General features: G+C 36.6%; 2 protein-coding genes across 2 annotated transcripts; both read left to right on the top strand.

The window, feature by feature from the left end:
• The first annotated feature begins 18,679 nt into the window (after nucleotides 1–18,679).
• LOC126969753 (eukaryotic initiation factor 4A-like) lies at nucleotides 18,680–20,359 on the top strand. The gene is given in 1 exon segment (XM_050815314.1): nucleotides 18,680–20,359. A coding segment is annotated over 1 exon segment (1,260 nt). The 5' UTR covers nucleotides 18,680–18,704; the 3' UTR covers nucleotides 19,965–20,359.
• Nucleotides 20,360–26,036: 5,677 nt separating this feature from the next.
• On the top strand, nucleotides 26,037–61,706 carry LOC126969758 (paired box protein Pax-1). Its single transcript, XM_050815318.1, has 5 exons — nucleotides 26,037–26,204; nucleotides 53,678–53,828; nucleotides 54,183–54,315; nucleotides 57,645–57,887; nucleotides 58,521–61,706. Exons 1-5 carry the CDS (start codon nucleotides 26,126–26,128, stop codon nucleotides 58,608–58,610), a joined length of 696 nt encoding a protein of 231 aa, XP_050671275.1. The 5' UTR covers nucleotides 26,037–26,125; the 3' UTR covers nucleotides 58,611–61,706.
• The last annotated feature ends 10,383 nt before the right edge of the window (nucleotides 61,707–72,089 follow it).

Below are 72,089 nucleotides of genomic sequence, written 5' to 3'. Positions count from 1 at the left end.
CTCTTTCATCAATAAATAAGCATAAAAGAGAATATCAAGAACCTGATAATGTCCTGATCTGTAAAAAGTTTAATATTAATATCAAAATATAACATTATATCGTTCCTTGTAAAATATATAAAATCTTACTTGATTGAAATATATTATTTATTATGAAGGCATTTTTTTATTTTAGATAGAGAAAATGCCAACTTAGCTCAAAAGATGAAGTTATATCGTTAGCCTTTCCGAGAAAAAAATAGCAAAAAATGTAACAAAGCTCGTCAGTAATACGTGAGTACTTATTTGGTAACAAGGCTTTATTTAATGTAATATATTATCTAAATAATCTTTTAATTAATTATTAAATTAAATAATTTAAATTTATCTGTTAATTTTTCCTAAAGTTAATTATTATGAAGTTTACCTTTAATCGCTACATTACACGTACACACTTTTTATTTCATATAAAAGGATAACAGACCTTGTGGTGAAATCCACAAGGAATTCAGAGGACCTCTCAAATGCATTAGGTATTCCTATTGGTCTTAGATGGTAATTAGTACTTACTTCAAAATGTATAATTCCCGAAATTCGAATTCCTCTAAAGGTAGGTTGCTCTGTTTTTTTTATGGAAACGGAGGACAAACGAGCGTACGGGTCACTTGGTGTTGAGTGATCACCGCCGCCCACATTCTCTTGCAACACCAGAGATATAGATAGAATACATAGTCATAGGTCATATCGTATCGTCCTGGAAACACCGAGGTAGTTTATTCCACAGCTTTGTAGTATGTGGAAGAATGATCCTTGAAAACCGCACTATGGAGGACCGCCACACATCCATATGGTGCCCAGTAGTGCCTGCGAGGTTTAGTTGTCTCCACAGTTAGCCATAACTACCCAGGTACCTACTACTCTACTTGAGACCAATATATTTCGAATTAACATTACATTATATTCCGTAAATTAAGTTTATAATAATTATCATAATAGTATCATACCAAGTGGTGGTGTGTTTACCAATAAAGAACAACATTTAATTAGGACATGTCAGCGCGGAATGGAAAGAATGCTTCTTTCAATTAAATACTCTTTGCTTAAAGATAAGGAAGCCAGAAGATAAGGAAGAAAACAAAACTAATGGATGCCTTAAGTCAAGCATTAAAACTAAAGTGGCAATGGGCCGGACACATTTCCCGACTGACGTCCATCATGGTCCATCTAGCGTACAGACGCTAACTCGAACCATAACATGGAAGGGATCTGCAGGATAGAGAAATGTGGGCAGAGCTCATAAAATGTGGACCGATGAGACTATAGAGATTGGCGGAACTAACCTGCTCGATAAAGGGAAAAATAGAAAGGAATGGAGGAGGCCTTTACCCAACTGGGATCCATTTGAAAATTATGAAGAAAACTAACACAGTGTATGCATTATAGCTTACTGACATAAAAGTTAATAATAAAATAATCATGTTTGTCGACTAATCGTACTAAAATACTAACACTAAAATGTAGAAAATCAAATGCTCTCAAACTGCTCAAAAACCAAGCTCTGTAGTACCGATCGGTGGCAGATCACAGCCCTGGTTCGATGCGTCAGTTAAAGCAGCATCTGACTGCAAAAAACAGGCGTATCGAATTTGGGTTGCGGCGCTGGGCACAAAGGATCCGAACTGCAAAGTTCTTAAGAGGAAATATAACCGTGCCTCCAGATTTTTAAGCGGCAAATCGCCCGTGCGAAGTCTAAGCACGTCGTCAAAATCGGCGAGCAGCTTTCCAGTTACCCGACCGGAACACGCAAGTTCTGGTCGTTGTCGAAAGCTGCTCTTGGTAACTTCAACCAGCCGTCCATGCCGCCGTTGCACATGAGGAATGACACCCTGGCCCATACGGCAAAAGAGAAAGCCGAGCTCCTGTGCGCTCTTTTCGCCTCCAACTCGACTCTTGACGACAACGGAAAAACACCGCCGACCATCCCGCGGTGTCAGAGCTCTATGCCTGAAGTACAGTTCAGACAGAAAACTGTTAGGCGAGCTCTGTTTTCGTTGGACGTCAGGAAGTCGAGCGGGCCGGATGGCATTTCTCCAATCGTGCTTAGAACGTGTGCCCCTGAGTTGACGCCGGTGCTAACGCGTTTATTCCGGCTCTCTTATTCCAAAGGCGTAGTCCCTGACTCATGGAAGTCAGCCCTTGTCCATCCGATCCAAAAAAAAGGAGACAGTTCGGATCCGGCGAACTACAGGCCTATTGCTATCACCTCCCTGCTCTCCAAAATCATGGAGAGCATAATTAGCCACCAGCTTTTAGTATACCTAGAGGGTCACCAGTTGATCAACGACCGACAGTACGGCTTTCGCCATGGACGGTCGGCAGGTGATCTTCTGGTATACCTAACACATAGATGGGCAGCGGCTATTGAAAGCAAGGGGGAAGGCCTGGCAGTTAGCCTGGATATAGCGAAGGCCTTTGATCGTGTATGGCACAAGGCGCTCCTCTCAAAACTTCCATCATTCGGGCTTCCCGAGAGCTTGTGCAAGTGGACCTCCAGCTTCCTCACTGGGCGTAGCATACAGGTCGTTGTCGACGGATATTGCTCAAACCCGAAGCCCGTGAATGCTGGAGTGCCCCAAGGCTGTGTGCTATCTCCTACGCTGTTTCTTCTGCATATCAATGATATGTTGGACACCTCCAACATGCATTGCTATGCAGATGACAGCACTGGTGATGCCGTATACACGGGCCATGCAGGTCTCTCTCGGGAAATCGTCGACCAGTGCCGGGAGAATCTTGTGTCTTCTATCGAGTCCTCTCTCGAGAAGGTCGCGGAATGGGGAAAATTGAACCTTGTCCAATTTAACCCCCAGAAGACTCAAGTTTGCGCGTTTACCACTAAAAAAACCCCATTTGTCGTATCACCGCTCTTCGCGAACACTTCTCTTAAAGCCGCGCCTAGTATCGGAATACTGGGTCTCGAAATCTCGAGCGATTGCCAATTCCGTGGCCATCTGGAGGGCAAAGCCAAATTGGCTTCGAAGAAGCTGGGCGTCATCAATAGAGCACGGCAATACTTCAAATCGGCCCACATTCTAGCGCTCTACAAAGCGCAGGTCCGGCCACACATGGAGTATTGCTGTCATCTCTGGTCTGGTGCACCCCAGTATCTGCTCGATCCATTTGACTGCGTGCAACGTAGAGCAGCTCGAATTGTCGGGGACTCAGTGTTCTGTGAACGGCTGGATCACTTGGCGTTGCGTAGAGACGTCGCTTCATTGTGTGTCTTCTACCGCATTTATCACGGGGAGTGTTCCGAAGAGCTGTTTAACCTGATTCCTGCCGCCGAATTTCACCATCGCACGACACGCCACAAGTTAGGATATCATCCCCACCATCTGGATGTGTGGCGGTCCTCCACAGTGCGGTTTTCAAGAAGCTTTCTCCCTCGTACTACAAAGCTGTGGAATGAGCTTCCTTGTGCGGTGTTTCCGGGACGATACGACATGGGTACCTTCAAAAAAAGCGCGTACACCTTCCTTAAAGGCCGGCAACGCTCTTGTGATTCCTCTGGTGTTGCAAGAGAATGTGGGCGGCGGTGATCACTTAACACCAGGTGACCCGTACGCTCGTTTGTCCTCCTATACCATAAAAAAAAAAATGGAAAATCATTAATAAAGCCTTTATTATTATTATTAATAGTATCATAAGCACTTATTAAATGCCGTAATTGTTATGTTTAGCATAACTTGGGCCCAAATTCAAAACGTTGTGGGGAAAATTTGTTTTATGCTTTTTGGTTTTGTACTACCTACTCGTGCATATGTGCATGTTAGAAGTCGCTCATTATATGTGATTTTATTTTGTTCATGTAGATACCAACGGCAGCAGGGAAATACGGCGTGTTTGTAATCCTCGCACTTGACAACTTGTTTAGATCAATGCTGCATCAAGTCTATACAAGTCTCCTGTGCCGTTTCTTCACTCCTCTTTTTTAATAATAATAGATTCTATATTGCCATACAAAACATTACAAATATAATATGAATAATTAGGCTACGCAATGAAACAATAGGCAAAAGGAAAAGGCTCAGCTTCACCTGACATGGAATCATGGATTTAAGTTTCCATGCAGCGCTGTTTTTCAGCCATCCCCTCCTCTCTAAGGTGTTGAGTGGGAGTGGATGTATTATCTATTATATTATCAATCATGGCTCCCCGATTACTTGCTTAAGGTATCATTTTTATGAAATGTATAATTAAAAAAAAGTGTTCTTATTACCCTTGCAAGTGTATGTGTGTGTCTTTATGTCCGCATACAGAAAAAGTTTTTTAGAGAAAGGAATTTCCAGTGGATGTGGTTCAATTTCTCTGCAGTACTCGATACTCATTTGTTCATATGTAAAGAGGAGGGGTAAGTCAGGTAAGGTAAGAGTAAGCAGAGTATCTGAAAGATCCCCTAAACCTTTTTTTACATTATTATTGTAAAAAAATCCGTTGCCAAATGGAGACATCACCTCCGTAGCGGCGGCGCGGCGTTGGAATCGTGAGGTATGTTTGTTATTTGTTGGTCACGCCACACGTCATACGGATCAGTGTCGCGTTACAGACAGACAGACAGACGGGGGACACGGTGAGCCGCGGCGCCGCTGCTGGCGGCTAATTACAAGCATGTGGTGCTACCGCGGCACAACACTAGCTCACCGCGACTTACTTTGAATAGATATATAAGTAGTTCCAGCATGCGCGTAAAGGGAAGGGGGCTATGGTTGAGTCACATACATATCATCATATTATGTACCTACTGCCCACCTATTTAACTAAAACACCTTTTTTTTTATGGAAAAGGAGGACCAACTAGCGTATGTTACGTAATCACCGCCGTCCACGTTGTCTTACAACACCAGAGGTATCACAGGAGTTGCCGGCCTTTAAGAAAGGTGTACGCGCTTTTTTTAAAGGTCGTACCGTCCCGGAAACACCGCAAAAGGAAGCTCATTCCACAGCTTTGTAGCACGTGGAACCAAACTCCTTGTAAACCGCACTGTGAGGGACCGCCACACATCCAGATGGTGGGGATGATATCCTTACTTGTGGCGTGTTGTGCGAAGGTGGAATTTATTAACAATTGGACGTTTATCATTTTAAATTTAATTAATCCACAGACAGATCAATGACATCCATTCCGTGATATCTAACACTGATCGCGTCAATATATTATTTAAGTAATAAAATAAATATATTATTTTAAGTTGTGAGCAAAGAATGTTATGTACCTATTATGTATGTCAAGTTATCCTATAAGTGGAGTCTAGAACATTATAAAAGAATTATTTTAAATGTGTCCATAGATTAAGATTAAGTTGTATGCACATTGGCTTCCTAACAAATTGATAAATGTTAATTTTTTTATTAGCAGAATGTGTACTCACATCTAAAAATAGTTTTGGTTTCCTAATAAATAAATGATAATAGTTTGTTTTAGTAGCAGAAGAGTTCAAATCTTAAAGTAGTTTTCTTAAAGTATCTTCTTTATCGATGGTGTGTATCGATAAGTGACGGCGCGACACCCCAGCTCTAACTTCAGACGTGGGAAGCTCGCAACACGAGTCGGCCGCTCTTTGATATTGACACCGGGAGCTGTCGCCTGTCACCCAGTCCCGTCAGCGTCACTCCTCCAGTGATCACTTCTGAAGTTCAGCCTTCAGTCATATTCAGCGAAAGCCGACAACTGTAATATAATATCAATTTAAGCTTTTGTAGGTATTCCTTATATTACAAGTCGGAGCCGTTGTAACTAATTAAAGTAATCTTACAATAACTTTAAACTGCTTTTTACATCCTGAAAATATAGCAAAGTAAAGTTATTTTGATAGTACCTACACCTACTCCCAGAGTGTCTTCGTATTGATATGACAACTGGTCCGAAAGTGCGTCAGTTACTACGTACAAATATGCGAACGGAAAATTTATATGAAAATGTATTACTAACGTGGTCTACCGATTTCGTCCGCGTACACAGATGACTGAGCATGTAGTGCTGATAAAAAATGTTGTTTCTTAAAATTTTAATAACGTTATGGACCCCTCACCCTGATGAAGGAAATTCGAATGGTCCGAAACTAGTCGGTACCCGCACGGATAACACGTGAGTAAAGCTGGGTTGATAAATAAAGTTTTTATATAAAATGTTTCACGAAAGCTTTAGTAATTTAAATATTAAACATTGGACTTTATATCGCTCTATTGAACGATCGCCGTCCGATGTTAAATATTAAATACTTTTCAAATCGTGTTCTTGTACAGAAAAGATGGATATCAGGTGTTATAAAGAAAAATAGAATTTTAAATCATATGATGTAATAACAATGTTGTACTCTGAAATATTTTTTATTTTGAATTAATTTCCGTATTATTTATACTTCAATAATGAACGTAATAAAGTACACATTTTTTTTGTAAATAGTTTCCCACCATCTATTAATGTTTGCTGAGGTTGTCATCACTGCTTTTAGTACCTACCGCAGACTCTCGCTACATGGCCAAAATGGCGAATATCAAACAGCACAAAAGCATTTTGACAGCCGCCAGTCCAGTGGTATATAAAAGAGGTCAGTGGTGTGGTTGCAGAGACATAACTAGATTTAATTAGGTAATATAATAATATGTTTAAGCATATTATACCTACTGTAAATTTTTCTGTTTCTTCAAAACTTAAATACCCAGTAATTTGAAATGCGTAAACATAGAGTTTTTATTGTACCTACCTAGTATTATTTCTGTAAAAAAAAATTTTAATAACAAAAAACAACCGACTTCAAAAACACTATTCCAAAACAATATATATAATATCCACTAAAAAGTATAAAAATAATTGCGTATGTTTGTACATTCTCGTTAATTAATCTAATTCTAGTAACGATTATTGTTATTATTCGGAGGTAACAAACATAAAAAAACATACCGACGAATTGAGAACCTCCTCCTTTTTTGAAGTCGTTAAATAGTTTTTAAAACGTCATAGCTTAAAAATTTAAATGTAAAAGAAAAAAGGGAGATGTAGTGAACGTCAGTGTCACTGTCAATAATTGTAACTTTGTAAGTCAGTCGTCATTGATTGGGTTGACATAGAAGGTTAGAAAGGGGAAGCTGGAATATAATCGGCTAACCTGTGAGGTTATTCTAGGTTATATGTTTCATAAAAAGGCATAAAAGGCATTTATTTTCTCAAAATTGATTCCTTTAGAATTCTTTTTGATATCATTTCTAATAACTTCTAGATACTACTACCGCTTCGGAAACAAATGGCGCTCTGAGAGAGAAGAAGCGGCGCAAGAAACTCTCCCAGCATAATGTTTTTGCGCTCTTTTCAATAAAAATATACAATATTGTACAGTCATTTCTATCGCTATAAAATAATCACAATCTAGTTCCCAGGCTGTCCGATCATTTAGATATTCGGCAGTGGAGTAATAGGATTTACGACAGAGCCATTTATTTATTGATAATGCCTGAACAGTGGCTGGGATTTTATAAGTGTATACATTTACCCTTAAAGCTATTATGTATCTTTAGAAGTTTTTTGATTCCTATGACTGTTTTCCAATTACAGCACTAGAGCGTATTATGCGGCATAATGCTCATTGTTGAGTGTTCCAACTACAGCAACGCTTCGCACAATCGAGCACTCTCAAAAGTACTGCTTTCGCGTGATGCGTAGAATAGATACCAACACAGTGGCAGAAAATTAACGTGTGTTTTTTCTATAAGTTGGCATTGATCCAAATTTTATATACTATCGGTAGTTATATTGTTTAAGGTTGAAAAAATTTTGAAAGCTTTCGTTTCGTCTTAGTTTTTTAGAAATAATAAAACTTAATTCAGACTGGGGTAAAAAAATGTAAGTAAGGATAAAGGTACAAATATACTTTGTTTATTGTATTTTGGTTTGAGCTGATGGTCTTGTTACTAATGCTCTAAACAAATTAAAACTAAAACTGATGAAGGTACAAACTATACTATTTAATTTTATATACCACATTTAAAATGTGAATACAATTTCATTTTAGAATTCTAAAGTTTACACAAAATTGAACAGAAATATACTTTTGTCAAAATTTCTTGATCGAATCATATTTTAATGAAGCAGACATCATAAATGTTTTCGTGAAAATGAACATATTTATCAAAATGAAGAAGACAACATCTTATTCTCTTATTAGATTGCTAACTCTATGAATATTTTGTTTCAACACTGAACTTAGTACACACGCACTCTGCCGGTGCATTTTGAATAAAATAAGCTAATTCATGTTCCAATCAAGCATCAGCACAATTTACAGATCATAATGTGACTCAGTGCCGGCACTGTGCGGCACTGAGTCACATTATGATCTGTAATTGGAAAACTACCTATATTAATATTATGAACATTAGTTTTGTATATTGTACTGAAATAAATACTTCATAATTAAACAAACATTCCATTAATATCCCTAAAACTACTCATGTAATACTACTGGCTGAAACGTGGATTAAAACAGAAGAACAAGCCAATAAGTTTCAACTTCCTAACTATACACACTATAATAACCTACGGACAGACAAAACGGGAGGTGGAGTTTCAGCTTACATACATAATGACCTAAAACATACCCTAACTGAAACACGATATGTAGGAGGAAACAACTACCTTTGGGTAAAATTAGAAAAGTATGCACTAAACGTGGGAATTATTTACAATCCAGGTGACACAAACTTTCATGAATTCATGGACATTTTGGAATCACAGCTTCATCAATACAGCAGGTCATTAATCTTCGGAGATTTTAATATTGATCTCTTAGAAAAAACCAAGAAAAAGCAAAACTATATAAATTTACTAAATGCAGCAGGTTATAAACTTTTGAACAAAGTAAATCAAGAACATTATACCCGTGGAACTTCAACAAAGAAATCAATATTGGACCATGTAGGCACAAATTTACAACGTGATACCTACAACCTTGCCCTGATTGACTCGTCTTTTTCAGACCATAGGCAAATTCACCTTACTTTAAAAAAGTATAACCCACTCCGTAAAAGTCGAGTTAAATATGAAGCTATAAATTATGAGAAGCTTTACCAAGAGATGGTTAATTTTCAAAGTGAAAACATTGAAAATTTTAACAAATTGCAATCTAAACTAAAGTCATTGATTGAAAAAAGTAAAGAAACAAAAATTAAAATATTAAATCAACCTAAAGCAGACTGGATTAACAAAGAAATTCTGAGTGCGATTAATCAGCGAAATGAATGTTGGTCAAAACTTCAGGAAGATCCAAATAATAAATTATTGCAGAGTAAGGCTAAAATGGAAAGGGACAAAACAGCTAGACTAATAAAGAAAACAAAAGATGCCTACTACTTCAATAAATTCATTTACCATATCAAAGACCCAAAAAAAACATGGAATCTTATTGATTGCCTTTCCAACAACAAACTAAAATCAAGTTGTGCTCCCTCAAAACTAGTAATTAATTCAAGGGAAATCTCTGACGTCCATGAAATATGCAATACGTTTAACAATTATTTTGCTACTATAGGGTCAATATTAGCTAACCAAATTCCGGCCCAGTTCCATAATAATCATACCACTGCCCACCCAAACGATACCTCAAATAACTCAAAAAAACTCTCAGATATAAGCCCCTCCACTGTAGATGAAATTACAAGGATAATTGACAATTTGGACCCAAATTCCAGCACTGGTATTGATGGTATCAGTACTAAGGCCCTAAAATGTATAAAAAAACCTTATAGCTCCAGTTCTTACCGAATGCATCAACAAAGTTTTCGAGGAAGGACGATTCCCAGACTCACTTAAGGTAGCCAAAGTCAGTCCCATTCACAAATCTGGCTCCAAAACTGATCCCGGCAACTATAGACCAATCTCTGTGCTCCCAGTACTATCTAAAGTAGTAGAAAAAATATTGCACAACCGTCTTGAATCTTATATGGAATCAATACAATACATTACAGAGCGCCAATTCGGTTTCAGACCAAAAAGTAATACTGTAGCTGCGACCGTTGACTTAGTGACAAAAGTGAGACAAAATATTGACAGTAAAAACATTGTGTTGGGCATATTTGTTGATTTAAAGAAGGCGTTTGACACAGTAAGTCATTTAATCCTTGAAACTAAACTTCAGAACATAGGAATAACCGGCAATGCATTTAAAGTTTTCCAATCGTACCTCAGTCATCGACAACAGATTGTAAAAATTGGCGACTACAAAAGTGAACCCCTTCCAGTTAGTTTTGGTGTACCACAGGGATCAATCCTGGGGCCCCTACTCTTCTCAATTTATATAAATGATATCGTTAATTTAGGTTTACATGGTCATATAACCTTGTATGCAGATGACACCTGTCTTTTCTATTTTGGGGCTTCCATCAATGACATTAACCAACATGCGCAAAAGGATCTTAATGTTCTTTCCAATTGGTTACAATCAAATCTACTTACAATTAATGGTACAAAGACTTCTTATATTATCTTTAGTGCGAAGAACAAACCAATGCCTCCCTATAAACCCTTAAAAGTAAATGATGTTCCCTTAACAGAAAAGCACGTTGAGAAATATTTGGGATTACTATTGGACAGTAAACTGACATGGGGCGCCCATATTGAATATGTTAAAAAGAAACTGTCTTCTCTGCTGGGTTCACTTCGTGGCATAGTTCGTTTGATACCCCGCAAAGTTAGAATACTTATCTATAATTCATTAGTTAAATCACACCTTACATATCTAATTGAAATATGGGGCAGTGCTCAAAAAACCAAGTTAGCTGAATTGCAAACAATACAAAATAGACTCATAAAAATGTTATTCCATTTCGCTTATTTAACACCTACTTCTAAAATATACAAACAAACTAAAATCATGAACATAAAACAACTTTACACATACCATACATGTATACTGATACAAAAAATTCTACATAATTCCATCCATACATCAATCTTACTCACCCAAACTAAACATGCGTCTAAACGCAGCACGAGACGAGCCAGCTACTTGATACTACCTAAGACAAGAACAAATTACGGCAAGCGTATGTTTATTTACGAGGGCGCACAACTTTTTAATAGTCTACCTTCATCTCTCAAAAAGATTAGGTCACTAAAAACATTTAAACGTGAGCTATCAGACTATATTGTTTCAAAGTTTTTATAAAACACATGTCTGAAATTGTTTGTTATGTGACAGTGCCCTGTAAAAGTGTGTAATCTTAAATTTTGTGAAGAAGAATAAGTACTATAATGTGTAATATGTATGTACTGAACATCTAAAGAACGGCGGATAAATTATTACATCATATTTTTATGTTCTCATGTAAGTGACAATATTATGTTTTTAATGAGAAATAAATATCTTTAAACGTAATATAAAAACCATCATATGAAACAGTTCTTATTGACCATTCTCAACTTTTATTTATTTTATATTTCTTGACCTATAAAATACACACTCATCCATATTGTACTATTATGTATAATATAAGAAGTATGTATATTATGTTCAACATACTATATTTAATTAAATGTTATTCTCGTCCTTAACTTAATGACTCGCACTAATTAAAGGGCTCCGATACGATCTTACTTCCGCTGTCTTCACCCTTTCTTATGAACTAATAATTTAATATCGACACAATTCGAACGGTCTAAAGTTCAAAATGTACCGACAGGCACTTTTGAGCGGAGATTTGTTAACATTTAGAGCAAAGTAATTCATACTCTTATATAATGGGGTAGAGTTCAAAATATTTGTGTGTTGGACTAATAAAAGCGTCAAACAAAAGAGACATTTCGATCAGTGTAATATGGGTTGTATTGTCTACAGGATAGAGTGCAATGTCGGGTGTGAGGGGGCGGCACAGGGTTGGCACCGGTGCGTGACGCCCGCCGCAGAGATCTAAGCGCCGCACATACACACACACTTGGTAGCGACGCTATTGTAGTTATGGGTCGCGTTTTGCGAGAGTCTTTGATGAACACATCTCATTAACATTACAAACAATATGAAGTACATAAGTGGTGTCCCGACTGGAGAAAGTGAGCGAAACATACTGACCTAGAGCTGGGTTGCTAGACGACTAACCTAAGTAGGGGAGTTGCACTGTCTGCCGAGTGATACATAAAATCTGATAAAGTCAAAGTCAAATAAACTTTATTAAATTCGGCTTAAACTGAGCGCTTTTGAATCGTCACTACAAATATTTCTTTTAAATTAGGTACTGAGTTTACCAAACGTTCGGAAAGTGTTGAGCTCGTGAGAAGAACTGATAAAAACTCAACGGCCACTCTTTTCAATCAAATAGAGTATTTTACAATGGCTGTAATTGTTATATACATAACAAATTAGTGTGTAAGGGCTGCATCCAATATATGAGTCGTGTTTAAATAATATCTATAAACTATTTCATAAAAAGTAATAAAGAATGAACTGTATAAAATATATAAATTATCGTATATTGGATGCATCAACCTTAGAGTTTGAATTCATTGTTTGTATGTGTATATACTTAATCTATATACTATCATAGTGCTTTATACTTAATCTTAAAGAAAAATAAAAACAAATTCATAATAGATAATTATAATGTTATCAAATAAATTTCGAACATCAAATGAAGGCGTGTACATATACTTGTAGTGTTTTAGACTATCTTAAGCACTTCAAGATATGGGCACGCGGTCATTTCATTTAAAATTTTATAGTATATCACATGTTACAATTGACCAATAACTGAGCATTCAATATATTTTCGTATAACTTCTGTATGCATACTCGCACGAAGAAAATGACACAGTTTGAGCCCAGTTGTCTTTTTTTTGTCTGGACAAGTAGTGTTCCGGAACACTACTTATTTCAGATGGACGTGAAAATAAAGTTAATCTAGAGGTAGGGAGGTTGTAGTCGGTTTTGTCTACAGATTCCCTGTTTCAGTGTATTTATTTAACGCAGGCGTCAACTATATCAACCGATAGGTATTCTGCAATAGTACTACCGTCCAGACGTGTGGACGCAAGCAGGTGTAGGTATGCTGACATGGGCGTAGCTGCCACCGTATCAATTATACGACCCCCGACGTGAGTAAGCAAAAATTAATAAAAATTTTTGCTGCTTGCCGAAAAAATGCAAGGAGAGTGTATATTTAATTTGAATTGTTTGAAAAAAAATCGGAAAAAGTGACCGATAGATAATTATGATGCCAAGGCACGCTACCACACTGTTTGATGATCTCGATCACTTGTCAGGTTTAATGTTTAAGTTAAGGCAATGTTCATGTTAAGATTAATTATTTTTTTATGAAAATATGGAACGAGACGAGCAGGACGTTCAGCTGATGGTAACTGATAAGCCCTGCCCATAAGATATACAATGCAGTGCCGCTCAGGATTCTTGAAAAGCCCTAAAATTCTCAGCGGCACTACAATTGCGCTCGTCACCTTGAGACATAAGATGTTAAGTCTCATTTGCCCAGTAATTTCACTAGCTACGGCGCCCTTCAGACCGAAACACAGTAAAGTTTACACATTACTGCTTCAGGGCAGAAATAGGCGCCATTGTGTTACCCCTAATCTAGCCGGCATCCTGTACAAAGCAGCCTCCCACTGGTTAACTGGTTAAGATATTTTAGGTCAAGCTCTCTCGCAACACAAGACTTACCTTTAGTATTCAACAGGTAGAAGACGCAAGCGACAAGATATTTAACTACCTACAAAATAATAGGACCTACGTGAAATATAACATTAACAATGTGTTTTCTTTTAATATATAGGATTCACGGATAATCCATTTCATAACGCTAACGGATAGTGATCAGTTTTAATAAAATATAAAAAATTATAGTTGGAAAACATACGCTTTCAAAATACCCGATAGTACCTAAATATTTTGAAATATAGAGAATGAAATCGAAGAATAAAGAAATCGACTTGACTTCTTACGGCCGTTCCCAATATTCAGTCTATCTCTTACTTGAGATAAAAATCGTAACTATCGTTGACTTTTCTGCCCCAATAAACTTATCGACGGTAACTCACCTTATCCGTACACGCTGTCTGTCAATGGGACGACGTATAGCTTACGAGCGATAGAAGTTTGTATGAAAATTGCAATTCACGCGTCCCAATATAAGGCGATAAGAATGACTTATCGATTATATTGGGACAGCTTCAGATTATTGACAGCTAATTACTGACAGTAGAAGGTAGTAATTTAATTCTATCTGTAGATAGTATATTGGGAACGGCCGTTATAGAATACCTACCCATATTTATTAATGTCATAAAAAAAATGTGCTGCGAGGATGGCTGTTCATGAACGGGCGCTTGCGGTGCCTGGTCGTTGCTGTCTTTTTTTTTTTATGGAATAGAAGGACAAACGAGCGTACGGGTCACCTGTTGTTTAGTGATCACCGCCGCCCACAATCTCTTGCAACACCAGAGGAATCACAGGAGATTTTTATTTTTATTTATTGGTAATTTACCATTTTAAGTTATTTGTTTGTAATGTAGGTTATACAATAGTTTATGTTATAGGATATATTATATTATGTGAGCAGAATGGTGTTTAATAAACCTTATCTAATTTAACCCCTAGCAGACTCAAGATTGCGCGTTAAATACTTTAAAAATATTACTCAACGTATTACCACTCTTCAAAAACTCGCCTCGCCCAGTTGCGGAATACTGGATCTCAAAATCTCAAACGACTGCCAATTCTGTGATCATCTGGCAAAGCCAAATCAATTTAATATTGCTTTTTATTTGTGTATGGATTTCAGCTTTTTATATTTCAGATTTTCTAAAGCACAGGGTCTTGGCTAAAAGTAATTGGTCTTATTTGAGGTAAATACGTACAAATGTTTAAATTACATTTTAAACAATGGGTACATAATACTTATATACCTATATAGATTCAAATTGAACCGGTGGGACGCTACAGACTCTTCAAGGAGAAATGTTTGTTCCTAATATTCTATATATTTACTCTAAGGCAATCTTTTGAGTAGTATTTTTTTTATGGAAAAGTCAAGGTCACCTGGTGTTGAGTGATTACCACCACCCACATCGCAATACCAGAGGAATCTAAGGAGCGTTGCCGGCCTTTAAGGAAGGTGTTTGCGCTTTTTTTAAAGATACCCGCGTGGTATCGTCCCGGAAACACCGCACAAGGAAGGTCATTCCACAGCCTTGTAGCACATGGGCAAAATCTCCTTGAAAACCGCACTGTGGAGTATCTAAATAACAATAACAAAGAAGTAACTGAACATTGAAGTAAACGCCTGATATCTCACCTATTTTCTGAAAATAGCTGCAGTCGCTTAAAAACTTTTTTTTATATTATGTTAAAGGTTGCTACATGAGTTTTTTAAAGTTAGGTTTTGTAATAGCAACCCTGTGGATTGAAGCGGTAGTAGCGTGGGCGAGGGAGGGGGAGGGGGAGTGGGAGTGGGAGGGGGCTCCCGTGTGCCCTGTGCTTCAATAAATACAACATAAAGTTGTATTGTTCTGCGGCGCGCGGCGTGACCGTGGTTAACGTTGCATTGTCGCTCTCAAGACCCCCCCCCCCTTTCCCCCCACACATCGCCCATTGTGTCCTTATCTGCTCTATAAACTGTTTTATAGCTTACTGTTACATTTTTACACAAATATCAGTAAAACAGTCAAGCGGAAAGAGTTTATCAGGTTGAGCTCGAAATGGGCGTCTGTAGGGCTAGGCAGGTACCTTTTCGATGGTGGGTCACAACTTCTAGATCCTGCCCATCCATCTGATCCAAACGGACAATCTAGAGTCTAGAAAAGGCATAAAAGGCAGTCATTTTCTCAAAATTTATTCCTTTAGAATTATTTTTGATGTCATTTTTAATATACTACTACCGCTTTGGAAACAAATGGCGCTCTGAGAGAGATGAAGTGACACAAGAAACTATCCCAGCATTATTTTTTTGTGCTCTTTGTAATAAAATATACAATGTTGTACTGTCATTGCTATTGCTATAAAATTATCATAATCTAGTCCCAGGATGTCGGATCACTTAGATATTCAGCTGTGGAGTAGTAGGATTTACGACTGAGAGAATCTCATTTGCAGCGGAGAATTGGCAGGAGCGGAGAAGCCATTCATGAAGCCACTGACCGATCTTCAACTTTGTGCTGGGAAACAAACAGCTTCACCATTGTCATGTTTCATACCTACCGTAATATACCTACCTACATAATCACGTCAACCGCATTTTTTAAAATTTATTGGACATAGGTATAAGAACTATATTTCATATTTACATTATAACTACATATCTACGCATAACATATTATATTTTGATGGTATACTTACAATCTGTGTGTTGTACACATTCATATAGCTCAACACAAAACAGAATTCAGAATCGGCAACATTATCCAATAACAGTAAACAATATTTTGTCAATGCTGTCAAAATTACAAAAAATAAAAAATACTTTGTTTAAAAAAACCGAATTCAAAATCTGAACAATACCTATCTATCAAACAACTAAAAATTTTATTAAATACACCTCTTCTGCAAACTCTTTTGAATAAGTATGTTTTTATATTTTTTTATAAACTGTGTAAAATTTTTATGGGACCAACTGGCATCTATTTCGCACCGAACTAAAGAAGAATTACGTAAATCGGTACATAAATCTTAGAGTAATCGGTGTACATACAAAAAAAAAATGCCGATCGAATTGAGAACGTCCTCCTTTTTGAAGTCGGTTACTGACCAATCATGCAGTGTCAGCAGAGAGCTCACGTTATAAATATCGATGCAGAGTGGAGGTAGGTACCTCGTGCAGTAACAGTGTAGTGTATTACGTCATTTCAAGTAAAACAGTGGTAAATTATCTAGTTTCTAATTTGGACACTGTTTCACATATCTTAGTTTTATTTATCTCGCCCCACCTACCACAGTCTTCGACGCTCCCCAAATAACCCTCCCTGCCACTTCCATTAGGTAGATAATATCCGGACGACAGAGCCTTGCTCGGATTTTTAAGAACGTACAGAACTTGCACAAGAAAATAACATAGGACATCTGGATTCGAACCGGGGTCTTTTGCTTTCCGGATCACCCAATGTCCAATCTGAGCTATTATAGTCTTGTATATAGTGGCGATAATTACCTTTGTATTCTAATGTTATTGTAGCTGTTTCTCATAAAAACACGAATAAAACTACATTTTTTTTAAGCTAGATCGATTTATCGCCCCCGTAATCCCCTGTAGGTATACTAAATTTTATGAAAATCGTTGTAGCCGATTCCGAGATTCAGATTATTTCTGAATATATATACAAGAATTGCTTTCGTTATTAATTCTTTCGAATTTTAATCGTTTAAAGATATAAGATTCACGTAATATTATTTCAATTTTGACATAATATTTAATTTCCTTTTATATAACAATATATTCTAACTCAGTCGCGTATTGTATAAATAATATTGAAAACAGTAAACAGTTTCCGCTGCATTTTCTCATAAAAACCGCCGGTTGTTAATTACCGCAAATGCTGAAATACCAAAAAAGACTCGTAAAAAATTTGTTAATTACCACAAATATGTAGAGGAAGCGTGTTTGATGTTACCGCAGCTAATAAATGAGTGCGCCACAAATGATGCGAATCGCGCGGCGCACACAAAGCGTAGCACCGCCGCACACACACACACGGCATCCCGTGAAGGTGACATCGCTTGGGATAACCAACCTTCATAAATGGAAGTTCGCGTTCTCCTCAGTGGATTGTATATATCATTTAGTTTTCATATGAGTTATTAAATCAATCATTTGATTTTATGAAACAATTATATTATTTAAACACGACTCATATATTGGATGCAGCATAAGGTACAAACTTATTTGTTATGCACATACAGCCATTGTAAAATACTCTATTTGATTGAAAAGAGTGGCCGTTGAGTTTCTTATATGTTCTTCTCACGAGCGCAACTTTTTACGAACATATGGTAAATTCAGTAATTTATGAGAAATATATTTTAAAGTGACGATTCAGAAGCGCTTAGTTTAGGCCTATTCGAATAAAGTTGGAAAAGTGGGTGTAATACATTATACTTACATCTCCCTACACCTTTTATCGTAAGTTATTAATGATTTCATACATTTGTATTTTCCACACATAGGTAATCGTGTGTACATAGGTAATTTGTATAAATAACTATGTAAATTGATTTCATTTACCATTTATCGATACCATAACATTGGGGATAGGGCATTCGCCACCAGGCTAAGTGATACCTATACCTGATCCAATTTTATCTTAATACAAAATCACGCCCGCTTTTCTCAAACTCAGTGAGCCTCTTCTTTAAAGATCAAATTTCACTAAAATTAAACTTACCAACTAAATTTATATGATGAATATATCCGTTTGTTTCCGAGTCATGGATATTTATACGAATTTATGTATTTTTATGTAAGTATATAGTAGTATTAAATATATGGTTGTATTGTACCCACAGTACAGGCTATGCCTAGTTTGGGGCCAGATAATTTGTGTAAAAGTGTGTCAATAATAATATTAACTAATAATAATATTAGTAATAAATGGTGTTGTGGCAATCGAACCATTCCAAAAGTGAGATATCATTTGCAAATTCACTTAACCTTTTTTTCCGTTCAGCTACCGCGATTGGAACATGTCCTATTCAACTGAAAGAAGAGACGATTGGCAGGAGGATTCGAAAAATGGCCCAGCAAAGGATCAAGGCTATGAGGGTCCCCCTGGAATGGAGCCGGGCGGCGCACTCGATACAAATTGGCATGAAGTCGTGGAAAGCTTCGATGACATGAATTTGAAAGAAGAGTTATTGAGAGGAATTTATGCTTATGGTTTTGAAAAACCATCGGCTATTCAGCAACGCGCAATTATGCCTTGCATTCAAGGTCGCGACGTTATAGCTCAAGCCCAGTCAGGCACCGGGAAAACTGCTACTTTCTCTATTTCAATTCTTCAACAAATTGATACAACTGTACGTGAATGCCAAGCTCTTATTTTGGCACCTACTATGGAGCTTGCTCAACAAATTCAAAAGGTCGTTATAGCCCTTGGTGATCACCTCAATGCTAAGTGTCATGCATGTATTGGTGGAACCAATGTACGTGAAGATATGCGCCAACTAGAAAGTGGTGCACATGTGGTTGTTGGGACCCCAGGAAGAGTATATGACATGATAACCCGTCATGCCCTGAGGGCTAGTACTATTATGCTCTTCGTATTGGATGAGGCTGATGAAATGTTATCTCGAGGTTTCAAAGACTAGATTCATGATGTATTTAAGATGTTATCATCTGATGTTCAAGTTATTCTACTATCGGCTACAATGTCTGATGATGTTTTGGAAGTATCTAGATGCTTTATGAGGGATCCAGTACGAATTCTCGTCCAGAAAGAAGAGCTTACCTTGGAAGGTATTAAGCAATTTTTCATCTCAATTGATCAAGAAGAATGGAAATTAAACACCCTATGAGACTTATATGATACTCTCTCAATTGCACAAGCTGTGATCTTCTGTAATACCCGTCGCAAGGTCGATTGGCTTACGGAATCCATGCATGCCCGTGACTTCACCGTGTCGGCCATGCATGGTGACATGGATCAGCGTGGAAGGGAGGTTATTATGAGACAGTTCCGTACTGGTTCTTCTCGTGTACTGATTACCACTGATCTGCTTGCTCGTGGTATTGATGTGCAGCAAGTATCTTGCGTTATTAACTATGATTTGCCAACCAATCGTGAAAATTACATTCATAGGATCGGAAGAGGTGGCCGATTCGGTCGTAAGGGGATTGCTATCAACTTTGTGACTGAGGCTGACAGAAGAGCACTGAAGAACATTGAGGAGTTCTACCACACCACTATTACTGAAATGCCTAGTGATGTGGCCAACCTCATCTGAGGTGCCTACTCATTCCGTTTTTCTTTTGTGTCCTACATTCTATTGCGATATTTTGCAGTGTGAGTATAAGGGAGGTATCCCAAGTACTGCTGTGCTGATTTTTTATTGGAACTCAATTTATTTGAACCGATATTTGTTTTAGTTTAATGCATTATACTATAGTTGTATCCTATCAATATAAGTTTAATATACATTATAGGCATAAGACCGGCTTGGCCGGATGGCCCCCGTTCCGCGTAGACCTCTCTGCTATTTACAGAGAGGTCTCATCGGGTACTGGAGAGGCTATTTTAATCACAAAACTTCTAGAAGGAAACTGTATTGTAACCTCATTTTCCAGTTGTACATAATATTATAACTGTTTTTGTAATTCAGTAAATAAATATAATTAAATAATTAAATATTTTATAGCAATTATTTGTTTCTAGGTTGTAGGGGAGACCGGGGTTGTTTGTGACATTTTTTTTACAAACCGTCATATTTTTTGATTGGTACAAGTGTTTTACCTGAGTATAGGTTTTTTTGATAGAGTAACTATACAGGATCTTTATTTAAAATAAATTTTATGTAGCAGACTGAGAGTAATGACATAAATTGACAAATTCTGAAAAATAAGCCCTGTAACTTTCAACCCCGTGCTCGGGGCTGGTTGTTACACAACATGGGGCAAATTGTTACAATAGAAAATAAATTTATAATTAATGTTTTTATGAGGAGCAATCATCACAATCAGTTACTTTTCTTAATTTAAACATCTTAACATTATGTCTATAAAGCAGTATTTTGCCTTATTACAAAGAAAATATAAATCTAAAATAAAACTAAACTACAAACTTAATATTTGATCCAAAAACGTTTGCACCTATTAATGAACAAATCGTATTTAAAAATTGAATATGAATTACACTTGAACTTTAATTTGAAGATCATATCTTTAAGGAACGCCAAGCAGTTAGTTGCTGTAGTCTGAAATATCACTTTCACAAATTCTTATGCAGGTTGGAGGCTAATGCAGGCGAACAAAACAGTCCCTGAATTTAAATCGAAGGAAAATAAACATACACTGCACCGAGTTCCCCACTGCATTTACGGCTACGCAGAGACTTAAAAGAGTCCCTCTGTCTGCTGATGTAATGGAACCAACTTGTTTAGATCCTTCTGGAGCTAAATTATTTCTAGCTTTCACTTGTTTCCTTGTTCATTCCAAAACGACAGCTAATTTTGAAAATAATTTATTAACATTAGTTTTAATAAATGGCTCTGCTCAAGTTAGCAGTTTCTGGAGTTCTTATTTATGACGACTGGTTGCGTTGTAATGTTGTTACCCAACCAGATCCAGCGTCCTTTTTGTCAATCCACGTTTGCGGTATTACAATGTTGTGCTTAAGTGCGCAAGAAAATGCCAGTTGCTTGACATCCTTTCACGTCAATCCGTAGCAATATTGGCTGTATTTAATAACCTAACTCACCATAACAGGCTGTTGGTCATCGTTGAAAACTTGTCTATTTTTCTGATAGCCGAGTGTGAGAGATTCCACAGGTATGTCTTTCTCTTCTGCATCTTTTCTTTTCTTTAAATATCTTATTAGCGACATATGGCATAATCCAAAATCTTGCGATTTTTGTTCGCTGCTGCTTGTTCGTCATTTTTTTTAGATATTTTGCCATGCTCAATTTTTTCATATATATATTATTCGTACAAAAAAGAGACAAAAGCTTGATAAAAAAAATGAAGCACAAATTATCTCAGTTGGCAATGAAGTACTACGGGGCGAGATAGTGACTCCTGCCCCGAGGAAATGTATCTAACTTTTAGCCCCAACGCCAAATCTGACCTTTTAAAGTTATGCTGTGAAAACGTCAATAAACATAGCTGTATAAACGTAGATTCATTGGAGAACGAAAGCATTAGCGCGTAAAAATCACAACAAGGACAATTCTGCCTTTATGGAACATAAGTTGTATACCAATATTTTTAGTGTAAAATTTTACTAATCTACAATTTTAATGGCGACACGTCCGGGCTCCTCTCACAAAAATACTTTCGCCACTCGCTCTCGTGGCATGGTAGCCGGTGGTGGCAGGAGTATTTACCCTTTCTATCGTCAGAATTGCGTTCTCTGTTTCGCGATACATAAGCATATATTCTTCGCCCAACGAAAGACTCGTTGGCCGTAACAATATTACCTACAAAAATTTCTTTCTGGTGTTATATTACGATGATCACATTTCTAGAAAATTTATTCCTTAGTCTCTAAATGGTTCTCTAGGACCTAACTGACAAATAACGTGGATAGACTTAGTTCTGTAGCACATGTTATTTTCATAGAACACAATATTATATTGTCTGATTATATTAATACCGTCTTTGTGCTGCAGAAAGGCTATTTACAACCTAGGTCCCAAAGAATTATTAAGACAAAATTTAAAAGAAATAAACATTTCATCTCCTGCCTCTCAATGTATGTCAAACCTATTCTTGATTTGAAGGGGCTGATAGGCATTTTCTTAAACTGACTGCACATAAAGTTTCAGGTTCAATGATTATAGTACACTTTGTTATTGTACACCATGACCCATGTTTGTGAAATTACACCATTCCTTCTTAAAAGATGAAACCTATTGAGCACTACAGAACGCGTGAGACGTACCTATTATTGTAATTAGTAAGTATTGAAAAAATAATAAGCAATAAAAAATAGATAGGCAGTATTTTAAATGAATTTATAAATTGGACATTTTAATCAGACATTATGCAACAATAATACCAAAACCTTTCAACTTACTTTAGTAAGTAATTATCAATATATAAAATTATTTAAAACTTTTATACGGCCAAAAGATAGCACCAAAATGCAAAACAAACGTTATACCTGCTAATGATCTCGACAAATCTCTACTCAAAATCAAAGTTTATCATTTCGCTTTCATAAATTGTTAATACTTTAATATTTTTATTAAAAGTGTTAGCCTAGAGAAATTCACGTCGCGCTGTCTTAACACTTAAATAATCTATAGGTAAAGTATTCGTTTATTTTATCATTCAAATTAAAGAGAGACATTTTCTATGATTTCAGATAAAATCCAGTTGTCGCTAAATTATAATTGCTTGATTTTACTTGGCATAGAATTGGGCATTTTTTATGATTATTCTATTTACGACGCCCAGGTTCTTCGAAGCCAAGTTCGCCTTGTCATTAGAAGACCATGGATGTGGCAATTACTCGAGGTTTTGGGATCCATTATTCCGTTACTAGGCGAGTTGTTGTTGGTGTCGATAAGCTTTGATACGACAAATATGTTTTTTTTAGTGGTAAACGCGCAAACTTGGGTTTTCAGGGGTTTAAACAGGACACGGTTATTCTACCCTATTCCGCGACCTTCTCAAGAGAGGACTCGATAGAAGACGCAAGTTTCTTCCGGCACTGATCGACAATTCCTGAGAGAGACCTGCATGGCCCGTGTATACGGCATCATCAGTAGGTACTCCAGTCATACAAAATATTATTGATATGCATAAGAAACAGTGTAGGCGATTAACAATCATTATTTTAAAATCAGTAAATCTAGATCTACGTGACTCTCTTTGTCCCTTACAGTACTTACTTACACACAAAAGTAAAATCAATATTAGCAGCAAGACATTTGACAAAAATCTTTGAAGGTAGCTGAAATATAACAATCTTGATGAAGTCGCGATGTCGTATCGATCTAATATTTTTAACACTGAAGTATCTGTATTTAGTATCAAAGGTTATTTCTAGAAAAACAGCGGGATCAACTTTATTTAGTTTCTCTTTGTTGATATGTACAATGTGTTTCACTTACTTAGCGTTTGGTTAAGTGGCGAGTCAGTACTTTACTCTAATCCACCGCCTGCAGCTATATAAGGCGCAAATTCGGCCTCATATTATAAATTGTTTCTTATTGAATTTACCGCTACTTCGTAAAAGGTTGAGCTAATGAGAAGAAGTAGCAAGAAACTCATTGCCACTCTTTTAAGTCAAGATTTACATTTTAATTGTTTTCAAATCATTTCAATTACAATATATGCAAAGTGACGCAACAAAAATACTCAAATGTCAAAAACTTAAAGGCTTACACGAGTAAGTCAAAATAAAAAAGTAAACTAATACTTATAAACACAAGAGTTATTGAGTATAGTAGATGCATCAATCCACACATACCGTAAATAAATAGAGGCATTATGTGAGCATTTCATAAAATAAAAGTATCAGCTTCTTACATTTGAGCGCATACAACGAAGGGCGGCTCGAATCATCGACGATCAAGTCATCCCCATTCGGCTTGATTCTTTGGCGTTGCATAGAGATGTGGGTTCTCTGTGCATCTTCTACCGGGGAGTGCTCAGAGGAGCTGTTCGGGTTGATTCCTGCGGCCGAATTCCACCACCGGACTTTACGTCAAAATGCAAAATACCATTCGCTTCACATTGACGTCTGGTATTCCACAACCACACGTTTTTCGAGAAATTTTTTGCCCCACACAGCCACTTTGTGGAATCAATTACCGGTTATTTTACCGAACCGGATTGACTTAGGGACCTTCAATAATAGAGCATAATACCTCAAAGAAGGGCAACGCATCTCTTTACACCTTTTGTTGCGGATTGCCATGGGCGGTTGCCTCACCTCTCCCCATCCCGTGAGCCTCTTGCCCGTTTGCCTCCTCTAATAGAAAAAAAAAAATTAATGTCTAAGTGAGTAATTGGCTTCTAACCACTGCCAAATAAGAGCTTTATTAACATAATTATCGTTGAATAAGTGTACGTTCACATATCACACCTTCTCTATCGTATACCTATATTTATATTCGGCGATGGCGGATGTATTTGTATGACGGAGTACAAACATGCGACGGTATTCTAGATCCAATAAAAAATTATAGATCCGATAAAACGTGGCAGTTTTACAGGTCCGTTTTTTCGTATGTATGCATTATTATTCGTTGATATCGTATGGATACCTACAACTCTACTTTCGAGTGAGCGAGTGAGCCTCCAAAGGCAACAGAAATAAAACACTGATACATTGTGTCTGAACACGGCAATCGCAAAACGGCCCTGTAAACGCAGTGCGAATATTAGGTAAGTACATCCAGTAGCGACGGATCCATTAACAGGATTCCTGTACACACTGACCTTTTGTATAAGCGTACCGTAAGAGCGCTTCCGCTCTAGGTCCGATCCGAATCCGATACGTAGGTACGTACCGTACCGTATGAAAACACGGTATTTTAATAACGTGTATGAATGTTTCATCAGCAAACAACATACTTCCATAGTTAACAACGACTATGATAACAATGATCATCATTAATATAAATGAGAAAAGACATTCTAACAGTAGATACTTATATCCAGAAGACCGATATACATTCGCTTCACCTTTTGAAATTTATAGTTTATGCTGGAATTCATTATGTCCAATGCTACATTGCTAATACCTAATGTGTCGTATCCGAAATACTTTATATACCAATCTATATAGAGCACCACTCTCAATAGGTACATTCGTATCTCATTTAGATATAGGTTCCTGAGTTGTTCGTTGAATCATACATCAGGGAAATGCGTTGAAATCCAATTTAAATTCAAGTTTATCAACTCTACCTTTTAATTTCCTTATCTCAACTCAGAGCCATAAAGTGTTAACATAATTATTAACTAACATAAAATATCAATTACACTTCACTTACACCTTGCCTACATAATACTTCGCCCCGCGGCCCGCACCCCGCATCCTGCGCGTTCACACCCCACTGACACATTTGTTCAACTCTCTTCTCGTGCGCAGCCAACCAACAGAGCAAACAGTCACGCTGTCACTTGGAGACCCAATAGAATGTGTCCAGTATTCCGTAGGAATAACGTCGAATGTTATTTCAATGGGCACGCAAATGCAGTACGCTTCAAATAGAAGGCGCTACGGGATGGAAAGCGTCTGAAATGGAGCGTTGCGATTGGTCGTCAATCGCCAATGGCGGTGTGGGCGTGTACGGTGCGCGTGCGCAACGTAGAGTGGCACGGCGCGTATACTTGTGTGACACGTAGCGACGAGCGGTCGTGCGGCTACGAGGCGAGCGGTGGCGAGTCGCGCGAGTGGCATGTGAGTTGGTGATTGTGTCGGTGGCGCGGAGTCATGCTGGGCGGTATGGACGGCAAGGAGTACGGCGCGCTGCACGCGGCCGCCGCAGCCGCAGGGTACGCCATGGACACTGGTGAGGACCTGCTTAACACCAGCCACTAGTTTACCTTATCAACCCTGTGGGAGGCTCCTTTGCACCGGATGCCGGCTAGATTATGGGTACCAAAACGGCGCCTATTTCTGCCGTGAAGCAGTAATGTGTAACTGTGTTTGCCGTGTGTGTGCCGTAGCTAGTGAAATTACTGGGCGCAGTTGTAATGCCTCTTAGAATTTTTGCGTTTTTCAATAATCTTGGGCGGCACTGCATTGTAATGGGCAGGGCGTATCAATTACCATCAGCTGTACGTACTGCTCGTCTCGTCCCTTATTTTCATAAAAAAAAACCCTTAGCAATCTAGGGACTAGGCTAGAAATGTTCAGGAAACGACGAAAACAAAAATAAACGGTACCTGGACCTTCTTAACTCTTCAGAAAACAAAGTGGCCTAAAAATAAATCCGTAAGCACCTGCTACTAAATCGTGGCAAAGCATCGGGGTATCAACCAATGAACCGTCGTTTAGCCAAAACACAGTTCAAAACAGAGAAGGTAGCGACAACTAAACATTAAGGAAAAAGCAATAATACCAACTACCAATAATTCCGTATGTCCTGAGGCGATCTGTGAAAATAACAAAAACCACGAAAATATGAGTAGGTACTAAACACGCCGTCGACACATTGTTGCATATACATATACTCGTAGGTACCTCTTCTCTAATGTTACGATTTATATATCTTCTGGATTCTTATACCTATAGCAGAACTGAGTTGTCAGCTGATTGATCAATGTGTTTTTTTTATATCTTAGATGATGTCTAAGAAAACCGTATTGTGAACAAATTTCAGGTCTCGTTAATTAAAAGCAACCCGCGTATATTGGTATTTCTCTTTCGGTGTTTAAGCCGTAATCAGTTTGTAACTATTTACGTATTATTCTTTTCCTTTTATTTTGGACATAAAGCTTCGAACTGATCTCACTTTACAGAGTATGTACCTACGTCTACATTCTCCACGAAATTAGTCTTCTTCTTCTACGGCTTAAATCATAAATCTCAACCAGTTGAGATGTTTGAGACGCCTTGGTCCGTGAGACTCTTGTTTGTGGCAAGCGGGTATGTAGGTATGTAAGTATAAGTCGGTAGTGTGGATGATTTGATGGTCAACAGATGCTCCGGCCCACCTATCTATAGAAATAAAAATAAATTTTTCTAAGCGCAAAAATCGACAGCGGCTCGACTAATTCGACTTACTTTGTTTTGAATGTACATGGAAGTTTTTAATAAAAAAAAAAACTATATAAATAAAGATGAATGTTGCTAAGTGGATAATCGAGAAGGCTCAACCAATCAGGCAATTTTTTTTGAAGTTCCTTAATAATTTCGTGGAAAATAGTAAAAAATCACAGTTCTTTACAAAAAATATACAAAATAGATAAATATTTATAACAAATATACAAATAGGTATTATAATAGATATATAAATAAAGAATTTTTTGCATATTAAAGTATTGTCAAACATATACTTAAAGGCTTAAGATGTTTGAAAAGTTAATAAATAATATTATAGTGATTAATTTATGGTGTACTTTATGGTGTAATACTTTGTCTTAACTATCCGGTGTCCCCCCACATTCCCCTATGTAAATAAAAACTACCAATTAATATACAACGTTATGAAAGTCCGACCTGCGACGTTTCGAAGATTTCAGCAACGATAAAAGTTTTGCAGCAATGTTAGTTGATAGTGTGGGATGAATGCACGATGGCACATAAAAAGTTATTAGTCTGAATTATGACAGATCTGCGAAACTACTAAAACCGATTTGGTGGAGCGATGATTTTATTAGCAGGTGATTTCCGTCAGACATTACTAGTGATTCCACGGTCATCACCAGCGGATGAACTCAATGCATGTTAGTCTTCCATTTTGTGAAAATACGTCAAGATACTAAATTAAAGCAAGAATATATGTGAATTGTAATATGATGGATGTGGAGAATTATTTGGTAAATAACTTATTGATCTTGGTAATGATAAAATCCCTGTTGATGATTCGGCTGGCTGCCTTACATTTCCTGTCGATCAAAAGTCGAGTTCAAAAGGTTCATTCATGACAAACGTCGCTAAAAATCGCAAAGGTAGTTACAACGTGCTATTCTAGTTGCGAAAAAAATGGATGTAAATGAAATAAACTTCAATATTCAAAATGAAATTGCCGGTGAACTAAAGACATACAAATCAGTTGATTGCGCAACTAATCAAGATGATGTTCAACTATGCAAAATAATTTTTAAACTCATTGGATTTGCCAGAATTGCTACCCCATAATCTTCAATTAAAAGTAGAATCAGTAGTCATAATGTTACGAAATATTAACCTACCGCGTCTTTGTAACGGAACAGGGCTATCACTGAAAAATTTACAATTATAAGAGGAAAATATAGCTAAGGGAGAAAAAGTGTTGATATCCCGCATCCCTATGATACTGAATGGTATTTCCAGTGAGGCTTGCTTTCGCATTGTCCATTAATAAATTACAGGGTAAGTCTGTAAGTATTTGCGCCGTTAATTTTGAAAACCCATGCTTCTCTCATAGACAGTTTTGCGTTGCCTGCTCCCGCGTTGGGAAACCGTCAGCTTTATTTGTTTACGCGCTAAGTAACAAAAAGAAATTGTATACCATAACAGGACGAAGTCGCTCTGACCGGCCAATACCTACTGAGCAATAATGATTGTCCATGTATTTTATTTTCAGGTATTTTTGTTCAATAGTAAAAGTAGTGTCTTTAAGACTTGTGTTATATAAATATTAAACTACCCAGTACAATACAATACAGTGCTCTTAATTCTTATGTTTTGATTCTACTTCTCTCCATTAGCGGTTTCTACGAAGATCTAGTTTGTAGGTGGAGAAGAGGTCTTCGGTACTCCCGAGTGCTATCAATAGAATGGAGTTAGTAGTGCTCACACCTTTGAGGAAAATAAAATAAGATTAATTTAATACTTAATTAAAACAAAAAAATACGGGTTGTACTCCGGGAGTGCCGGCAGAAGTGAAAACATGAACATTAACGTTGTGCACATTTTTAACCGACTTCAAAAAGGAGGAGGTAGTTATCTTTATATATATAGAAGTTTTCATTTCAAAATAAATAATTAAAATTTTACAATTAGTTGCAGAGAGCTTACAAGAATTCAATGGTTTTTTATTTCCCTTTGCATTAGTCTCAACTTTTGCTAATTCTAATTTTGCTATTAAAATTTATTTTGAAATTTAAAATTAACATCAATTCCTGCCTTAAAGACGATAGATGAAAATTATATAAATTGACAAAAATCTTATTTTTTTGCAAATTGAAATTTAATGTATTATTATCGGTCCTCGATAAATCTACATAGTTTGAACGGAATCTGAACGTTTAAAATGAGTCAAAATAGCGTCCAAATGAGTCGGTTACAAACAAACATACATACATGTGAAGCTAATAAAAAGCGTGTACAAAAGTATTTAAATTGAATCAGTTTTGACATAAATAATTAAATAAATGTTTAATAAGAATCTTTTAATTGAACTTAGAGAGCTGTTTGACAGCTTAATGATGTCGCATAGTTTGTATGTAACTTGTAACGAGCCTTCATCGTGTCTGATAATCTATTTTCCAAAAATACAAATGAAACCACGTTAGCATTAGAACGAAAGAACCACGTGGAAGACCGCCCCCACAGACGAATGACAATGAATAGAAAGAAATGGTGGACGTCGATCAAAATCTTTCTAGTCTAAGTTGAATAATAAAAACATCTGAAAGTTGATAATCGAATGTTGCACATTTTTGAAGAAAAACTACACAGGTACCATGTGAAAAGAGTTTCACTCAAATATCTCAAGCCATTAGGGTTCTATGTCAATTCGAAGTACCTATTACAATAAAACGGCAATTCATACTCCTTATTATTAACAACGTATAAGATCACTCTTTGGCCCTAATGTTAAAGATTCCTACCATCAATTATATTATAGGTATAATGGCGAGTGAGACACGGGTCGCTGGGAGCTAGTGACGTGCGGCCGGCGGCCCGGCTATCAGGTATCGATAACCCGCGCCCGCTGACCTGCGATAACATTGCAGCGTTGCGTTTCTAAACTATTTCTATTTCATCTAAAACAGGTAATAAACACTGCACGCTGCACGGTGATAGACGTTGCTAATTTATTAATTCTGTGACCGATTGAAATGTGAGACTTTGTTGAATGTCTAGACAGTCGACAAGAAGTATCTTACTTAAATATAAAATGAATACAACAATAAGTACAGACATTTACCTCGATCGATCCATTTATTACGCCGCATGATACTTTAATAATATTTATAACCGACTTAATTCAAAATAAGTCATAATGGTTGATTGGGGTGATTGCTCTCGCACTGCAAGATCCTAGGTGTCGCTAATAGCTTACCATTGGTATTTCATACGCTCATTTGTTTTTCGCTTTAATAAATAAAAATAATCATAATATATGTCACAAAATTTGTTTAAGCACCAACAGTTACCTACCTTACTATCTCAAGCATTAGGTGCACTACAACCTGCGTTTTATATTATCATGTAATAGGTAATTGATGATATAACATTGGTCTTGATTAATTAGGTAATTCAATTTCATGCATGACCAACGAACGACTGATTGAACGCCTGTGTTTCGCTGACCCGACGCGATCCGGTTATCGTGTTGACCCTTTTATCGACATTAGCGTCACGTCCCTTACCATAGGATATTTATTATCTTTATCAATACAAAATAATCAATTCTTTACTTGTTGGATAATAAATAAATATTTCGGAATATCAGTGTCATAGCTCTCCTTTTTATTGTGATAAATGTGTAATTATTTGTAGATGGATTCTGTATTAGCGCGCGCGTAGGAACACATGATATTATTAAAATTGCAATCATTATGGCTAAGGCCGACGTACCTGAGATTCCAAGACGTGATGCTCTGCAGCTGGGGGCCCCGCTAGTCCTCTAGGAACTCCTGGTGCTAAGGTGCGAACGTGTTACTGCCTTTCGGCATGTGTAGAAAAATTATTTTTGCTTGGCATTACACTGAGAGTGAATCTGTTGTCTATGGTATTTCTCTATCAACAGGAAATCTTCTGCGCTATAAATTGCCATAACCAAATTACAAGAAAAGAAATAATTGCGGCGCATCCATCATCAGATCATTCATAGCCTGAACAAGTCCACTGTTGGACATAGCTCTCACCCAATGCACGCCACATAACTCAATCTTCAGCTGATTTCAACGATCTGCCGTCAGCTACTCTGAATCCCCGCCATTTTTCTTAGATATTTTTATTGTTTTGTTTACAAAAAATGAACGATTCATTTTAAACGCTGCAAAAAAACATAATATTCAAGTGAATTTTAATTATTGCACTATATAAAATGTAAATTACTACTAAAATAAATAATTATTTCATTAATACTTAGTTTATTTGTATATAATCAGTAATGGATGATGTTAGGTTACTACTAGGACTGGCTGTTTTAATGTTGGCAGTAAGCTGACTGTTAAAGAATCTTTAAGAGGTTTCATATTCTGGGTGTAGATAAAGAATTTGCTTTTATAAAATGTCAAAGCTAAAGCCGTAGAGTAGGCGTATCAGTTAATTGTCTTATATTTTTAACCGCGTATGCTGCAGAACTGAGTCACATCTATACTTCTATACTTATATTATAAAGAGGAAAGATTTGATTGTTTGTTTGTTTGTTTTGAATAGGCTCCGCAACTACTGAACCGATTTGAATAATTCTTCAACTGTTGAGAAGCTACATTATCCCCGGTTGACATAGGGTAGATAACATTTTCAACAAACTTAGGGATCCCTACTAAAAGTCCAATAATGTAACCCAAGATGTAAAAATATGTACGCGAACGACGTCGCGGGGTATCAGCTAGTTGTATTATATAAGTATCACAATTTGGAGTTAAGAGTATAATACCCAGAAACCACTACCGGATTCCACCAGTTCTATCACCTCGCTCTTCGACTACACATTTACATTTATTATATTTTTTTATTATAAGAATTTATGTATTTGGTGTCCGTCCTCTTTAACATAAAATTATTGGCTCTAACATATTGATTACTTCCTCATACGTAAGTTGGTTTCTTTTCCTTTTTAATATGAGTAAACTGTCCTCTGGAAAAAATACCTAATTTTTTCTCCAAGATTAGGTAGGTCATAAATAATAATAATAATATTGACACACTTTTACACAAATTATCGTACCCCAAACAATGCACAGCCTGTACTATGGGATATACAACCATATACTTAATATAATATACTTACTTAAACATGCTTACATAAATACATACAAACATCCATGACTCGGAAACAAACATCCATATTCATCATATAAATGATTGCACCTATCGGGATTCGAATCCGGGACCTCTAGCTTACTACACAAATAAAATTTGAAACACAATATTTTATGAACGCTGTGGGACTCGAAACCACGACTTCTGGCGTTCCGTGCCAGTGCTCTAACCAACTGAGCTAACCGTTCGAGTGACATATCTAAAATCTTGTATGCTTTGTTCAACTATCAGGTTGTGGCTTTTCTAGCTAACTAAACACTAATCATTCGGCTATATGGGTCGGCTATATGCTAATGAAGAAGAGGAATAGATTTTACAAAATATTTTAGTTTAAAAAGCATTGCTAGAGGGTCTAACGGGCAAGATGTTCACGTGATGGGGAGTGGTGACGCAACCGTCCATAGACATCCGCAACATCAGGGGTCAAGAGGTGCGTTGCAGGCCCTGAGATTGAAGGTCCCTAACGGCCGTTCCTAATATACTATCTTCAGATAGAGATAAATTACTACCTTCTACTGTCAGTAATTAGCTGTTAATAATCTGAAGCTGTCGCAATATACCCGATAAGTCATTCTTATCGCCTTATTTTGGGACGCGTGAATTGCAATTTCCATACAAACTTCTATCGCTGGTAAGCTATACGTCGTCCCATTGACAGGCAGCGTGTACGGATAAGGTGAGTTACCGTCGATAAGTTTATTGGGACGGAAAAGTTAACGTTACTTACGATTTTTATCTCAAGTAAGAGATAGACTGAATATTGGGAACGGCCGTTAGTCGTATCAGTTAATCTGTAACCGGTTATTGATTATCGAATGACAGACATCTCATTATTTTTTAATGGAAGACAAACGAGTGTATGGATCACCCGATGTTAAGCGATCACATCGCCGCCAGCATTCGTTTGTAACAGCAGAAGAATTACAGGAGCTTTGCCGGCCTTTTAGAAATGTATACGCGCTTTGAGTTGGCACGGCCAGTATGAGAAGTATCTATCAAGTGTGCTGTCATCTGCATAGCAAGGAATGCCACTGATTTGCAGCACATCACTGATATGTTGAAGAAATAGTGTGGAGGACGGGGCTATCGGCGCTTATGGGTCTTAAGTCGGAGCACGCACCATCGATAACAACCTTGATGCTCCGATCAGCCAAATTCCTAATTTGGTTCCGTTAATTAGATCTTGATTAATCTGAGTCAATGATTCCACCAGGATTTTTATTATTGATTCACACATCCAGCAGCACTTCTTGATATTATTTTTTTCTAAAATAGGGCTCTAGTCTTATGACAATAAGGGACGAGACGAGCAGGACGTTCAGTTGATGGTAATTGATACGCCCTGCCCATTACAATGCATTTACGCTCAGGATTCTTGAAATACTCAAAAATTCTGAGCGGTACAACAACAGCGCTCGTCATCTTGAGACATAAAATGTTAAGTCTCATTTGCCCAGTAATTTCACTAGCTACGGCGCCCTTCAGACTGCAAGACAGTAATGCTTACACATTACTGCTTCACGGCAGAAATAAGCGCCATTGTGGTACCAGTAATCTAGCCGGCATCCTGTGCAAAGTAGCCTCCCACAGTTAACCTGAGACCAAATATATTTTGCATCAATATTACATAATATAGGTATGTATTCAATGTTTATGGCTAACCAGGCCCCGACATTATTGCACTGTATAGTATATTCTTAACAATTATGTTTTTTGTAATTTTTATTGTATTATTTTAAGATAAACTTATGTTTATAAGTGGTTTCTTTTTGCTACTATAACCAACCTGTATCATTGTTTCTGTAATGGGGGGAGTAGAACGTGTGGCGCGTGCTATTACCAGACGCGACATGAAGCCCCGGATGACCCCGGCGCCCCCGTATCAGTCCGCGGACGATACAGTATTATGTTCACATTATTATAACAAAAATATGATAGCGGCGCGCCACAGCTGAGCACGTGGATTCGATAAGTAAAAACGTTTATATGATTTTTCTTGCTCAGTTAGTCAGCAGTTTCATTATAATACTCGTATGACGCCTGTAATACTTGTGTTATCAAAACAATTTGAGTGATCCTGTTCGGCGAGTGATATTCTATCAACAGTCAACTACAACTCCTACATACCTCACCAGTGAAAGGCTCCTTTTCACAGGATGCCGGCTAGTTTATGGGATTCGGTCTGAAGGGCGCCGTAGCTAGTGAACTTATTGGGCAAATGAGACTTAATATCTTGTGTCTCAAAGTGACGAGCGCAATTTTAGTGCCACTCAGATTTTTTTGGGTTTTTCAAGAATCCTGAGTGGCACTGCATTGTAATGGGCAAGGCGTATCAATAACCATTAGCTGAACGTCCTGCTCGTCTCATCCCTTATTTTCATTAAAAACATAAAGCGTGGCGATACTATGACGATATTCAATTAAAAGACGGGTAGAGTTCACTACTTTACAGTAATCATAAAAAAATTAACTAAACAGTTGAATTTTTTAATTTTCAATCAAACAAATTGTATATGTATGTTAACACCAGGAACAGACATAAGCTTATAATGCCTACTACTCGGCTAAGTCGAGTTAGCAAGTCTTTGGGCGATGTATATTCTTTTACAACAGGATCCCAGAAAATGTTCAAAACAAAAGTATTACGTTATTCAAAAGAATTGTTAAAAAACGTTTGTGTGGTAAAGGTTACTATAACAAAAATGACTTTCTTAATGATACCCACAGATTTGGAATGGGGCGACCGCCCTCAGGTTATTAAATAATAAGTTTAATTGTAGAATGTTACTTTGTAAATGTTACTTTAATTGTACAACATATTTTTGATGAAAAAAAAGCCCGCTGAGATTGTTGCGCCCATTCTTCTCAGGCCTGAGGCACCATTTTGAAATGGGTGGTAGTTTTTTTGACTTTCAATAAGTGATGTCACATCCTATTTTGAATAAAAATATTTAGAAAACAACATTTTTTCACCCTTACGTGGACACTCAAGTAGGCATGAAGTAGGTGGCAATACCTAACAACGCGCGGCTTCTACTTTACTCATAGTTTTTCCAAAAGTTTATTTACTAATGAATTACGTATTATTATTTGAGATAGTTTTACAAATTTTCAATAATAGGCAAATCAGATCGAAGATTTAATAATAATTAAGGGCCTTTTTCAATTACCTATCTATCCTTAGTTTAACTTACTAGAGGTAGACAAATCTATCCTTTTACGCTTACTTACATTTCAATAACCTATCGACGGCCGTATATCGTGCACGAAGTTTGTGTTGGTAGTTACAATGACGTACGTGAAATATATAGCACTGTATGTATGCATATATAACTATCGGTATTCATGATACACATAAAAATACTGTCGCCCTGTGTAGGGTGTAGGTACGGTGAGCATAAAAACGTAAAGCATGTAAATGCATTTATTTGGATGTGTATTGTTCGGTAGCCGGCGGTGCGGTCGACGGGAATGTTTGCGGAGCCGGCTTCTGTGCCGACCGCTGTCGACCGGCACTCGGCAAACAGAGACACAACAAACAGACAAACAGACAGATGACCGCGCCCTTTGTCGCGACGCTCGCGCACAATTACCGGAGCTCTCCCGACAATTATGAACTTTGCTTAACGGATTCCACCGCACTTTCCTCTAGCTACTTATATTTAGTTTTCATTGCGACGTTACTATTATTAAGAAGTAGGCGTTACTTTGCGGAAATCCATAATTTTCCAAATGATTTGAGTTTTATTGAGTGTTAATTCCGCCAATATTTGTCATCAAAAAATTTGACATGTGTTTAGCCTCTACACGATGCATCCTCAGGAGATGTTGACTCGCCAAACTCAGGCACCAGACTAAAGTGTAACTACTCGTGCCAGAGTTTGGCGAGTAGATACCTATGTACATATATTATTAAGTTTTTCTTTGTAATGATTACTATTTGTATTCAAACTCCCGTGTACAATTACTTGTAACGTGATTTATTTTACTAAAAATAAAATAACCAATTCTTTCTATTGGTACCTACATGTTGAGTATAAGGAATGTTTTATATTATATTACGCAGGTAATACAAAATTTCCGAAGTGGTTGTAAAAAGAAAAATCAATCAACTTTTAACATTCATGAGTGTCATTTCACATACAGTATATTTAAATATATATACATGTATTTTCTACATTTTCAGGGATCATGATGTGATGCTACACCATATAAAAGTTAAATTGACTTAACCATGTAGTATGGTTCATAACAAGTTCAAGTTCGAATTTGTTAGTAGTGTTATAATGATAATTAAGAGAAAATTCACTTGGTTGGTAGTAGTATTTAAGCGTTTTAGTAGTATAGGTATTCAAGATTTTGATTTATTTACTTGAATTTTGATATTACAAGTGATTCGTTAACATTAAACAAGTCTTAGGTGCTTAGGATACATAATTATAATTAAATTTATAGGTAGTTACAGCATGGATATAAAGACAGGTCATACAAAAAGTTAATATGTATAATAAGTACATGCTAAATAAAGTTATAATGTTAAATTTATACAATAATAGTATTGCCCTGCGTTTTCACTCGCTTAGATACCGATCTCGTGGTAGTGGAAAGTCTACTAGACGGCCGTTCCCAATATTCAGTCTATCTCTCACTTGAGATAAAAATCGTAACTATCGTTGATTTTTCTGTCCCAATAAACTTATCGACGCTAACTCACCTTATCCGTACACGCTGTCCGTCAATGGGACGACGTACCTATAGCTTACCAGCGATAGAAGTTTGTATGGAAATTTCAATTCACGCGACCCAATATAAAGCGATAAGAATGACTTATCGGGTATATTGGGACAGCTTCAGATTATTGCCAGCTAATTACTGACAGTAGACGGTAGTAATTTATCTCTATCTATAGATAGTATATTGGGAACGGCCGTAAGTCGGACTATAGATTTATTTTCTTAACAAAAAGTTTTATTTCACTTAAGTTATTATTTTTTATTGCATTATTTTCTTTAGATTGATATTTTTAAATTAGTTATATTTTCTTTTGAATTAAAATATCATTTAATGGAATAAGGATTATAACAGAGGTTTCATATGGTTCGATGACGGCACTTATATGAACTTTTAAAATGTAAAAAAAATATTATAGTGACATAACTACTAGTACTCCGTAGTTGGACACATGGTATTGCGGACTTTTTTGTAGATATTGATACGTTAATTTAATACTGTAGAACATTTTTTTTGTTCTATCATCAATAGTTTCCGCAGCGCACGCGATGACAGTTTTTTATGACAAATTTTTTCACACTTGTGTTAGATTATTGGATCCCTATTCTTTTAAGTGTAATAAAACCTATGTCACTTAGTGAAGATGCAGCTTTCTAATGATGAAAGAATTTATGAAATTGGTCCAGTAGTTTTTGTGTGAAAACATTACAAACATACATAAAAAACACAAATGTTTCCACTTTATAAAATTAGTTTATAAAAGTTATAAGAAATAAAAAAACTAGGAAGAAATAATATAATTTTAACACCTATGCGACATCTACAGCTGCAGAATCGAGTGCTTTAATCAATGACATTCTATACATATAGACAATGCACGTCATACAAAATCAAAGCCGAAACTTGCACATTTATGGCACATGCCACATATGACATCATAATAAGCTTCGACTGCTATGTCTATACATTTCTGCGTTTACTCCAGTTGTTTAAAATATTATTGTCAATAGGCAGCAATTATTATTATTAACGGATTAATTGAGCACTTTTTTATGGCACACTTCGGCTTGTTGATTGACACGCAGCTTACACACGACCAAGGAGAAAGGTGTGCTTACATTGTCTTTAAGCACACTTTTGCTGTTCCGCTATCAGACTGCGAATGATATGTCCATATGTAAAGAACGTCATTGGCTTTAATTAATTTATATTTAAATATTCTTAGGTTGTCGCAAAACAGATCGACGGACTTAAACGTAAAGTCTACTTAACTGATTTTTGATATTAAACAGTACGAATTTCGAGGAGAGACTAAATACGACAATAAAGCAAGAACAAAGTAGAAATGTAAACAAAGAGTTATGTTACGGTTTCCTGTCAATTAGTTCAGTACAAACCTCATATTTGAACACAGCTACTTACGACTTACATCCACGTCAAACGAAAATAGCTTTTGTGCTGTCACGTTCAGAGCTATATTCGCTTATTGCATTACAAAAGGGTATTAAGTTACAATATAAGTTAATAATATCGTGTTAGTGATTTTCAATTTATTTGTTTGCGAATCGCATTAGGTTTGTGTTGACTGTCTGTAGCGAACTTAAGTTATTTGTTGTAAATAGTTGATGCTGTGTCGTCGGGACAATATCTTATGTTAGCCAAGGACGGTCTGGTCTATCCAAGGAGTAATTTGCTTTACGTAATATCGTAGCGCGCTGGTCGATTATTAAGATAAATGTAATCCTACTTAAATTCCTTACTATGTTAATGAACGAGGGGTTCCTACGAACTCACCAAATAAACAGTCAACAGAGTCGAGCATGCAATCTCTCAATCTTAATATATATAAATTACGTGACACGTTGTTTGTCCGCGATGGACTCCTAAACTAATGAACGGATTTTAATGGGGAGAACTTCATGGAGTGCAGTTTGATCCAACTTGAGAGATAGGATAGTTTTTATTTAGATTTGGGACCCATAATTATTTTTATTTTCAATATTTGTTTGGAATGGACATTGTGACGCACGGTTTGACAGTTCCACTGTGAAACAATTTCATTATAACATCAAGGAGTATTTTTTACGAAATCATTCTTGAAGTTTTGAAATATTATTGGCTTCCTATAAAACAATATTTTTTTTTATTATGTACAGAACAACGTCTGTCGGCTCAGCTAGTATATATATATATAAATTAATCCCAATTTCCCTTGGTCACGCCATCACGCGTGAAGGGCTTGACCGATTTCGCTAATTCTTTTTTTGTTATGTTTGTTATTGTCAGGAGAAGGTTCTTATGAAAGAAAAAATTAAGGAAATTGGGAAGAAAATTTTAGAATACTTCACCGCCATATAACATTATTTACATTTAAAAACTTACCTTAGCGCTTTGGACAATTAAAACTTTTTTAATGTAACCTCATGACGTTTGACATAGAATTGACAGAAAACGTGCTATTATAATCGTTAAAGAGGGTGTAAAAAAATTGGATTTCGTTTAAAACAGAAGCTTTGGTCGGAGTTATTTTATTGATAAAAACACGTAAATAATTAATTTATTATTTCCTACACAAAGATGTGAGGAAACTGAATTTCTTAGTTAAGAGCCATCACACCTAATTGTTTCACTATAAATAATTGAAATACAAATATTTTTGTTAAAAATAGAATTTGTTATTTTTTAAAGTGATAGCCCTCACTTCTGGGACACAAATTAAATTTGAAAACAAACAGAAAGAAGGCGAGAGTTCGCGGGTTCGAGTCTTTTAAAAAAAATAGCTTACAATTTTAATTTGTTGCATTTACCTTCTGAAAATTCCTTTAGATGATGATTCCATCTTCACTTACATCAAGGTAATTTTTAATTGTTAAATAGTCATCAGGAACAAATCTCTTCTTACTAAATTCGGTATCGGACAATTTTTAGCTCGACCAATGGATATGTAAATGAAAAATATAAATCAATGTAAAGTTTGAATGGCGTGAGTGGATTATTGGCGTGAGTGGTACTTGATTGATCACTTGTGGTGGGGAGGGGGGAAGTGAAGGGAGTTTGAGGTGTGAGCCGTGAGGTCACTGCGCACTGGTGAGTCTCGTTGCTAATGCATGAGCACACAAGCAAACACGCCCGTGTACCCGCCCCAGTACTTACAGATAAACAATGGATTTATCGCGCAACGGTACCTTAAATATCTTCTATACATATAAATAAAATTGGTGTGTCTCTTTGTAATATTGAATTAACCATTTTTTTACTACATCTATATGAATATATGTATATAATGTACATACACCAAAATAACATTTTTTTTACAAGTTTTGTCTGTCTGTCTGTTTGTTCCAGCTAATCTCTGAAATGGCTGGACCGATTTTGACGCGACTTTTATTGGCAGGTAGCTGATGTAATAAAGAGTAACTTGGCTACGTTTAGTTAAATAATCGACTGTTAGGCGGAGAGAAGTTCGCCGAGTCTGCTAGTAAGATAATAAAATGAAACCCTTAATAATAATAATTAAAAGGAGTTTACAGAATTGTTGTAACTAATAACAATATGGATATTAAAGAACGAAAATGGTGTCTAGTCAGCATTACCAGTGGGAGGCTCCTCTGCACAGAATGCCGGCTAGATTATGGGTACCACATCGGCGCCTATTTCTACCGTGAAGCATTAATGTGTAAACAGTATCGTGTTTCGGTCTGGAGGGCGCTGTAGCTAGTGAAATTACTGGGCAAATGAGACTTAACATCTTATGTCTCAAGGTGACGAGCGCAGTTGTAGTGCCATTCAGAATTTTTGGGTTTTTCAAGAATCTTGAGCGGCACTGCATTGTAATGGGCAGGGCGCATCAATTACCATCAGCTGAACGTCCTGCTCGTCTCGTCCCTTATTAATATTATCTTAAAATTATGTTGGGAATTTTACTTCTCAACTCTGATATTCTCTGGACACCGAGACACAGACTTCGAGAATTAAATACATTCTATTAATCAAAATTAAGTCTACTGCTACCATAAACATTGGCAATGAAAATAATAAAATTAATATGTATAATATATATAAAAAAATATATGTATATAAAAAAAATAGGTTCGATTGCCATCTTGCAACTCTATTGTGTATCTGTGGATGGAATAGAATAATATTAAAATCGCGATACAAATATAGGTGTTGATCGTAGACGGGTGAAATTTTGAAATTGTATGTATTTTTAATGTTGAATTATAATAAAAAAAAATATTTGGGGGTGGGTTACCCTTATCAATTAGGGGTATGAAAAATAGATGTTGGCCGATTCTCAGACCTACCCGATACATACCTTTATTTATTTACGGTGTGTGTGAATTGATGTATCATCTACTGCGCTATGGCCTGGTATTATTGTTGATACAGTAGTAGTCGGCCGTTAATGTACTCAAAAGCTCTTGTTTTTTACGTATTAATTTACATTTTTTTTTGAGTATTTGTAATTTGAGTATTATTGCTGCATCACTTTACATATATTGTAACTGAAATGATTTGTGAGTGATTGCCACAAAGAGTTTCTTGCCACTTCTTATTAAAGCTCAACCCTCAAAGGAGGTGGATATAAAAAGAAAAGTCATTTCCTTGACCTGCCTGAATAAGGTGATTTTGATTAGATTACCCTAAAGGATTGGGCTTTTGATTGTTGTTAGTAAAAATATAATATTAATTACAAGTTTAAGCAGAATTGTCAAATTGTGAGTAGAGGTATTTGGTGAGTATTGCATGATATGTAGGATTGTATGGATGTATTAGGATTATTTTATTGTTGTTTGCTGAGTTCTCGTAACAGGTTTCATCATGCTCGCTTAAATGTCACTGTTTGTGGCGGCGAGATGGGACGGGTCGTCCCCTTCCCTAAAATATGGTTGAGGGAGCCGATGCTGGCTCATGCGTCATGCTCGTGAACGGGCGCTGCTTGTGGTGGCGGGGTGATCTTGTTGCTGGGGACTCGGTTTCAGATTCTTAAAAGTTATTGTGTGTATATATATATATTTATGGATATATACATGTTTATTTATTTATAATCGCTTATAAAATGCTCACAGAATACCTTTATTGATTTATGGTGTATGTGGATGATGCAGCTACTGTACTATATAACTTTTGTATTAATTTACATTTATTTTTTTTGACTTACTCGTGTAAGACATTGACAATTTGACTTTTGAGTGTGTTTGTTGAATCATTTTACATTTTACATATTATATTGTAATTGAAATGATCGTAAATCTTGATATAAAAGAGTGGCAATGAGTTTCTTGCTACTTCTTCTCATTAGCTCAACCCTTTACGAAGTAGCGGTAGATTCAATAAGAAAAATATTTTATTTTTTTTGACATTCATAAGTGTCATTTTCGTGACCTACTTGAATAAACTGATTTTGATTTGATTTACACACAAAATTTTCAAACAAATTAGTTTAGCCGTTTTGGAGGAGTTTGGTATCAAACACCGGGACACGAGAATTTAATAGGTAGGTATATAAGAAAGTCTCTAATGAAGTGTCAGCCCTGGCGCTTGCTCGAGCCGCGTAGCGACCGTCGTAGCAGCTGTGCCACGCCTGCCGTGCTGCCACTCGCGCTTAGCCTCGTATCAACAAATTGCTACAGACAGGGTTGTATTTATGTGGCGAACTTAAGATTGTCGTACACTGGACCCTGACGCTAACAAACATTTCAGTCATGAAGTTACGTATTAACTTTCAACCTTTTTAAGTCAGCTCACGGATTTAAGTTTATTGTTAATTTATGTGCATGGCCAACGTAGACAATCTATAAATAATAAGAAATGGGATTAATTTTGACGCGGTGGCAAAAATATTCTTATGCATTATTGGATCTAATTATGCAATAATAATGGGACTCGGATTGTTTGATGAAGTACGAATGTTGCCGAAAATAATGGGACGTGTAGGTACACGGTTTTCAAAAGTGCCCAAGTGATGTCAACATAATACTGTCTTAACTACGACTTAGTGATTGTTTTCGGCTGATGGTAATTGATACGCCCTACCCATTACTATTCAGTGCCGCACAGGACTCTTGAAAAACCCAAAAAATCTTAGCAGCACCACAATTGCGCTCGTTACCTTAAGACATAAGATGTTAAATCTCATTTGCGCAGTAATTTCACTAGCTACGGCGCCCTTCAGACTGAAACACAGTAATGTTTACACATTACCGCTTCATGGCAGAAATAGTCGCCATTGTGGTACCCATAATCTAGCCGGCTTCCTGTGCAAAGTAACTTCACTGGTAAAAACCCTGGAGATATCATTTGTACTATTATTGTGAGTTATAAAAACCTCTGAGTGTGCCACTATCTTTAGCAATAGGACGGCACGTGCCCGCGTCGGGAGGTATCGCTAATAATTAGCGACCCGCGAGGGATGTTCCGAATACTTCCGCGCTGTTTATCGAGGGCTGGTGAGGTTAACGAGGGCAGAGGGCAGCTGGAACACCCACTTAACGTCAAACTTTACGTTCAATCCATTTTTCATGAACATTCCGTCGTGCTCCAACAACCATTTGTTATTATTTATGACTTTATTTGAGTCGAATGCTCATTGTTTGGACATCCAGTCGTGGCGGTGAATGACATCGCGGTAAACTTTATTTTATCTTACTCCTATCTATAGATAGTTATGACACTTGCAGGTTCATCTGATAATAATGGCTGGTCTGGTTCTACGCAGGCCACCTTAAGGTGCGGACTGACTAGGATTGAAAACGTTACAACAAACGGTACAATATTTGGCATTAATTCTACTCGTTTTTTTTTGTTTATTTAAAATTTACATATAAAATTGAATTATTGTTCTGTTTAAGTTTTAGAGACGTACTAATTCTATAAAATTCTTTAAAAAAGAATATTGTTATCGCTGAAAATTCAGGGATTTTTGACTCCAAAGTTTATTTTGGAATCAACTTCCAAATTTTTTATTAGATATCTCAAATTATATATAAATATTCTATTCGGTTTAAAATCTTTGTTCACTGTACTTTTTGCGTTGGAATATTTTCATCGCGTTATGTTGCAATCGACTCTCTAAAACAAAAAGTTTTGTGGATATTGAGGTATGACCGCGCCTTAAATTGTACTTGTAACTTCTTGCGTGCATACATAGTTAGTTAGTTAGTTAGTTTAGCTGGGCCGTTTACACACTTAACCTCTTGATTGGGCCATTGTGCGTTTGTGTATGTCATCTTACTCCAACCAGTCCATCATTCCAGAAGTGTAGCAGTCTTTTAAAGTTTCTGCAGGCATCCGGAAGCGATGGTGGTGATTGGAGTATTTGTGCTAGTTGTTCAGCCACACTACTGCACGTGATAAGCGCACGTGTTCTGGCGTTTCCTCTGCCTCCATGTATCCTCTGCTCAAAGGGCTGTCTGTTACACCTATGATAGATAGATACTTGTTCTAGGGACAGTGACCGGTGACTACATCTACAATTGTACGTATATTGTCCCTGTGTTGTCTCATCAGGTTGCAGGTGAACCTCTTTGGGGGCATACATAAACACACACACTTTTCTATTATGTGGAAAATACTGAACCGATCGGAATCATACTTATACCATCAGACGCAGCGTGTTTCGGAAAACGTTTTAGTCGCCGGACGCGGACGAGAGATCTTGCGGTGTAGTGGGCTCTGCACACTGAACAGTGTTTGTATATCGAATGACAGTCGCGTTCGAGTGTTGTGACAGGCGAGTGGCGACGCGGCCGGGCCCATCGCTCGTGTACGGTAGCTGTTTACCGAGCGGCCCGATCGTCAACTGTCGGCACCTCACGCCGTGTGTGGTCAACTCGGCAGCCGCACAATCGATTCTCGTACTTGTTGCGAGCCAGCTTACGTTCACATTTCCGTATCGGTGCGAACGTCTTCTTAAGTGGCACATTACGACTTAAGATATTCTACACAGTTAGCTTTGCTTATAGCTGGCTCTTATTTTCAATCTGTTTTTAATTTTTTACTGGTCATCGGTTGCTTATTTGTCGATTTGTACTTTATATTTTGAAATTAGCGAGAAATATTATGATCTTAGATAATATCAACAAAACGATCACGTCATATATGTCGTACGTATATTGTCAAAGCTGTGATATTACAATTTCACTAGTGATATTATAGTTAAGGCTGCGAACCAAGCCAACGGCCTTGAGGAATCCATTGGAGCTAGGTGACCTCTTCCGTACAATATCGCCATAGCTTTAATTTGGAATTAGAAGCATTATTGATTTATTAAAAACATATTACAATTTTCTTTACAAAACTAACAAAACTATGTCTAGAAATGGTTTCAACTATGCGCTATTTTGGCGATTTCTTGGGATAGCAGCCTTAAACGATAGATTGTCAATGGACTTCATTTCTTTCAATTTGACGGCTAGTTTTAAGTGACTTTGCACTTAGATAAAAATTAGTTGAATATACTAACCTATAACTAAAAGTAATGTCTATACAATAAATACAAGAAACAGACCAATCAGAGACGGCCACATAAACTAACGACCAGTAAAATTGCCTTACAATATCACCATAGAGTACCCATTATAATTTCACTAAAAGCAGGCCAGATTGTAAGAAATGATGTTGATTGACAATCTACCGTTTAATTACAATATCACTAGTGAAATTGTAATATCACGGCTTTGACAATATACCTACGACATATATTTGAAGACTTTCAATCCAATGATATGGATCAACCTGCCGACAGGATTGCGACGGGGAGCTTATGTTTGTCTGTCTGTCTGTCCACTAAACGTGTTTGATGCAACAATTCACGACACACGACACCAACATCGTAAATACTCCCGGCCAATTTTTTCACTGTCTTTTAATATATTATATGGTGTTTGATGCTTATGGTGCCCTGGATAATAAATTTAACGTTGGTATGATTGAAATTTATAGTGTCTTAAAGTATTTTTATCTACAAATATTTTGAACTTCTGGCATACGTAGACAAGCCGATGACGAACCAATTTGATGATATTTAACATATTATAGGAAACATCAGTCTTTAAATGTAGGCAAAGCAGTATTACCAGTGGGAGGCTCCTTTGTACACGCTGCCGGGTAGATTAAGCAGTAGTGCGTAAACATTATTGTGTTTCGGTCTGAAGGGCGCTGTAGCTAGTGAAATTACTGGGCAAAAGAGACTTAAGGCGCTATAGTCCTAAAAAGTAACATTTTTTAAAATCTACTTAAAATACTTCTACAAATACTACGGTTCCAATTTTTTTACATGTTTATCTTCATTTCTTTATCTAAATTATCGCTGTTTCGAAAACACGATTACGAAAAAAAATCTCGATAGATTTATTTTTTGAAAAATTGTCTTTTTTATTTGAATTGTTTATATTATCATAAAACTATGATAGCTATAAACACAAAACTTATTTTATTCGATAGTTTATTAGTCTTATGTATCAAGGTGACGAGCGCAATAGTAGTGCCACACAGAATTTCTGAGCGGCACTGCATTTTAATGGGTAGAGCGTATCAATTACCATCAGCTGAATGTCTTGCTGGTCTCATCCCTTAAAAAAATCTTCCTCTACTGGATAAAAAAGACTTTGCAGACTTTCTTGTTTTTTATGACCTACTTATTAATAGATATAGAAAATAACTCACACTATCTATTTTCCATTCAAATTCCACTAGGGGTAGATCAAATCAAATCAAAATCACTTTATTCATCTACTTCTAGGTCAAAGAAATGATACAGTTTATGAATAAGCTTACGAATGTCAAAATTATTTTTTCTTTTTACATTTACCACTATTTCGGAAAGGTTGAGCTTTAATGAGAAGAAATAACAAGAAACTCCTTGCCACTCTATTAAATACAAATTTTCTTTGTACGTATGTACGTACTTTGCGTACTCACGCAAAACACACGGCCCTATCGTGATAAAATAAAAATACTGATATTTATTATAATTTATTTCTTAATTTTCTTAATTTATTTTAATTATTTAATTTATTCCGGTCGTCAGGTGTTACAGGAGTACTGTGTGTAAGAAACAGAGGCTGATTAATGTTCGCTATCGGTCTCGTTACGATCTCGTAAAAATCGAGCCGGCTATACAGTTGCTGACATCGGCCTGTTATCGATTCTCTTATGTTATACGTTCCTGCTGCAGGTCATCAGCAGGTCAGCCCCTGGCAGCCATCTTGGAATGCACGATATTGGTTTTTATTTTTTACTGGTTGTTATAGCGTCAGTAGATGTAATTCTGACATTTCAGATGTCTAACTATTAGTTTATGAGATTAGACTATTAGAGAGAGAGAGTTTATATGTTCAGACTATTGAGAGAGATTATTACATGAAATAGGCCGCTGATAGACAAACGGACGAACCGATGAAAGAATAGCAAAATATTAGTAATGAACGACTGAAAGGCAAAGGATGAACAAGACAAGACGGTGTGTAGTACTGCTACACACCGTCTTGTCTTGTTGGCTAATTTATCAACGTATTTATTATTGGGTAGATTGACACGAAATACTAAATATTTGTTTATAAACCTTTAAAGAGGTCACTCGTCGAATCCAACTTGGATGGACAGCGTTCGGGAAGCCCCGTAAAATCTTCCTGTCCCAAATACCACAGTGTCTGAAGACATACATACATGTTTAAATAACACAAGACATAAAATTGAATTATATAATTCAATACACGACATTGTAACCTTTTATTCATACATTTTATTGCACGTATTACCTGAGGTGAAAAATCCCCAATCAGGAAAAATCGCGAAGTAATTTTTTATGCAAAAGCATTCTTCGTTGATCTGCGCCTAAATCATTTTATTTCTTCATATTATACCAATAGGTTATTTTTGGATTAATATACCAATCCTGGACATATCAGGAGGTTGAAAAAAATCCAAATCAATCCATAAGCGATGGAGTTCTCAGAAGGTACTACAAGTTTTTACATTGCAAACTACTTTTTCATTTCTCATACTCGGAAAGTATTTTTGTTTTGATCTGATTATTGGGTAGAAAATGCTGCTTCCCTCCACAGAGAGGGAAAATCTCATACAAATTACTTCCCACCCAAGGGCCGGAATGAACTTTGAAAATAGAACTGTTGTCAGCTGTGAAGAGTTTTATGTAAAAAGAAACGAATTAAATAATATGCTGCGGCCATGTGACTTTCTAAACAGCCAGTGTGAACATAACGTAAACTTCTTTGAGCGGAACAATTACGCGGTGAATTCCATATTTAAAATTTAAAAAGTCGACATAAATTGTCCTAATTTGACAACTAATTTTAAATAGGTACTACGAATATTATTATATATTATCAATAAATAGTTTGGATAGACGTTTATCTTCTAGGTACCTCGGGAATTGATTCTTTCGACTCTAGGTTAACAATCTACTATTTTATCTTCCACCAAAATGCCAGCATTTTAAAACTGCCAATTTTTCCAAAGGGATTTATAAAAGAAGAGCTGATAACAAAATCCATATTTTATTAAATACATTTGATCTAAAAATAATAGCCATAATTTTTCTACTACAGTAATATGTACTTAACATATTGTGAAGTGTACATCTACCATTGTTTTTCTTCTTATGTTTCATTACTAATTTTAACCGATAACCTAAGAATATTCCTTTCCAATTTTCGCTGCCATTCAGAAATATTTTCTCATCCTCTTTCCTTAATGACCACGTTAGATGTACACAACCATATTATGTTAGACACGGTTGTAATTCTACTTCATACAGTCTCTTTTTAATATTCATATTTATTTTATGGTTTTTCATTACTTCTTTCCAGCCCCTATACTTTCTTCTGACTAAAATTATCCTTCGGTATGTTTCCTTCTCTTACTCTCTCTCTCTCTCTCTCTCCTCTTCGTATTCTTTTCAAGTAACTAATTGTCCTTGGTCAACGTATTCTTTAACATATTCTTATTTGCTGCAGTTATGTTTTGGGGTAGTCCGTTTGTTAAAACTTTGGTTTTCTTTATATTCAATAACCATCAGACCATGATATCTATGTATTGCAATTTCCGCAAATACTACGAAGTCATCCGCGAAACGCAAGTGCTTGAGTAATTCACCGACTTTCTTTATTCCTTTCGTTTCCCAATCTAGAGCCTTGATAAAACTTGATTTTATACTTCAAAAATTATACTCGGTGGTTATACATAAAGCGCGTTATGAAAAAATGATGAGATTGAAATTTTAAGATGCGCGTGCATCACTGTAACACAAAAGAAACTGGTTGAAGTTTTTCCTAAAATTTTCTGACGTTTGCGATATTCGCTTTTTTTTGGCTTCTTCGTCCATTATTAGGACAGGCAAAGGGTTCAAACCCATACAGCCGTATTCGATATTTAATAATAAATTGTCAAAGCCTTTGCAAGATTTTTACATTATTGATCTGTCTACAAACGTAGAATAGCAGGAGGAATAAATAATTTAAGGATTTTTGCTTTGTTACGCCAAAAAAGTTTAACTTCTTGCATGCATGCATAAGTACACACACACTTTTATCGACAGTGGATCTACTTGTCTACCTACTCTTTGAATTGAAATTTTGCACCTTCACATTTTAACCGTTCTTTGGCGCAGCATTTTGAATATACATTTAGGAAACTGAAAATACCACATCACCGATAAATATAATACAACCCTACAAAATAAATTGATACTTTTTAAATCGGTTCCTTTGAATGCTAATTGGTTGAAAAAGAGACGTGCCTACATAAATTACCGCGTGTGAGAGCAGGAGGGGCGCTGAGAAATATCCTGCGTATAATTTACGACGCGCCTTTGACGTTTGAACGTTGACAGTTAGTAGTGTTGTTCGTTGAATACAAGAAACATTAATCGACTTCAGAGACCCAACACTAGCCGGAATATGTCGGCGGCGCTGTTTCAATGTCGGCTTCAAGAGTTATAATCTTAAACAGAGGCTCAGACAATTCGTTGACATTCCCTCACGTCTTAAACATCATATTTAATTTGAGGCGTCAATCTAGCTAAGAAACAGTTAAACTTTTGTAGGTACGTCAGATATAGATTTCAAACAATTGAATATAAGAGTCTCGCCAATAGAATGTTAAGGTATATGGAACCATATATTTAAAACAAATACTATGTAGGTTACTACAAAAAGACAATTTTCTTAACATGTAAATCTAAAATTGAAAATATTATTTTTAGCAGGAGTGGTAGGTTTAATTCTATTGTTCAAATGTTGAATTATTGTATCTAGATCGATTATAATAAGTACCTACATATCAAAAATATCAAAATCATAAATGCCACTCAATGTTACTTTATTTTCAAATTTGATCATAAGAATTTTGGGGTTGGTATATATGCGCCACCATAATGACCTTATCTATCTTGCTTTTGATTTGTTACGTAAACAGATCACATCGCAAAGAAAAAGTTAACGCACTTAATTAAAAAAAAATATGGAGTTGTGCCGAGTACGACGCCGGACCAATTGGTGCGAGTTGCCCACCTACCAAATCCGACCATGTCTTTAGGCTATAAGAGTTAACAGTATTAAATACAACACTTCTTAAATGTGAAGCCATTTTTATTGTGGTGAGTCGGTCACGTCCGCCCCTTCCGGCGGCCGCGGCGACACTTCCGATCATTTGATGTCCTTTAATCTTACACACTGTTATGTAACCGTTTATTATTAGGTCTGTGTAAAAAGTGACAGATAGATGATTATAATGAAAAAAATATTTCTTTTAATTTCATGCAAACATTTTTTTTCCTTTGTCTAGAAATCCTTATCCTTCAAGAGGCCCCAAGCAAATTTTTATACGGGGCCACGGCACGCCACGCCACCGCGCTAATGCAAAGCATTTATTAATCGTTTACATTATGACCGAGTTGTCCACCCCGTCGTTACACTGTACGTGTAAAACACAACGAGACAACAATAATTAATCACGCCAGCGGCCTGTCACCACTCGCCAGTCACCAACGGCACCGGGATCCGGGAACAAATTGGCTTCTCACACAAATAGATCGCTCAGCTTAATATCAGCGCGTTCGACTAATTGGATGATGGTAACATTCTTTAGTTCATCAAACAATGTACGTCGGACAAATGTGTACTAAGTATAGGTATTTATTTAGTTTACTAAATTTGATTAATTATTGCGTATGTCGCTTAAAAATTAGTTGTACCTACTTAGTAACGCTGTTAGCAAGCAATTATTTAAGTTTATAGTCGCTGGTTTAACGATGCAGTCACTATCAAAGAGGATGTAAATACTACGTAATAAGAGGAATAAATTTAGATAAGTATGAAACGTGAAGTCATCTGACATAAGTTTGAAATAGTAATTACAGGGTATGTTCCGATATGCAGTGCGAGCACTGTACAGTGCTATCACTGTAGAAAAATTCGTTCCGTTATGGACTGGCACAATACTGCCGCAGTACCCTAGGGAAATATATGACGTCATAAATCGCCGCCATATTCTACTGTGAGCACTGGCGTTTTCGAAGTAAGGTACTCGCAGTACTTTGATCACGTGATCAGTCAAAACCACTCGAGTGCCTAACGTTTTATAAAAAATACCTACAGCTAATCCCAAATATGTTTAATTTAACAGTACTCCAACAATAGTTTTTTAATGAATTAGAAAACTTTAATACACTCATATGAATGCTGCGTCAAAAATGCGGCTGACAGTATACGGGATTGCGTTCCGTTTAAATAGTAACGCCTTCACAGGACTTCGTATAAAGGAACGCCTTCACAGTACCAATACTAAATTGACGTCACACTGTACAGTGATCGCAGTGCATATCGGAACATACCCAAAATATTATAGCGATGAAGCAAAATCCGGCTAAGTTTGAAAGCGAACAGTTGCTTAAAACTGTGTGGATTTTGGCTATCTCCGTTATTTACAAGATTAAATCCGTCATCTGTCAAACTTTCAATGACTGCACGTTTCATATAATCGCTTTTTTCTTAGAGAGTTTCGCCAGGCTGGTCACTATGACCACAGAATCCTGTGTCCCTAACACACGACTCAACCTTACGTAGGTATATTCAATAGATACCTAAAATGCTTTTAGTTAAATGTCAACGTTATCATATAAACACTTTATTAAATATTACAGGATAAAACTTGAAACATTTTAATTTGAAACATTGTACCTCCTGTTAAGGATAGCAGTCAAAATTTCAGAGGAACTTGTTGTAGAATATAGCTTAAGTAGTCGCCACTTTTTAGTGCATTTTTAAGTTGGTTCTCGTCAACATTTTTAAGTTGACGTGAACCATAGGTGTCAATTGTCAGAATGTCAAGGACGATGTCTAGGTGTCGGGTGTCGGTTGACGAGAGCCACAGCCTCCGTTAGTCATGCCTCTCCCGTCTAATTGTATGATAAATATTTTATAGCCCTTCTGGAAATAAAGACTCGACACTTGTTACAGTAACAGAGAGGAACTTTTTTTTATTATTATTTTTTTTTATGAAATTGGTATTATAATTATATTACAGGTAATTGATACGTCCTGCAAAAAATTCTGAGCGGCACTACAACTTCGCTCGTCACCTTGATACATAATATGTCAAGTCTCATTTGTCCAGTAATTTCACTAGCTACGGCGCCCCCCTGACCGGCAGTAATACTTACATATTACTGCTTCACGGCAGAGATAGGCGCCGTTTTGGTACAAATAATCGAGCCGGCATCCGTTGCAAAGGAGCCTCCCACTATTTAATTTCTACTTTATAATTAAAATTTCATTCTACTGTCTCGGTTTCAATTTAATTTTTATTAATCATAAATTCAATCATTATTTCAAAATAATGGAACGAGTTATCAAATTGAGAGTTACAGCAGATTTTTTTTAGGTTATACTTCTTTAGGCGCGTTATGAAAAAATGATGAGAGTGAAAAAATTTTAAGATGCGCGCGCATCACTGTAACACAAAAGTAACAGGATGAAGTTGGTTCCTAAAATCTTGTGACATTTGTGACATTCGTTTTTTTTGGTTTCTTCGTCTATTATTAGGATAGGCAAAGGGTTCAAGCCCGTACAGCCGTATTCGTTTTTTAATAATTAATTGTCAAAGCCATCGTTACAAGATTTTTACAATATTATTCTTTCTATAAACAAAGAATAGCACTAGGAATAAATAATTTTAAAGATTTTTGCTTTGTTAGGCCAAAGACGTAGGTATAACTTCTTGCGTGCATACCTTTTAACACACACTTTTATTTTTATTTTATTCATCCATTTTGCCGATTCACCCTTAGAGTTTTACAGTGAATTAAAGATTAATGTGCAATGTATTCGACTTTTAAAAACAATCATTATTTGTGGTCAGATCCGACTGGTGGCGCGGTGGGCAGCCCCGGCATGGGGGGCGGGCAGCAGTACGGCGAGGTCAACCAGCTGGGGGGCGTGTTCGTCAACGGACGACCGCTGCCCAACGCGGTGCGCCTGCGCATTGTGGAGCTGGCACAGCTCGGCATCAGGTAGTAGTTACTTTTTTTATAATAAGGCACGAGACGAACAGGGCGTTCAGCTGATGGTAATTGATACGCCCTGCCCATTACAATGCAGTTCCGGTCAGGATTCTTAAAAAACCCAAAAATTCTGAGCGGCAATACAATTGCGCTCGTCCCCTTGAGACATAAAATGTTAAGTCTCATTTGCCCAGTAATTTCATTAGCTACGGCGCCCTTCTGACCGAAACACGGTAATGTTTACACATTACTGCTTCACGGCAGAACGCGAGATGTCGCGGGTTCGAGTCCCGCATCGTTCATTAAATTTTGTTTCCAAATTTCATTTGTATTTTTGAACAAGTTTGTGTAATGATCGTCCAGGCCGTGTGACATCAGCCGACAGCTCCGGGTGTCGCACGGCTGCGTGTCCAAGATCCTTGCGCGCTACCACGAGACTGGCTCCATCCTGCCGGGAGCTATCGGAGGATCCAAGCCTCGAGTTACTACGCCTAAGGTAATTCTGCAACCGTTGAACGGTCGAACAGTAGGTAATTGTTAATGTTTACGCCGCGGTCATCCCCATACCGAGACTGCACAGTAGAGTCGCAATTTTATAAAAAAGTTCTTCCATCTTATGATATTTCTTGCGCTACGTGCTGCTAACGGAAATACTTAAGGCGCTATAGTCCTAAAAAGTAACATTTTTGAAAATCTACTTAAAATACTTCTACAAATACTACGGTTCCAATTTTTTGACATGTTTATCTTCATTTCTTTATCTAAATTATTGCTGTTTCGAAAACACGATTACGAAAAAAATCTCGATAGATTTATTTTTTGAAAAATAGGCTTTTTTATATGAATTGTTTTATATTATCATAAAACTATGATGGCTATAAACACAAAACTTATTTTACTTGATAGTTTATTAGTATTTAAAAAAATTCATCGTGGGTTTTATTAATTCGCTTTGTGAATTATTTTATATTAATTTTTTTCGTAATAAACAAAACGCGACGCCTTGGTTGCATGCTCGCTCATGCCAGCAGTACGCCCGTGACCACTGTCAAGGATGGTACTGTGTTCGTTTCTCTTGGGCTCACATTACGTAAGATTTTAGCAAACAAGTACAAATCGGGAATCATAGTAAAAAAATGACGATGATGCGACAACATATTTGTTAAAATATATAGGTAAATGGAAGTCGGAAAGTACTAAAATAAAATGTACGTAATATTATTTTGAATATTATGCCACGTGGGATTTTTGTATGTATGTACTTTAGGGAAGTGAGATAAATCCAAGATGGCCGCCACACAAAATTATGATTTCATCAATATGGATATGATATCCAAGGTTTTCGAGAGTGCAGAGAATGAATTTGGGGTCATTTTTGAAATCCAAGATGGCCGCCGCGCAAAATTATGATTTCAACAATATGGGTATCGTATCTGAGGTTCCCGAGGGTGCCGAGAACGAATTTTGGATCATTTTGAAATCCAAGATGGCCGCCGCACAAAATTATGATTTCAGCAATATGGGTATCGTATCCGAGGTTCCCGAGGGTGCCGAGAACGAATTTTGGATCATTTTTGACATCCAAGATGGCCGCCGCACAAAATTATGATTTCAGCTATATGGGTATCGTATCCGAGGTACTTGAGGATTCGATATCCATATTGATGCGAATCGTTCGCTGCACCATCGAGAACCTCGGATACGATACCCATTATGTTGTTATCATAATATTGCGCGGCGGCCATCGTGAATTTCTAAAATGATCCCAAATTCATTCTCTGCACCCTTGAAAACCTCGCATTCGATATCTAAATTATTGAAATCATAATTTCGCGCGGCGTCTTGGATTTAAAAGAAAAACCTGCACGATACTAGGCTAGTAGGGAAGATGTTCTACTTACTAGCGGGCGCGCGCTAAACCTGCACAATACAAGGCTAGTAGGGAAGCCCGAGAGTAAGAAATACTCTACCTCAATCGGTGTCAATCCCTCTCTCCCTTGAACAAAAACCTCCTCCTCTTCTTGAACAAAAACGTCTCAAATTTCCGTGACGCTCTATTCCGTTTCATTTGTAAAAATTTTACCCTCAAGCACCTAAAGAAGTTTCACTTCAAAATGCATAAAAATATCACAGCATTTCGTACTATTACGCAACTATAAGTTTTATAAAATATTACGCAGTCCTTCTGGGGTGGGGTCGTTGACCCGCAACGCTCGGCTCGTGTCTCAGCCATGCCCACGTCGAACGTATATCTAACGCTATAGATATATACGTTCGAGCGCTTTTTGCCTAAAGTGTTGGGAAAACCTCGCCTTAATATTATGCAGTGAAGAAGAACACACACACATAAATATACGTTTTCTAGTATTTCGTGTTTGTGTTCTTTAGCACACAGTGTCCTGATTTTAACGATTTAATTTCTATGTGGCACAACAATTTCCGAATGTTTTTGTGCAACTTTTACGTTTGGCATTAGGGTTATCATTATAACCTCCACGCATACGTATGGATCCAGAAATAGTATTGCACGGCGACCATCTTGGATTTCAAAAATGATCCCAAATTCGTTCTCTGCACCCTCGAGAACCTCGGATACGATACCCATATTGTTGAAATCATAATTTTGCGCGGCGGCAATCTTGGATTTAAAAAATTATCCCAAATTCGTTCTCTGCACCCTCAAGAACCTCGGATACGATACCCGTATTGTTGAAATCATAATTTTGCGTGGCGGCTATCTTGGATTGAAAAAATGATCCCAAATTCGTTCTCCGCCCCTCGAGAACCTCGGATACGATACCCATATTGTTAAAATCATAATATTGCGCGGCGGCCATCTTGGATTTCAAAAATGATCCCAAATTCGTTCTCTGCACCCTCGAGAACCTCGGATACGATACCCATATTGTTGAAATCATAATTATGCGCGGCGGCCATCTAGGATTTAAAAAATTATCCCAAATTCGTTCTCTGCACCCTCGAGAACCTCGAATACGATACCCATATTGTTGAAATCATAATTTTGCGCGTAATATAACATTTCTCTATACGTCGATAAAAAAGATTTACTTCAAAAATGCATAAATGATATCATAGTAATTCCGTACTCTAGCGCAACTGTAAGTTGTAAAAAATATTACGCGGTCCTTCCGGGTCGGCGGTGGTTGACCCGCATCGCTCGGTTCGTTCTCAGCCATGCCCGACGCCCGTGTCCATGCGTACCTATCGAATCTTACGTTCGAGCGAATTTTACCTAAAGTGTTGGGAAAACCTCGCCTTAACATCTTTTGATTGGAGGTGGTGGTCGAGCATTTTCTAAAAAATGCCTATTACATATAGGTACATTAAAGTTTTGTAATTAGAGCATGCAAACTTTATAATCAAGTTAATAGTGAATACGATCTCGACCTATTCAAGACAACACCAGTTCAATTTAGAAGTCAAGTAAATAAAATTTTTAAGTTATATAAAGTAAAAGTACGTTATATAATATTATATTAAACGTAACCAACTATACACAATAAAAAGTTATTATATGTCATAACTTTTAAATACCTTTCTGTTTTATAATAGATTAATTTAGCACACAGCAAGCGGGGAGGCGGACCCACGGACCTGTTGGTGCTTGCGCTTCACTAACGAAAAGTCTCACAGTCACAGGCTTATATATATACAAAATTATATTAAATAATTAAGTGACTACCTGTATTGTAAAATTAGAACGAGAATCGTGTACCGAGTGAGATCGTTAGTCTCTCACCAGTCACCAGTCGTGCTGCTTATGAGCATAAATCCATTAATCACAAGTTTTGTTTTCAAATGCAGGTTGTATCATACATAAAGCAGCTTAAAGCTAAGGACCCGGGAATCTTCGCGTGGGAGATCCGGGACCGGCTGTTGGCGGATGGCGTGTGTGACAAGTACAACGTACCCTCCGTGTCCAGCATCAGCCGGATCCTGCGCAACAAGCTGGGCGGCGCGCTCTACCCCGTGCCCTCGCTGTACTCGGTGCCGCCGCAGCGCTGCTGGCCGCTTCACCAGCCCTACGACTACTATATGTACCTGCAGGTGGGTAGCTGGTCGACATCAGCCGGACCTTGCGCAACAAGCTGGGCGGCGCGCTCTACCCCGTGCCCTCGCTGTACTCGGTGCCGCCGCAGCGCTGCTGGCCGCTGCACCAGCCCTACGACTACTATATGTACCTGCAGGTGGGTAGCTGGTCAACATCAGCCGGACCTTGCGCAACAAGCTGGGCGGCGCGCTCTACCCCGTGCCCTCGCTGTACTCGGTGCCGCCGCAGCGCTGCTGGCCGCTGCACCAGCCCTACGACTACTATATGTACCTGCAGGTGGGTAGCTGGTCAACATCAGCCGGACCTTGAGCAAAAAGCTGGGCGGCGTGCTTTATCCCGTACCCTCGCTGCACCAGCCCTATGACTATTACATGTACCTGCAGTTGGGTAGCTGGTCATCATCAGATGGATCCTGTGCAACAGACTAGCGGCGCGCTCTTCCCCGTGCCCCCGCTGTACGTTCTTCATTCCACCGCAGCGCTGCTTGCTGCTACACTAGCCGTACTACCTGCAGATGGATAGCTAGTGAGCTTCAGCCGGATCTTGCGTTATGGGTGCAATGTACGTGTTCTTTTATGTATCTAGACATCAGCTTGGGAAATTGAAATATAAGTTGTAAATGTGTGCAGGGCCGCCAGCACGCAGCGGGCGCCCCCCACGGGCTGCACGCCCCCCACCAGCCCCCCGGGCCCCACCACGCGCACGCTCACGCCATGTGACCCCCGCTGCCGGCGCCCGCCGGGATGACGTACGCGGCTCCCGCGGCCGCTCCCGCCGTCACCTCCGCGTACTGCGGCGCCGCGGCCGGCTCCTCCTTCACTAACAAGGACGCGTTGAGCTGACATTCATAGACTGGTGTGTTTCGAGATACAATCAACGTTTGTGTGTGTGCTATGTATACGTCCAGCAGCCAGCCTGCGGTGTGCTGTAAATAAGATGAATTACTGCTAGATTTTAATAAATTGTATAAATCTTAAATGAGATAAATTATAACCATCCACTAAATAAGCCTATTGCTGTGCTACCTCCTATATAAGCATCCATCATATATAATTTATTCTACAGGATGGTGTTTTTCAGAGGAATATATAAATAATGTATTGAGATAATAGGTAAAACAAAATATAAAAATCCAAAGTGGATTAATAGGCTCAATATAAGCTAAATGGAAAATACATTCTTTCAGTAGAATCAGAACTCAAAAGATGTGTCTGTAAAATAAATTAAATCAAATATTTTTATTCAATATTCCACTTTTAAATCACTTATTGAAAGTTAGAATGTGTCGCTCATTCTATTCCATGGCTCCAGCGAAGCCGTGAGCAAGCGAGGCTCAGTCCTCGACTGAAGTGATGTTAGGTATCGACCTAACATTATAAAACTTACAAAATATGTAATATGTAATGTTTGTGTTACTGTGGCATTCTTTACAGAGATTGTATGTATGTTTAAATGTTTGCACTCTGCAATGCAATGTTACAATCGCAATGTAGGCAGATAAGACCTACCTACCTATAGTCGTGGATAATAATTATCTATAATTGTTTGTACATTTCGATAAAAGTATTACTGTATTATAATATTAAGATATATTATTGTTAGATAAGGTTTAATTAAGAGTAATATTAAGTTTTAAAATAAGTACATATTTATGTTATGTCACGATTCAAATTAATTTTTAAGAAGATTGACACTGTGATCATGTTAATACAAAAATGCCTATATGGTGCACCAGTATAATAATAGTCCACAAGATAATAATATCAATTAGGTACCTAACTACTTAATTCGTTTCTGGCAATTTATTTTGACATAATTATTTTTACAACTTAAATTTAAAAATAATAATATTTGAAATAATAAAAGAATGACGAATGAAATTGATGCACTTATTTGTTTATAAGGCACTAGCGGCCCGCTCCTATGTCATTCACTCAAAAAATGATTAAAATCGATCCAGTAGTTTTGATTTATTCATTACTGCCCGTGGCCCGCACGCGTTAAATTTAGAGTAAAACAATTCTTCTTTCCCTAAACCATGAAGATTTCCTGATATCTTTGGAATGTCTAAATTCATACACTACATTTTTACTTATTTACTTTTTACATTTTTACCTATTTATTTTATTTTTACAACAATTAATAAATTACAGTGCTATTTTATAGGCACGCTCCCGCCGCAAACGCTACGTCCCGCATTTTTAAATCTGTAATATCTTCGAAAATATTCATTTAGATCATATGCTGTAAAGGGCCACATAGATCTATCAACAATGTATTTGAGGTATTTAATTAGATAAGGATTAATGCTGTATTGGCTAAAATCGCTTCGAAAATTAGCCATTATTTGTCGTAAAAGTAAATGACAAAAAATTGTGGGATATCCATAAGAGATAGACATATACCATAGCGAAGTTTTCTGTAGACCTTTTCAATGTGTTCAAATACTTAGTACATTATTTTGATAACTATCGTAGGGTTCAGCCGGCGTTTGCAATGTAAGCGGAAAAAATGTAATTATTTACGACATCACATTAGATACCTCAAAAATAACAGTATTTATCCACTATTTAATGGATTTTATTATACATATAAACCTTCCTCTTCAATCACTCTATGTATTAAAAAAATAGCATCAAAATCCGTTGTGTAGTTTTAAAGATTTAAGCATACATAGGGATATAGGGACAGAGAAGCGACTTTGTTTTATACTATGTAGTGATGACTAAAATTGACAATAATCACAGGTATATATATATATATACCTGTATAATAAACCGAATAGACTGAGATTATCTAAATTAGGTAGGGGACTGTTGTAACTTGGCACTATGTGTACCTAGGCCATTAGGCTTTGCACGTCACTATTGACTATTCAATTTGAAACAACAGGTTCCCCTATCTATTCAATAGTTACTCACTCGTAGTGAGTATGTATAGTATTCAATAGTTACTCACTTTTAGTGAGTAAGTATAGTATTCAATAGTTACTCACTTTTAGTAAGTTTAGTATTCAATAGTTACTCACTTTAAGTGAGTACTACTTTAAGGGTGCAGGCAATGTTGTAGGTATTTACCTAATTTGTAGGCCGGTTAGCCATGTAGAATGAATAGTTAGCAGAGTTTTTGCAAATTATTTTTTCCACCTAAATCGTCATTATTAATCTGCCTAGGTTAATAATGAAAGTGGATACTTACTGGAAACGGGAATACCGTTGACGGGGACTGAGTAGCGGGGGCATGAATTAATCGAAATTTGTCTGTAATGCGCTAATCTCGTGAGATAATTTAAACATTTTTTTCTTATAAATGTATTCAGTAATCGTGTCTTGAATAATAGATGGATAATAGATTGATAATACTGCGTTTTTTGGCCAATTTAAAGTAATGGTGTATTTTCAACATACAATCTGACCGAAATATCTCCTCTATGTAATGCTACACTTCACCTGTTTAGATCCGAGCTGGTGCTTAAATAAACACCAAAAATGTAAATATGAACCCGACTTCATGTTCCTTTTACGTTTATCTCAGAGACATCTCGCATTTTTATAATTTTATAAAAATAATCGTGACAAACAACACGAAAGCTGTGAAAAAGTAAGAAAACATTGATTGATTTTTTAATTTTCTGCTAGTCTTAATTATCATTTTAAACGAGAAAACGATATATCAAACTGCTGTATTTATGTTAAATATGATGGTACCTATTTATCAATAAACATATTTGTGTAAAGTTACTCGCAAAATTTATTTTAAGTTAAATAAATTGCGGTATGTACTTATGTACCTAAGTAATAAATACGTTAATTATTTGTTGGGTGTTTTCTTATTTGATATTCATAAAATGGGCGAATAATTTTGAAGTATTTATCACGAAATTCTTGTCAAAAAAGTATGGAGAAATACGATTTGAAATTAAGATGTGTCACAGGTTTGTACTAGTTCTATTTATAAATTAGATACAAACGCAAAAATGATTAATAATGCACATTATACAATAAAACCATTGAAAACAGCCATAAAAGCAAGAACGTCGCAAAGCTAATAAACGTCAAACAATATCAGCTTTCATCAAGTTGAAAGTGAAAACAATAGACGGATATCGTAAGGAGCAACATATCAACTTGGGACACGAATTACCAATTAAATCCTTCTTTGTTTCGAATTTAATACCACCTAATCCGAAATTTAACTGATTCAATAACAAATTTTACGATCACGCCGCCGCCGCGCAAAAAGCGCTCCAGCAAAAGTAAAATTGGCGGCAGTAAAATGACATGTGACACCGCATCGGGCGCGCGGCGTTCCGTTCCACGCAGCGTCGAACGCAGCGCAGACCGCCACCTAATTAAAGTGGGCGAGCGGCCGTTTTTTTACAATGAAATTGTCGCTATGTGCACGAATTAAGTATAGCAATTTGTATCGTGTTGTTCCAATACGGTTGCGACATAGAAGGTCGTGATAATATTTTTTTTTATGAAAATAAGGGACGAGACGAGCAGGACGTTCATCTGATGGTAATTGATACGCTCTGCCCATTACAATGCAGTGCCGCTCAGGATTCCTGAATAATCCAAAATTTCTGAGAGGCACTACAATAATTGCGTTCGTCACCTTGAGATATAAGATGTTAAGTCTCATTTGCCCAGTAATTTCACTAGCGACGGTGTCCTTCAAACTGAAACACAATAATGCTTACACATTACTGCTTCACGGCAGAAATAGGCGCCGTTGTGGTACCCATAATCAAGTGCTGTCCCTACAGTAAGTACCCCGCGCCGGCTCATTGTTTGACTAATGAAATATCATTGACTGAATTAATTATTTGTATTGCGAATATATAGGTATTTCTCGGAAATAAAAATAACTATCCGGATAAGTAATCAACATAACTTGTGTACTAAGACCTTATACTTACTAAACACGTAGCTTCGCATGTTATAGGTAAGTATTATTCCGATCGGTTCAGTAGTTTTCGCAAATCGCGAAGGAAAAAAACCGCTCTCCATTTATCAATATAGATTGTGATTGAAAGACGATGCGTGTGAATAAAAATATTGCATACTTTAATGAAGTACACACGTAAAATATACTCTAGGCCAGGGTTCACAAAAATGGCAAATGATCACCGCAGCTTACATTCTCTTGCAATACCGAAGGAATCGCAAGAGCATTGCCGGCTTTATAAAAGTGTACGCTCTTTGCTATTTATTACTATAAAATGTTGTGCGGACCACGATGGTCATTTCATTTCTTACAACATACCTACCCCGAGCGAAACTAATTGGTGACTCCTGCACACACATTGGGATGAACATAATCTGGTGTTGCATTCAATTTTTGTGATGCCGGCTAGATTATGGGTACCACAACGGTGCCTATTTCTGCTGTGAAGCACTAATGTGTAAGCATTACTGTGTTTCGGTCAGAAGGGCGCCGTAGCTAGTGAATTACTGGGCAAATGAGACTAAACATCTTATGTCTCAAGGAGGCGCAGTTGTAGTGCCGTTCAGAGTTTTTGTGTTTTTCAAGAATCCTGAGCGGCACAATATTGTAACAGGCAGGGCGTATCAATAAATATCAGCTGAACATCCTGCTCGTCTCGTCCCATATTGTCATAAAAAAAACAAATATATCACATAGGTCGCAGTTAAACTGGGGTACCCCGTGTATTTACTAAAGCCGCGTTATTATGGTTGATGAAGCGGCACAAGTACAGTTCGGGGTAACCCTTTCACTGCGACTGTATGCTTCAATTACAATTTTATAACAAACTTTCGAAGATATAAGAGAAACTAAACCAAAAAGTTTAAAGTAAATAGATTAAAAGAAAAAAATTGAAGCTGCCAAACATATCATGTAACGGTGTTATGGAAATAAAATATTTGAATTGAATCAAGCATTTACAGGCATTAATTGTACTTTAAAATGTTATAAATGATTTATGTTCTTTATATTTATGATCTACGGGAGCTGTTGACTCGCCAAACGATGGAACGAGAAATCTTGTTTTTTTTTTATTTTCTGCATTTCATTCTTATGCACTTCTAGTAAAATATATGTATATTGATGAGTAAGTGATGATACTAACCTCCAGGCAACCTCAGTAGCAAGTCTCACAACTTCTAATCCCTGAAGTTAGTTGGATGAGGGCAGCGCAGGACCGATCGTCATGGAAATCTATGGGGGAGGCTTTTTTCCCGCCGTGTACGTCTTCCGGCTGATGATGATTGTGATGATGACCTTCTAAATAATATTTTTATTATATGTATCCAAAGTAGAAATTTGAAACAGTCTCTTGCAATGTTTCAAAAGTGTCGCTTTTTAAATATCCCGAGAACCCACAAAGTATAATAATATATTATGCACCTAGGGAGAAAATTAGGTCAGTTTCACCCGCAGAATATTGACAATCGCGGGTGGCAATGTCCTACTTATCTCACTTTTTTTTCCACTGGATGACAAGCTCGCTTTTAGTCCCTGGTACGAGGGACAAAAGTGGCCGATTCTCCCCCGGAAAAAAAATGTTTTATTCATATTTTTATTTATTTATTTAGATTCACCAGTGGTTATTACAATATTACTTTTAAAATTATGCTAAGTTACAAAGGTCTTATTACTAAATGCGTTATATTTTAAGATGAATACCGATTGCTAAAATATGTGTGAAATAGTTATATGAAATTAAGTATTATAAAACAACCATTCTATGATGTAACGAAATTAGAAAATTAACAAAATCTACCAAACAAGTCAAGATATAGGTAAGTGGGAAACTCCTTTGCACAGGAAGCCGGCAAGTTTATGGGTACCACAACGTCGCCTTTTTCTGCCGTGAAGCAGTAATGTGTAAACAAGGTGTTTCGGTCTGAAGGGCGCCGTAGCTAGTAAAATTACTGAGCAAATGAGACTTAACATCTTATGTCTCAAGGTGACGGGCGCAATTGTAGTGCTGCTCAGAATTTTTGGGTTTTTTCAAGAATTCTGAGTGCCATTGCATTGTAATGAACACCGTATTGTAATTACCATCAGCTGAAGGTCCTGTTCGTCTCGTCCCTTATTTTCATAAAAAAAAACATACATACATACGCTCAGGAATTGTAAATGTTTTGAAGCATCATGAGGTCAGCATGATCATGAGGGTCACTTCATCATAGGTCCTACCTCCTATGCACCCTTCACACTCCCCTCCCTTCACAATCATACGTTTAAATGTTTGGCCAGTGGCCTCTTACGAGTCACGCACTCACACAGTGTGACCACACACTCACTTACAGATGTCCCGCAGATGTCCGTAGTTTTTATAAAGCGGGGAACCTGTGGGCTGTGTTGCTAGTAAAACATATCGGAGAAGCTCCGTCCGGAGATGACCGCATCTCACAAGCCGATACCTTAAGGATAGGAACGTACCATACCAGGCCGGATCCAGACCAAGACGAGCGACCAAGTGAAAGAAAAACATTAACTTTCAGCCTAGGTCGGCTTTCGTTGGCTGTGTGTGGACTTCTAGATCATATTATATAATTAAAGCTTGTACCCCAAAGCTTAACGCAACCCCAAAGCATCATATTTTGTGCCAATATGAATCGAATTCACTTACGAGGCTGAGGTCCAGCCTAAGAAAAAAGCCATTCACTCAATTGTATGAAACGTGCTGTCATTGATAGATTGACAGATGACGGCTATAATCTTGTAAAAAACGCAGATAGCCGAAATCCACTACGTATTTACCAATTTCGCTTTCAAACTTAGCCGGATTATACTTCGTCGTCAAATGCCATAGTGTAATTACCACTATTTCAAACTTATGTCAAATGACTATGATTATGAACACGTTTCATACTAAACTAAATCTAAATATTTACTTAGGCCGTACTGAACGTAGTGTTTAATTTCTCTTTGGGCCGTACCGCCTCTTATTAACTTTATTTTTTAATTATTTAATTTAACTTTATTTCCAGGTGAACAACAATATGAACTTAATAAATAATTAATACAATAACACAGTTACTGTAACAACAACGTGTGATAACTTTAATTACCCGTAACAGGTCGATGTTGTGACAATAACAATACATATATTAACACAATCCTGAACTGCTTAAACTTCAAATGAATCTCCTTTAGAACAGGAATGATTGCAAATATATCAATTGTATGGCTTGATGTAGTTGATTTTTAACCGACTTCAAAAAGGAGGACGTTCTCACTTCGATCGGTATTTTTTATGTATGTACACCGATTACTCTTAGATTTATAATCCGATTTACGTAATTCTTCTTGAGTTCGATGTGGAATAGATGCCATTTGGTCCCATAAAAATTTAGATAGTTTGGCCCAGTAGTTTTCATTTTATTAAATTTTTGTCTTGGTGGATGATATAATTGTTTTTTGTGTACGGATTTTTTAGGAGTTTTTATTCAGGTTGATTATATATTGATATAATTAACGGACACTAAAAAGTAAAAGATACAAAATACTGCGTTTAAAAAAACCGAGTTCAAAAACTGAAAAGTATAAACTACCCACTATTTTAACGTTTGGCTTGGCACCGACTTCACAGCTATCAATATGTAGCACATACATATAATAATATTTTATTAATATTAAAGGTAGGTAAAGGTTTGCATAAGAGGTGTATTAAATTTGAGTTTTGTTAGGTATTTTATGGTTTTTGAAGTCGGTTTTTTTTAAACGTACATTTTTTTTATATAGTAAGTTATCACTTCCAAAACTTCTTTGTTGTTAAGATTACACCAAGTATTTATTAACACACATCAATATAAGTGTGTAACTAGAAGTATAAGAAAGAGCTGATGATAGTACACAATTAAAATGCCATCTTAGTCGGCACGTTGTTCACGCCCAGTTTACATTTCAAGGGACTCCGCTCGCCTTATGTAGTGCAACGACATCGCAAATAAAAATAGATTATTATCAGTTAGCACTTAATTCATTTGTTTAATAAAAAACATACACATACACACACGCGCGCACACACACACACAAACACACAAAGCTTTTTTTTGAGTTTTTATATATAAGATTTCGGAAGGACCTATCCTCTGCAACTCAGGGTGAGTAGTGATAGCTCCTACCGCAGATGGTAGGAGGAGCATATGATATTAGACTTGAATAAATGATAATTATTATTATTATTATATATGTGTAGCTTGTACAAAACGAACCCTATTTAAAACAAACGATTTTTCACCATAATATTTCATGTTTTTTTCCTGAAAATAAGGGACAAGACGAGCAGGACCTCCAGCTGATGGTAATTGGTACGCCCTGCCCATTAAAATGCAGTGCCGCTCAGGATTCTTGAAAAACCTCAAAAATTCTGAGCGGCACTACAACTGCGCTCGTCAACTTGAGACATAAGATTATGTTGTTAAGTTGCTTTCCAGGATTTCTTTACATTTTTCACTGTTATATTACTCTATATTCTGTGACTGAATATCTTACTAAACTGTAAACTATTTCTTACTGACTTTGATGCTACAAATATCACGATCCTTTTTACCAACATGTAGAGCTCATAATATAATCAAGTCTTATATCTCACTTGGCTTTGATAGAGGTCTCATCTCTCTCTCTCTCTTTATCAAATAAAATCAAATTATCATTATTTGCAAGATAAGGTAATAATAAGATGTTGTTGTCTTATAATTAACAGGTGCTCTTATCCTAACCCATAAGGCATGCAAACTTATAGTGGAATACATAGTCAGTTCACGTTTTAATTTCTGTAACAATTATAATATACTGAACTATACTAATAATAGATATACATCCCAAGCAAACTTAAATTAACATCAATCACACAATAGGTATTATTTCATACGATTATTCATTTTAATTTATAGTATAATGTCATTAGCTACACAATGATATTGAGTTCAGTCGAAGTTAATTTTTATTATTTACTATTTTATCGTCAAGAAAATCTTTTATCTATCATCTTATCTTATCTTATCTTTCTTTTGAGTAGTATTCTTTATATTATGTATGCTTTATTAAGTAAGATTTGAGTGACTTTTTAAACTAGAATATATTTTCGCGCTTAAAATTGTCAGGGAACTTATTGTAAATTGTTGGTAAGATGTTGTTTCGATACAACTATGTTCTGGACTTCAAAGGTCGTAATTTGTTGTCGTTTCGTTTCGAAATTAGCGTTTCATATTTATTGATTTTATTCTTTGCCATAACTGCTACTTCATAAATATATATTGATGGCATGCTAAGAATATTAAATTTAATAAAGAGAGGTTTACATGATTCGGTTGCTTTTAGTGAGCAGACAGATCTGACACATTTCTTTTGAGCTTTGAAATCTTCATAAATCCCTGAAGCTAGCAGATAGCTATTAGATAGTCTACTAGCAGCATGCTAACACCGCAGTCATATCAACTACTTACTTCAGCATATGTAGAGCAAGTGAGTGTGTCTCTATGTGTGAATCTATGTGTGTTCTCCATGACAGATTGTGGTCAAGATAAATACCCAAGAATTTTGTGGACTTCTCTTCATTAATCGCTTTAGCGTCATAATTTATATTTAATCCTTAAATAAGATTGTGTATTTTTGTAAGCAAATTTCATCATGCATGTTTTATTTAGATTGATTTTTAGATTATTATAATTTAACCACTCTATTAGTTCGTTAAGCGAATTGTTTATGTAATTTTCATATTTTAATGGATTATTGTCAATAAATATGGCAGTACTATCGTCTGCAAATAGGACCATTGGATCCTTAATAGTTTGAGGAAGGTCATTTATATAAATAAGAAAAATTTGTGGTCCAAGAATACTGCCTTGGGGCACTCCAAATGATGTTTTCCGGGGGTCTGATAAATATTTCATTTTGGTTTTAGTTAGAAGATTTATTTTAGTTATTTCTGTTAATTGTTGTCTACCAGATAAATATGATTTAATTAAATTAAGAGCATTCTTTCTTATGCCTTTGCTTTACAAAGTTTTAAAAATAATTTATGTGAAAGACTATTCTATACATAGTATAGGTACTGTAAAAAATCTGTATTAGCTCTCCACTCTTTTAAAGGCATTTATTTTCTCTAAATTGATTCTTTTAGAACTCTTGATGTGATTTCTAATATACTAGATACTACTACCGCTTCGGAAACAAATGGTGCTTAGATTGCTTCCTATTTCTTAGTGTGACTTTATTATTTAAATTTGTTAACCCTTCGAAATAGTTACCCATTTTTAACGAGCATTCTCAATTTTATATTTTCCATTAATTAAGTTTTAGGAAACTGGGATAGGTTAAAAGTAATATTAGATTTTCTTTAACCGATTAATGTATAACTGTATGATTTTCTGAAAAAAAAAACTTAAGTTTTGTGTTATTAATGTTAGTCTTTAAATATATTTATTTATCACAAAGATATATCGAATTAACAGACAATCGTTAGAACTTCTGGCTACAATTATGTAATAATTATGTTACACTTTAATTATAATAGTGAAAATTCAATACTTGGTACAAGTTAATAAATAAATTAAATAATAGCAAGTAGGTAGTTATTCCCGCTGTCTCTTTGACTTCCTAGCAGTCACGTTCCTACCAGTTGACTTACTCTTTCTCTTCTTCTATTCCCATGAGTTGCTTCATGAACTAACATCCCGAAAATATTACATCGGTCTTAGTGAGACATACATATTTGTGCCGTTTGGTGCCAAGACACTTGGCCCGTGAGGCGCGGAGAATGTACAAAGTACTATCTTCGCGCCTCAATAAGGCTACTGGAAACCAAAGCGCTGGCAGCTATTTCGGTCAACGGATCAGCCTAGCTATCCATGCGTAGAAATGCTGCGTAGAAATGCTGCCAGTATTCTTGGTACGCTTCTCCGTAATGATAATTTTAATTTTATCTAATCATAGTATTGTAAATATAGACATAATTCACATTCATGTGTGACAGCGTACGTTACATACATTCATGTGTGACAGCTGTAAAATCATAATAGAGATCTCCGTAAAAATAAATTTGTTCAATAAAAATAGCAATCAGTAGAAGTTACCTTATTAATAATTCTGTTGTGCAGTGTTCAAAATTTATCAGTAATTGTTTTCCACAAGTAGTTTCCAGTGACACTCAATTTAAACACAAAACAAAATCTGTAGTGGAACTCCCGTGTTCACGATACAGTAAGCAGAACAGTGACAGTAGGTATATAACTTTAAATTAACAAAAAAAAAACTATATCTAAATTGTTATTTATACCAATTATTAAATTGATTATCGCACGGTTGAGGATCGTGCACTGTGATACATTATAAAAAAGTGAAAATAATAAGTGTAACAGGTAATGTGGAAAAAATAAAGACGGTACTTGTAAATTTATTATTAACTGTGAATATAACTGTACTGTTCTCTTAATACATTCCGCGTCTACGTCATAAGTTACGATACTGTGTTTACCGCTAATTAGCTATGAACTGCTTGGGATGTAAGAAAGCTGTCAGCCAGTCTGACTTACTTAAATGTGTTGCATGTAAAGCATGCTATCACGACCAATGCATTGATTACTCGTCATCATATTTTAAATCAAATATTAGAGAACTGAATCGATCGTGGCGCTGCGAGTCATGTGCAAATATTACTCGTAGAACTAGAAATGATGATACTCCCGTAGGATCGCGACATAGGCTGAACAATGTTCCAGTAGCTTCGGCTCAATCACTGCCTGCTTCCCAACCCTCTCATGGCAAAATTTCAAGCAATGACTCACTTGATAACTCTTTTTCTAAATCAATTAATTCGAATAATGGGTGTGAACCACTCAATATTGATTCAAGAGCTACAATCAACATGAGACAATTTAGTGAGCTTATTGACTTAAAGTTAGATAGTATCAGATCTACACTCTCCCTTGAAATTCAGGAAAAAGTGAAATCTGAAGTGAAAGCTGTTGTGGAAACAATTAAACAAGAGTTTACTGAAACTACAGACTTATATCTAAAGAACAAAAAGACACAAGAACAAATCTTGATCAGGCTATTAAGAGAATTACTGAACTCGAAGCACAGAAAGCCAAGGTACAATCTGATATGGCTAAGTTGGAGTATCGTCTTTGTCAATCCGAAAAAGCTTCAAGGAGCTGTAACTTAGAGGTTCAATGTATTCCAGAGCGCCGGAATGAGAACTTAGCCATGTTGTTTAAGAAGCTTTGTGAACAAATAAAAATGCCCATATCGGACAGTGATATACGCTCGTGTCGTCGAATTGCCAAACTTAACCCCTCATCTGACAGGCCTCGAAATGTACTTGTAACACTTCCATCTGAACGTCACCGTGATGCAATTATATCAGGCGTCAAGAGATACAACAGATGTAATCCGATGGATCACCTAAATTCCGTTCACATCGGAGTTAGTGGAGATAAAATACCTATTTTCGTGGGTGAACACCTTTCAAAGCAATGTAAGGACTTGCATGCAGCCGCGCGACATCTGGCTAAGGATAAGGGATGTAAGTACGTATGGGTTAAATTCGGCCGAGTATATATAAGAAAAGACGACACCTCACCCGCTATTTACATTAAAGATATCATGAGTCTTGAGAAGCTAATTTTGTGATATATATTACTTATTGTTTTGTATAAATATTTAGTTTTAAGGTTATACGTTTATTACGTTATTTGGATTTTTAAATATCAGTTTTTTTTATGAAAATATTTTATCAGAATGTTAACCGAATAAGAAGTAAATTAACGGAATTGTACAAAAATATCCTAATTGAGAATTATGATATTATCTGTTTATGCGAAACAAACCTAGATAGCTCTTTCTCTAATAGTGAATTTGTGGATGACAGGTATACCGTATTTCGTAGAGACCGCGAATCTACTTGTTTGTCAAAGCAATCCGGTGGGGGTGTTCTGTTAGCACTTAAGAAAAATCTATTTGCAATTAGACATCCCGAACTTGAAAGCTCATTAGAGGATATATGGATAACAGTACGAGAGAACCGAGGACCTCGTGGATTTAACTTAAATATATACCTTGTATACTTACCTCCCGATCTGAATGTCACTCAATGTCGCACTTTTTATGATAATTGTTGTAATACGCTTTTAAATCTAAACAATTCTAAAACTATTATTCTCGGTGATTTTAATGTGCCTGGTATTACATGGTCATGCGATAACATTTCCATTCCTCGT

Source organism: Leptidea sinapis, chromosome 19 (genome assembly GCF_905404315.1).
Source record: "Leptidea sinapis chromosome 19, ilLepSina1.1, whole genome shotgun sequence".
Taxonomy (NCBI): domain Eukaryota; kingdom Metazoa; phylum Arthropoda; class Insecta; order Lepidoptera; family Pieridae; genus Leptidea; species Leptidea sinapis.
Note: the sequence above shows the minus strand (reverse complement) of the source record. Positions and strands in the feature narration are given on the sequence as shown.

Excerpts from the sequence above, each read along its gene's own strand:
- LOC126969758 (XM_050815318.1), top strand. The coding sequence starts at position 26,126 with ATGCTGGGCGGTATGGACGGCAAGGAGTACGGCGCGCTGCACGCGGCC. Across the intron at positions 26,205-53,677 it reads AGGGTACGCCATGGACACTG|ATCCGACTGGTGGCGCGGTG; the intron begins GTGAGGACCTGC and ends ATTTGTGGTCAG. Across the intron at positions 53,829-54,182 it reads CTGGCACAGCTCGGCATCAG|GCCGTGTGACATCAGCCGAC; the intron begins GTAGTAGTTACT and ends ATGATCGTCCAG.